This window comes from Mesoplodon mirus, assembly GCF_964341445.2.
Source record: "Mesoplodon mirus genome assembly, chromosome: 13".
Lineage (NCBI taxonomy): Eukaryota > Metazoa > Chordata > Mammalia > Artiodactyla > Ziphiidae > Mesoplodon > Mesoplodon mirus.
Window position 1 is genome coordinate 24,891,584 of NC_138989.1, and position 72,089 is coordinate 24,963,672.

The 72,089-nt window shown below is 45.4% G+C and overlaps 1 protein-coding gene across 1 annotated transcript; it reads left to right on the forward strand.

The window, feature by feature from the left end:
• Positions 1-4,005: 4,005 nt before the first annotated feature.
• On the forward strand, positions 4,006-58,994 carry SLC5A1 (solute carrier family 5 member 1; the record flags this gene model as incomplete). The annotated part of the gene is made up of 15 exons (XM_082640919.1): positions 4,006-4,140; positions 7,376-7,447; positions 27,537-27,641; positions 28,243-28,302; positions 29,473-29,577; positions 37,780-37,885; positions 38,813-38,893; positions 40,565-40,785; positions 41,031-41,166; positions 42,528-42,635; positions 46,391-46,541; positions 48,569-48,737; positions 53,237-53,452; positions 54,973-55,078; positions 58,249-58,994. The coding sequence occupies 15 exons, from the start codon at positions 4,006-4,008 to the stop codon at positions 58,464-58,466; spliced, it is 1,989 nt and encodes a 662-aa protein (XP_082497045.1). The 3' UTR covers positions 58,467-58,994.
• Between the last annotated feature and the right edge of the window lie 13,095 nt (positions 58,995-72,089).

Here is a 72,089-nt window from a genome sequence, read left to right on the forward strand (position 1 = left end):
CTGTTAAAATTGGTACCAATTTATACTTTCAACTGTAATGTGTGAGAGTAAATGTTTCCTCTATGGCTCAATGTATTATCAATTTATTTGTGATTTTTTCCCAGTCTGATAGGTAAAAAATAGTATCTTACTGTAGTTTTAATTTCCATGTACTTTATTAAAGAGAGACTGGGTATCTTTTAGTATGTTTATGTGCCATTTGTATTTTCTTTTTTTTTTAATTTTTATTTTTGGTTGCATTGGGTCTTCATTGTTGTATGCAGGCTTTCTCTAGTTGCAGTGAGCAGGGGCTACTCTTCATTGTGGTGTGTGGGCTTCTCATTGTGGTGGCTTCTCTTGTTGCAGAGCATGGACTCTAAGCTTTCAGGCTTCAGTAGTTGTGGTACTCGGGCTCAGTAGTTGTGGCTCATGGGCTTTGCTGCTGCGTGGCATGTGGGATCTTTCCACACCAGGGCTCGAACCCGTGTCCCCTGCATTGGCAGGCAGATTTTTAACCCCTGCGCCACCAGGGAAATCCTGTATTTTCTTTTATATGAACTGTTTCTATTTTTTGTTCATTTTTCTGTTAGGATTGGTTCTTACATTGCTGTGGATGGTGAAACTATGGATAAACAAATCCTGTGGGCCAGTTTAGAGCGGAGCTCAGTATTCTCAAAAATCTCCTCTCTATACTCTTCATTTTTGCCCAGTTCTTTGCATCTTGGATCCATTCACTGCCCAGCATCATCTGTGGCTCAAGGTCCTGAATTTTCAGTGACTCTGTTTCTGCTGTTTTTTTTTTTTTTTTTTTTTTTTTTGCAGTACGCGGGCCTCTCACTGCTGTGGCCTCTCCTGTTGCGGAGCACAGGCTCTGGACGCTCAGGCTCAGCGGCCATGGCTCACGGGCCCAGCCGCTCTGCGGCATGTGGGATCTTCCCGGACCGGGACACGAACCCGTATCCCCTGCATCGGCAGGCGGACTGTCAACCACTGCGCCACCAGGGAGGCCCTTTATAAGTATTTTGAAATTCCCTTTAACTCAATCCTACTGCCATTGTTACAATGAGGTCACTGTTATGTCACAGTATCTCTGATGTCCGGTGTGTCATGCAGGTAGAAAGTGTGACATCCAGAACAGGAAACAGACCTAATTCAGGTTGGAGCTCTTTCACTTATCTATCAATCCATCTATCACCCATCAATCCACTCATCCATCCACTATTCATCCATCCATCCATCCGTCCATCCATCCATCCACCCACCCATCTTGTGATTGCTCTTATTTCAAAGAGGATCAAAAAATAACTCCACACCCATGTCCATAGCAGCATTTGTAACAATGGCTGAAAGGTGAAAGCAACTCGAATGTCCATTAGTGAATGAATGGATAAAAAAATGTGGTCTATTTACATAATGGAATGATTCAGCCTTTAAAAGGAAGGATATTCTTTTTTAAACATCTTTATTGGAGTATAATTGCTTTACAGTGGTGTGTTAGTTTTTGCTTCTGCTTTATAACAAAGTGAATCAGCTATACATATACATATATCCCCATATCTCCTCCCTCTTGCGTCTCCCTCGCATTCTCACTATCCCAGCCCTCTAAGTGGTCACAAAGCACCGAGCTGATCTCCCTGTGCTATGCAGCTGCTTCCCACTGGCTATCTATTTTACATCTGGTTGTGTATATAAGTCCATGCCACTCTCTCACTTTGTCCCAGCTTGCCCTTCCCCCTCCCTGTGTCCTCAAGTCCATTCTCTATGTCTGTGTCTTTATTCCTGTCCTGCCCCTAGGTTCTTCCTAACCTTTTTTTTTTTTTTTTTTAGATTCCATATATATGTGTTAGCATATGGTATTTGTTTTTCTCTTTCTCACTTACTTCACTCTCTATGACACTCTATGTCCATCCACCTCACTACAAATAACTCAATTTCATTTTTTTTATGGCTGAGTAATATTCCACTGTATATATGTGCCACATCTTCTTTATTCATTCATCTGTCAATGGACACTTAGGTTGTTTCCATGTCCTGGCTATTGTAAATAGAGCTGCAATGAACATTGTGGTACATGATTTGTCTCATCTTTGATGATGGTCTGTTTCCCCTACTGGACTGGAAGCCCTGTGAGGAAGGTAAGAGCCCTGTGAGTCTTGTTCACAGCTGTATCCCTAGAATCATCGCACATGACCTGGCACATAGAAGCTGCTCTTTTGTTGTAAGAGTGAATGAATGAATGAATGCCTTTTATGGTCTCTCCCTGGCTGCCACCCATCCCTTTCCTTCTCTGGCCACCTATGTTCTGCTGTCCTAGAAAGATCAAAGAACAGCTTGGTCCCTCCTTTGAGGTCCTTTAGCCCTTCCAAGCCTTCCTCCCACTCACACTTTGGATTTGCTCATTTCCACAGACTTCACTTTTAGAACAAGGCATGGGCTGGCAGCCTGCAGCTGGTGGTTAAAGGCTGGACTTTTCCTGTGGGTGGGCTCACTTCCAGACCATATTGGAAGCTCCCTGAGGGCAGGGACTCTGCTTGGCACAGAGTCAGGTGAAAAAGCTTTGCTGAATGCGGGAACCAATGGACACAGATGGAAGGCAAGCTGCTCCAAGCTGTGGCTGACTGCTGAGCTCTAAGTCATGGGAGGCATCCACAGTGAAGAGCCCCTGCTTCCAAGATCCCCAAATGGGGAATTTCTTCTTCCTGTGGGCAGGTGTTATGATGGGCCCTTATACAGTTTACAGTCCTGGGGATGGATGGGGGAAGTGGGGACAAACAAGCACTGAAGAGGCAGGTGGGCAGTGGCCCTCAGAGGCAGCAAGGTGCAAAGGAATGGGCTGCTTGACTTTAAGCAGTGGATGGATGTCTGATGGTGGGCAGGGAGGGCCTGAGGCAGAATAGCGTCCTGGCGGGTTTGGATGGTCCTTCCCCTTCCCTCATCTCATCATCTAGCAAGGGTCCCCTCTCCAAAGTGGCTGCTCTGGGGCCTCCAGCACCAGCCCCTGAGAGCATCCAAACCCTCCTCTGAACTAGGCCTGCCTTGGTCTGGGCTGCATGGTCACCTCTGTCACTGGCTCACTGTGTGACCTTTGGTGAGTTGTGCCTCTTCTCACGGTCATCTCTGTTCTGAGCCTTGACTTCCAAATTAGACATGTGTTTCCAGATGGGTAGGCTGAGCCCCCAGAAAGGGCTAGGGTTTGATGAGTTCCTTGGAAGGGATTCTGTAGTATCTTTCCTCCCTCCCACCTGCCTTGGAAGGGCCCCAAATAACATTACTGGGTGAGGCACAGGGCAAGGAAATAGCTCCCAGTGGGATCCTTTTTCCCAGTCTCAGTTCCTTCTTCCTTACAGCTGGGGTAACAGTGCCCCTGGGCGCTGCAGGCTGTAGAGGGAGAGGCAGAAAGGTGGATGGGTGAGTGGTCCACTCACCCATGAGTGGCCAAGATACTGCCATCATGCTGAATTTTTTTCCATCAACATCCAGCAACTTCTGGTTCTCCCCAGAATGTTCTCCATGGAGACCAAGAACTTGGCTGATTCCTGGAAAGTCCCGCACTCATTTTACACATGGAGAAGCCAGGTCCACAGAGAACACAAGACTGGTCCAACGGCAGGTGGCAGGTGATCTGAAGCTTCTAGACGCCCAGCACCAGGAAGCCTGGCTCCTCAATGGAGCCGCTGGAGCCCTGGCCTGGGTGTGGCCACACAGCAGGCCAGGCGAGGCTGCCCAGTGCCCAGTGCCGGTGCGGGAGCACAGTGGGCCTTTGTGCTAGGAGGGCACCACCCCCTGGCCGGCCCCACCCCGCTCGAGGGAGAGTGCTTATCTACCCGCCCACCTCCCCACCAAAGCTCTGCCAGCTCCTCCTTGTTCTGCACTCAGAGCTGCTCCCCGACGGCGCAGCGCTGGGGCTCCTGCAAGACAGCACTGCTGCCAGACTTCACGGGTCCCCTCCCCGGGGCTGATCATTAACCCGGAGACCATATAAGGAGCGAGTGGCCTGGGCTGGAGGGACGCATTGCGGCCGCCGTCATGGACAGTAGCACCTGGAGCCCCGCGACCACTGCCACCGCCGAGCCCCTCAAGTCCTACGAGCGCATCCGCAATGCGGCCGACATCTCTGTCATCGTCGTCTACTTCGTGGTGGTGATGGCTGTCGGGCTGTGGGTATGTAGGGGTCCTGAAACGCGGGCTGAGGGGGCAAGGGCCAAGGGGAGGGAGGAGGGGGCACACGGAGGAGCCACCGCCTTGGTGAACTGCAAGGAGGAGAAGGTGGGCTGAAGGGTGTGTGGAGCCGAGTGGAAATGACTTGGAAATGTTTGAGAGGAGTTCAGGGGGCTCCGTGTGAGGTGAGGGGCCAAGCAAGGGTGAGCAGAAGTGGGGGTGCTGGCCAGTGCCCGAGGAGGCTCCCCCACGCCGGCTCTGTGAGCAGAGAAGGAGAGTGAGAGATTGGAGAGGCTGGGGGCTGGGGGTGTGAAGGGCAGGAGAGGACCAGCTGGTAGCTGCAGGAAGGATCCCAGGGCTTGGGAAATGAGCCCCATGGAGGTGACTACTGTCCTGCCTCTTAGTCATCCAGTTTCAGAGGGGAAGGAAGCAGGGTAGATCCGGAAGGACACCAGCCTTTGCCAGCTGCAGGTGCTGTGGGGCAGCCCAAGGCAGAGGGGCTGCCCTGCGTCCCCCACCTGGGAGAGGTCTTGTGCCCTGGGATCTAGGGGCTGGAGTGAGTGAGAGCTGAAAAGCTGGGCCAAGGAAGAGGAGGAGGAGGAGGAAGACTGGAGGGTGGCCTGGTGCTGGGGAGAGGGAAATGCGTGTGGCTCCCTTTTGGGACTATGGGGACGCACCAAAACAGAGAAACTTGTTCTTAGCAGTCTTGAACTTGGAAATTTCACTTGTGACAGATGCTGGCACACCTAGCAACTGGAAGAGAGGTATTTTAAGTGTGAACATATTCCAGTCACTCTCAAAGGCTTTCATGGGGGACCACAGGTCAGGAGGCTTGGGTGCTAGCAGGTGGTTGAAGTCCTTTGACTTAGAGGAGAGGAGGGTGAGCATTAACCCCTTCATGGCCAAGAGGTTTTTTTTAGAGATAAAAGGAAGTGTTGATTTTTAAACAGAAAAAGATAATTGTAGAAACCAGATGTGACTGAAAGCCTAAAGTTTCACAGGGAATCTGTGTGGCTGATTCTTGCTCAGTACTCTCAGCTTCCCAGACATGGTGGAAAGTCCAGCCAGGAGCCAGGGTTCTCAGGTTTAGCACTGGCTTTGACACGTTCCAGCCTAGCGATGTTGGTAACCCCACTCAGTCTCAGTTTATTGAAATGTGCAATGGATACAATCTTACCTGTTCTATGACACCCCACGTGGTTGTGATTATCTGCAGAGATGTATCTGAAAGCTCCTTATGGACTCTAGGAGTCTTTTTTAGTACTATTATCGTTTGCCCTCCAGGATATGAGCCAGGCCCTGAATGATTTTTGTCCTTTTAAGTAAAATGGACAAAAGTTGTCAGTTGGGTAGGACATCTTCAGAAAAAGCCACGAGGAGGGCAGGAATGCCAATCCCCACTTTACAGAATGAAACACTGAAGCCCCAGGTGGTTGTGACTTGCCTGAGGTTGCAATACATGGAACTCGGGTCTCTTGACTCTCGTTTTTCCATGGCACCACGTGCTTTGCCACCTCGCCTGCCCTCCTCCCCTGACCCTAGCTTGTAAGTGCTGCAGGCAAGATGGGAATCCATCATCTGCTGGAGGTGCTGTTCTGCCTGTTTCCCAGACAACTGCTGATAATCTCTGTTCCCCTAACCAATCTCATTTTAGCCCTACCAGTCCTCATGATTATGGTGTTTGCACCGAATTAGTATCACTTGTCTTGTTAAATGCTACTTAATGAGCCTGCTAGTGTTTGTCTACATTTAGTCTTCCCTCATTAGTCAGTGCCTCTAAACCCTGATCATATAACGTGCTGGATTTCTTCCAGTTTACATTCCTCTTTTTCTATTGGAGTGTCAAGAGTGGCTTGGTTCAGGGACAGGCATCCTGACTCCTGCATGATCCCTGGGCTGCAGAGACAGAGTGATCCAGGCCCTCTGTCACCATCCCCACCTCCCTAAGACACTGTCCTTTCTGGGAATACCCTCTCCATGGTCCTTATCACAACTTGCACTGCTGTGACAGTGTCCCGGTGGTGCTGAGTTTCTTCTTTCTTCATGTATTTTCATAAAGTGAGGGCCTAAGTTTATCGCATTCAACCCTCTTCATCCTATTCTCAAGTCTCTTGTTTAAACCACCTGACAAAATCATCTTGACAAATTGTTAGCACTTCACTTGAATACTTCCAGCAGAAACTTATCCCAGTGGTGCTATTTCCATCTCTGGACAGTTCTGATGGTGAGGAAATTCTTCCTGGTACTGAGCTCAGATCTGACGTCCTGGAGCTTCTCCCAAACATCACATTGTACACCTTAAATATATACAATTTTTATTTGTCAAATATACAATAATAAAGCTGGAAAAAATTTGTAATTTGATAACACAAAGTAAAAAAGTTGTAAGGGCTGTGAATGAGGTATAGATGGAATTTGCTAGATGTCCACAGGAGAGAGAGATCATTTTTTGGGGGGGTTGGCGGGGAGGCTGTAGGGGAGGAGGTGTGGGGCAGTGTCTGGTAAGGTTTCATGGGGAAGGTAGTGTTTGAGGGGCCTTGAAGGATGGGTATGCAGGAGATGAGGGTATGAACATTCCAGAGAGGAAAAGCCTCTGTATAGATACACCTCTCCTCACCTTTTATCCATCCCCGATATCTTTGCTGAATTGTCCAGCTTCCTACCTAGTCTTTACACTAACATTCTTTCTCTAAGCTCTTCATTTCTGAGACCAACTTGGAAGTGTTATGTCTGGGCCCCATACCCTCTTTTCCTGTCCCTCCAACCATGCCTGGAGGGTATCAACCTGCTTCGACTTCAGAATGACCTTCAGAATGGTCTTTCCCTGACCAACTGCCAGAGCCTGATTTCTTGGAACTTATTTTTGTTTCAGCCCTAGCTACCTCCCCTGCTCCTTGGGGCTGTTGGTCCCCTTGCTATTCCCAGAAAAACCACTACAGAGGCCCTAAGACTATGACCTATGGAAGGCTCCCTGCCAGGAGTCCAGAAAGATCTGAGCCATGCTCTCCCTGGCACTGCCTAGCACACAGGGGGATCAACAAATCTGTGTTAATTGTCTGTCAAATATAGGTTCCTGCCTCCGTCTTCTGAGCTCCAAGGAAGTAAGGAATGTGAAGGTGTTTCAGAAAGTGAAGTGGGTTGAAGAAAGTGCACGTATATGGGGGATGGGTGTGATCCTCTTGGCTGGCAAGGTTACTCGTTCTAGTTTTCTATTAAATTTTTGACACTTCCTCCCCAGGCCATGTTCTCCACTAATCGTGGGACTGTTGGAAGCTTCTTCCTGGCAGGACGAAGTATGGTGTGGTGGCCGGTAAGTTTTCTCTGAAATACTATTTGCTGAACTACAATATTCCCCATAGGAGGCTATTTTCTTGTTGGCTTTGGGTGATGGTTATTCTTTCTTCTTGCCTTAGATCCCTGATAATGGGTCACCTGCTCTCCAGGTCTCTGGGCACCCTTAATCTCTTGCAGTAAGGGAATAGCCTTTAAATAAATAACACTTGGGGCTTCCCTGGTGGCACAGTGGTTGAGAGTCCGCCTGCCGATGCAGGGGACACGGGTTCGTGCCCCGGTCTGGGAAGATCCCACATGCCGCGGAGCGACTAGGCCCGTGAGCCATGGCCGCTGAGCCTGCGCGTCCGGAGCCTGTGCTCCGCAACGGAAGAGGCCACAACAGTGAGAGGCCTGCATACCGAAAAAAAAAAAAAAAAAAAAAGTAAATAAATAACGCTTGGAATTTTTTCAAGGGATAAACAGAGGAAAGACTTCACAAGGAGGACAGTGTGGAGAAGCAAAAAGAGCACACAGTCCGAGTTGATCTTGGGCAAGTCTGAGATTCCACTTCTCTTTCTATAAAATGGGAGTTGGTAATATTTGCCTTCCAGGAGTATGATGAGAAGCAGAGACTGCTTGTGGGGTGGAAACTCAATAAATAGTAGCTCTTTTGCTACCTTTTTGCTACTTTAAGACCCACAGAGGAGAGACTTTATCTCTCCTACCTCAGGAGCCTAACACAGTGCCTGATACACAGGAGGCCCTCAATAAACATTTGTAGAGTGGCTGGAGAAGGAGCCCCCTACTGTCCCCAGTTACAGTTTTCCTCATCTCTTGGTGGATTTTGTATTTTGTATAAATGTGAGGTGTTTTCCCTGACACTTGCACATAGGCAGAAGTATCCCAATCAAAGGACGTGTGCATGGATGGAAGAGAAACTGGAAGGGCCCTTCCATCCTAACAGCACAGGGCTCTGCTGGGTTATCAGTCAGCCCAATGATTATTTCAATCCAGAGTTCTCATCGAAACTACTGGTTGACCAGATTGGCCAAATTGTGAAATTCTTTGGGCATAAGATACAAGCAGAACTGACTGGTGAAAGGGGCAGGGGTAATGAAGTATACATACAATGAGAAGGGAGCGACAGCTATGGAGGAAGAGAAGCAAGAAAGTGGACACTGTCACTGTCGTATACACAGAACAGAGGGAAGGTAGGAGGAAATCATGCCACTTCCTGCACTTGGCCTTTGATCAGCTATTTGGGGATGGATTTTAATATTTGGCATCTTCACAGTTGTTAATGTTATCCCTGAAGCCATTTCTGCTTTACCCTTGGCCAAGAATACTGTGCAGATCCTGACTTCTGTGGTGGGTCCCTCATGGTGGTCTCTCCTGACACATTTTATCTTCTCATGCTTTGGACTTTGGTGCTTTCCTAAAAGCTGGTGTTGGATAGGCAGCTCTGATCACAAAGTTCAAGGCAAGGTTGGAGTAGTTCCTCTAGAACCGCACTGTCAGATATGGTAGCCATTAATCACATTGGCTTTTTAAATTGAAATTAAAATAAGATAAAAAACTTATTTCCTCAGTCACACTAGCCATATTTCAAGTGCTTAATAGCTACATGTAGATGGTAGCCACCATATTGGACACTGCAGATCTAGAACATTTCCATCATTTTAGAAAGTTCTATTGGACAGTGCTGCTGTACAGATTTCACAGCCAAGACTGGCATGAAATCTCAGTGGACTTGAGATTTTCTGAATTAGAAAACTGAATAGGACCTTGAAGTTTACTTTAGTTGTTTGGAAACCAGTGTACCCCCACTCCATCTAATGATTCAGTGCCCCCAAGAGTAAGCCTGCCATCCAGGCTGTTCATCCAGCCTTGGTTTGCATCCTGACCTCTTTTCTCTTCCTTCGTCCCTCTTTAACAGGAAACTCGTATCTCTTCATGTAAACTTTCTAGGGCTGATTTATTGGGGATAAGGCCTTAGCTTCCAATCTCTGGGTCTTGGAGAAGCCAACAAGAAGGCAGAGGCATGGGGCAGAACCACCCGTAGGAGATATACATTTTGGGCTAGGCCTGGGAACACATCACATCTTAACCAGTGATGATGTCTTTCTTCCTGATGGCACCTGGGTTTGGATCTGGGCTGAGAGTTGGGTGATTAGAGGATTAGCTCCACCCAAAACAGGTAAGATTCAATGGTTCATGTGGGGTTTCCAGTGGGTGTTGTTTTCCTTACTCATGTCTCGGATTATTCTAACCAACAGAGAAACATGGCATCATTCCACTTTTGTGCAGAAGTCCCTGCTTCCTTGATGAGGCTGAAATTTGACTTTTCTTCCTCCAACAACAGTTTCCATATAAGGCTTCACGAGATTACGTTAATGGTTCATAAACCTGCCCATGTATCTGAGTCACCTGGATGTGCTTTCTAAAAATACAGATTCCTGGGCCTCACTCCAGACCTACTAGATTAAAAAACCTTGGAAGAGGGCCCCAAGAATCTGCATTAAAAAAAAGCATTCCCAGGTGCTTTTGATGATCAGGAAGGCTTGATAATCACTGGTTTGGGTAGACTCTTACCTATCTGGTCAGATTTACCAAGAATATCCACATCTATTAGGGATCCTGGCAAGGGGGATTCTTGAATGGGGATACAATGACCTCTAAGTCCCTCCCAACTCTGAAAATGCTCTAATTCTAGAAAATTCTAGAGTAGAATGAGTATGGGCTTTGAAGTCAGCTCATCTGACCTGCCTCATTTACTAGTTGTATGACCTTGGGGAAGTCACTGAACTTCCCTGAGCTTCAGTTTCTCCTCTATAAAATAGGAGAATAATATGTACTTTGGAGGGTTCTTGTCAGGATTAAATGAGATTATGCATGTGCAGCACTCAGCACTGTGCTTGGCAGGTGCTCAGTAAATGGGAACATTAACAAATGGAAGGAAGTTTCAGAGTGTCAGGGCATCTTACCCCTAAGATGCCCTGACACTCTGAAACTTCCTTCCATTTGTTAATGTTCACAGACCTACAAGAGAATAGACTTGAGGATATGGGGAGGGGGAAGGGTAAGCTGTGACAAAGTGCGAGAGTGGCATGGATATATATACACTACCAAACGTAAAATAGATAGCTAGTGGGAAGCAGCCGCATAGCACAGGGAGATCAGCTCGGTGGTTTGTGACCACCTAGAGGGGTGGGATAGGGAGGGTGGGAGGGAGGGAGACGCAAGAGGGAAGAGATATGGGAACATATGTATATGTATAACTGATTCACTTGGTTATAAAGCAGAAACTAACACACCATTGCAAAGCAATTATACTCCAATAAAGATGTAAAAAAAAAAAAAAAAAAAAAAAGAGTGTCAGGGCAACACCCCAGCTGGCACTTGTCTGGTGCCCAGTAAATGGAAGCTAGCATTTATGTGAAGATATTGCTACCACATCACTTAAATTTAACTTTCACATTGACTGTGTGAGTATATGAACACGATTTATATGTAATTTATTTATACTACTGTAAGTCATCAATTCCAGCTACACATTGACCACATTTTTACAGTTCTGAGATTGACTGTGTCTGACAGTCAGTGGCATGCCATACTTTAAGTGGCAATGTTTTTTCTTTCTTCGTGCTCCGTGGTATGTCTTACAATAGTTGGTGTTTTTGATTCAGTAAAGTATGGTTATATTCTAAGGTAGTAGTTTTTATCTTTTATTTATTTATTTTACATCTTTATTGGAGTATAATTGCTTTGCAATGTTGCGTTAGTTTCTGCTGTATAACAAAGTGAATCAGCTATATGTATACATACATCCCCATCTCCCCTCCCTCTTGCGTCTCCCTCCCACCCTCCCTATCCCACCCCTCTAGGTGGTCACAGAGCACTGAGCTGATCTCCCTGTGCTATGCAGCTGCTTCCCACTAGCTATCTATTTTACATTTGGTCATGTATATATGTCAGTGCTGCTTTCTCACTTCGTCCCAGCTTACCCTTCCCCCTCCCCAGTAGCAGTCTTTAAAAATATTTTCACTACAACTCTTAGGCACTGTAGAAATGCCTCAGGGGCTGCCCTCACTCTCCTTCCCAGCAACCCATCTTTTATTTATTTTATATGAAGGGAATCTGCTAAGATTTTGTTTGAGGGCAAGGTTCTGCTGACTTACAAAATTTAAAAACTGCTAATTTAGAAGAAAAATAAGCATGATGATTTCCATTCTAAAATTTGAAATGATTTAAAAACTATTGTAGTACACACTTGAAAGAACAAGGCATGCAAGAAAATGCAAATCAAACTACTTTCTCTCCAAAATTGAAAAATAGTTTAAACTGCATCAAAACTATATTTCAGAAAGAATATATTTCTTTCTTTTTTTTAAAAATGGATATGGCTGCCTTCTGCAGTCCCCAAATTGGAACGTGTGGTTTGACCAGTTCAATTGCACTTCTGGGTGCAAAGGAGAAGCACACGCATGGGAAATATGGGGCACCCCCCCAAGGTTTTAGGGACATTTGAGGGACCCACACCCTGGTGGGGAGGAGAGGTTTGGGGACCTCTCTTGGGTGGATGCGTGCCTCTCTCAGCTGTCCTCATCCTCGCTCAGGCCATTGTGCTGATGTTGGCCAGGCTGGAGGGGATCCTTCTGGGTAGGCATTCAGAGAAAAATACCTGAATAGGTAGTGCAGATAATTGGGGCCTGCCAAGACATTCTGTATTTTCTTTCTTTCTTTTTTTTTTTTTGGCCGCGGGGCATGTGGGGTCCTAGTTCCCTGACCAGGGATAGAGCCTGTGCCCCCTGCAGTGGAAGCGCAGAGTCTTAACAACTGGACTGCCAGGGAATTCACAAAACTATGCTTCTAAATTTCCCTTTGGATTAAAATACAAAGTCAGTTTAAGCCTGTCATCGGTCTATAAGTTTATAACCAGAATATCTGTCCTCAAATGTGCTGGCCCAAGGAGGACATCACAGGGGCCACAGGCTCTTGGAACTGACATTTCTCTCAGCCTCCAAGGGGACACTTTGCCTCCTTCATCTGCCTTTAGCCCTGTTGCTTTTTTTTTTTTTTTTTTTTTCTTTTTGCGGTATGCGGGCCTCTCACTGTTGTGGCCTCTCCCGTTGCGGAGCACAGGCTCCGGATGCGCAGGCCCAGCGGCCATGGCTCACGGGCCCAGCCGCTCCGCGGCATATGGGATCCTCCCAGACCGGGGCACGAACCCGTATCCCCTGCATCGGCAGGCGGACTCTCAACCACTGCGCCACCAGGGAGGCCCCAGCCCTGTTGCTTTTTGATGTAGGATGCATGAGCAACCAGAGAAACTTCAGAAAGATAGTCCCAGGGGATTTTTAGGAGGAAAGGACTTGTATTGACCTTGGATTGATACACCTGAGGCCCTGAGGGCTTGGATAGTCACCCATGAGAAAAGCACGTGGAAATCAGAGCTCATAATATCTGAAAGAAGATTGGATAAGGGAGATGCCAGTTGGGGGGCATTCCTGGGGGCTTCAGTGACTTTGAATACGGCAGTTGTGACCTGTTACAGGTGGAGATCCAGGCACTCTGGAAAAAGACCCCATTCCTAAAAAGTTAATGAGACCAAGAGGGAGAAATAGTTTGTGCTTGGCCTACGGATAGAAGTGAGGGACCATTGGGAGGAGGAGCAAGGACTCCAGGGCTGGGTAAAGGAAGGTCAGCTCACAAAGAGGGCCAGGCAGGGAGGGCCCCAGAAACCTGAATCACATTGACGCAAGCCAAGCCAGCTGAGAAACACGAAACCTTGTGAGTAAAATGAAACCTTATGTAATTGTGGGCTGGCACTATGGTTTGGTGCCTTTGATGAACAACTGCCTGGGTGCTGTGCTGTAATGATTCTTTGAGGATGTGGGGGACATGAAAGCAGGAAAGTGAGCTTTGATGGGGAAATTCTCCATGCCTTGGCTAGTGGCAGCAGAAATTACTTAGATAGAGCCCCAGGTACACAGCCCCATGGAGAACTTTTGTTTTGGAGGAGTGTTTGGTCACACCAGCCAGGACCACTGGCAGAGCCAGGTCCATGGGAGCAACAAGTACAACAGGGCTCAGCCAACCCTTCAACAACCCCCAAGGCATTTTCAGACACTTCAGAAGTAAGTATTCTAAAGGGAGTGGGGACCTCACAAGGAGCCAGAGGACTTGCTTTGTCCTAGATTTGTGACGTCAGGCAAATCATCAGCCTCTCTGAGTCTCAGAGAGTCTCCTTAGTGTGGGAAACAGTAAGACTGAGATCTCAAAGCCTCTTCCAGGACTAAAATGCTGAGATTTCACACCACAGAGGAAGGAACAAGCATGGGGGAAATGGGTGTGTACATGCGAGCCAGTCCATCGCCAGTGGAAATGTGATGGCTGTGTGTCTCTCAATAGCCACAGTTTCTTTCCTTCCTTTACTATTAAAGAATCATCAGAGAGGAGTATATCACAGTGGTTTAGGTCATGGGTTGACAAACTTTCTTTGCAGAGGCCCACAAAGTAAATATCTCTGTCACAACTACTAAACTCTGCTGCTGTAGCATGAAAGCAGCCATGGACAATACATAGATGGATGGGCATGGCAGTGTTCCAGTAAAACTCTATTTATAAAAACAGGAGGATGGCCAGATTTGGCCCATAGGCTCTAGTTTGTTGACCTCTTGTTCAGGTCTGGGCCAGGCTGCTTGGGTTCAAATGCAGCCTCTGCCCCTTACTAACTGTATGACCCTGTTTGAGTTACTAAACATCTGTGTGCCTTACATTTGTTTTCTTATAACAGAGATAACAGTACTTACTTGAGGTTGTTTTGAGGATGCACACTCAGTCTCAGAACAGAACCTGGCACACAAACTCTCAGGTTTAGCTCTTGTTCTTTTATCAATCATCTATCTGATTGAATCCTCAGTGATCCAGCAAGAATGACGATTAACCCCATGGGTTGCCCAAGTTCACACAAGATAACAGTAGAGCTAGGGTTCTCCCTGTTCTTCTGGTTACTCAGGTCTCTTTTTCCTTATCCTTTGAGATGGAAATTTATGAGATCTATAGGTACAGTCTACAGGTTTCTCTGAAAACCAAGACATTATTTCATTTAGGTTTGACCAGAGACCCTGATGGAAATTTTCTCTGAGGAAAGAGGACAGCTTCTCATACTTCTTAGACTCTTTTGAGTAAAATGTATCTGATTAAGTCTCTAAAACCTAATGATCAGATCAAAGTTCAGCCACTTAGGATGCTACTGGAGTGGCCACCGGGAGGCCTGGAAGAGCCTGGCAGGCCTAAGACCTAGGTGAGAACTCATGAATGAAAGAGGAAGAGCAGGAACAAGGCGAATGGACATAGGAGAGGCAGAGAGCTCACCAAGGGAGCAAGGTTCGGGAAGATGTGAGATGGGAGACAGACAAGTAAGTACTTGACCTTCATAAGCCTGGGTAGAAGTGACTGCCAATTCCAGGTGGCCCTGTCTTCCTGCTCTGATTGCACGTAGCTGTGTGTGCTTTCATTTGTCCCAGGGTTGAGCCTGTGTTTTTCTTAATCTTTTTTTTTTTTTTTAATCTCTTCCACCACCTAGGCCAGGGCCTTGCATCTAGTATGTGCTGAATTAAAGGAATGAGAGGGAGAAGAGGGATATGTCCCCAGACCCTCATACTGGATCCCTTTGTTGATGTCACCTGAGCCCTCAGCCTGCATTCTGCTCTCTGGTGCAGTGACTACACTGTGTAGGTGGTAGAAAGAATTCAGGAGGTTAGGAGGGTGCTGAGTCCAAGTGAAAGGCTGCTTCCAGCAGTGCTCCACGTTTCTGTTCCTATGTACACAGAACATTTTTTCCTTTAGTTTTTTTTTTTTTTTTTTTTTTTTTTTTTTCTTGGCTCATGGTAGTAAAACTGGAAAACCAAGCCTGGCCCTAATCAGGGTCCCTGATGTCAGCCCAGATTGGACTCCTTGGTAAAGTCTGGTGTGGCCATGCTTCATCACTATCTCAAACATTTGGTTTCTCTCAGTTTAAGTCAAGATTTTGTAAAACTTGTCAGTTCCCATATATCTGTGTCTCCTTTGTGGTGAGAGTTTTTTGCTTAGCATGCCAGTGACTGCCTTACTCTCGAAGGACCAGTTCTTTCTCTTCCTCCTCCTCTTTCTTCTCTTCCTTCTCCTCCTCTTCCTCCCCTCTGCTTTCCTCCTCCTCTTGCTCTCTCCCCCGCATCCTTCCCTCTCTCTCTCTCTTTGGTGGACCCATTTCCCTCCAATTCTTCAAGGCTTGGTCTCCTCTGAGGAGTTTCTCTGATTCATGCACAGGCACTCACCATCCCATGTATCCTTTGTGTTCCGAGGCCTCAGTTGACTGGTGTGTAGCCAAGTTCCTGTCATCTAGTTTGTACCTAAGCTCCTGGCTTCTCCTTTCCCTCTGGCTGTCTTCCCAGCATTCTCTAACACATTAGCACTTCTGCCAACAGAGAAAGGGAAAAGTAAGTTATAATCAATATCTCTAGTTGGTTGAGGTCAGAAACTATCAGCCATGATGAAGTCTTTGGATTGTTCATGTTAGAAATGTGTCTGGGCTTTCCCTGTCTACCAGTGGCATGGAACGTTTTGAGTTGGCTGCAGCTATATGTTTGTTTTGGATAAACTGTATGCAAGGGAGGTGATTTGGAGTTGGGGTTAAGAGCATAGGCTCTGGAGCCAGGCTGCCTTGGTCTTAACCCCAGTTCCATCCATTCCTATCTCTGTGATCTTGGCTGAGTTACTTACCCTCTCCTGACTCAGTTTCCTCAACTTCAAAATAGAGGTCATAGCACCTACCTCACAGGGTTGTTTTGAGGATTAAAGTAGTTAATACATGTAAATCTCTTAGAATAGTATACAGTTAGTACTACCCAAGTTGGACATTCTTATCATCATCATCATCATTGTCCTTATTATTGTATCTCACCTCCAGATCCTCCTTCTTTTTATTTATTTATTTATTTAGCTGCACCAGGTCTTAGTTGTGGCACACGGGATCTTCACTGCTGCAGGCGGGATCTTCATTGAGGCATGCGGGATCTTTAGTTGCAGCACGCGAACTCTTAGTTGCGGCATGTGGGATCTAGTTCCCTGACGAGGGATCTAACCCAGGCCTCCTGCATTGGAGGCGTGGAGCCTTAGCCACTGGACCACCAGGGAAGTCCCCAGATGCTCCTTCTTAAAGTGTGAATTCAATCATTTATCCATATATGCATTGCTATTATTTCATTCTACATTTACATATTGATTACCTTCCATGTGCCACATTCTGTGTTAGGTGCTGGCATATATTTGTGTGTGTGTGTGTGTATGTGTGTGTGACACACATTCTTACAAAATGTATCTGAAATTACAAATAGTGGTGAGGGTTAAGAAGGAAATGTGTTTGAGTCTTTATGTACATAAGAGGATCAGGGAAGGCCTTTCTGAGGATTGGGCATTTAGGTTGAGCTCTGAAAGATGAGAAGGAGGCAGCCATGTGAAGACTGGGGGAAGAGCGATCCAAGTAGAAGGAACAGAACTGTCAAAGGCCTGAGGTGAGCAGGAGCTTGGGATACTTGGGAACTGAAAGAGGGCCAGCATAGGGGAGAGACCATGCATATTGATCAGGCCCTTCAGGTGAGCGACCCTGAGTTGTTGATGATCCCAAGGATGAGCCCGTCTGAGCTGGTGAGAGGGTTGGTCTCCAGCCTCCTTGACCTATAAATGCCAACAGAAGACCTCACCCCCCTTTTGTGCCAACAGCCTATGGGAAGATGCCAGCTTTGGCAGTGGTTTCCTGATTTCACGCCCCTTTGGTTGTTGGGGCAAAGAGAGAGTTCATGAAGGTAATAAGTGAAAGGCCACCATTGTCCCTTTTGAGCTGACATAGGGTAAACAAAGATTATGATGACTCTGGAGAACGCCTTTGTCTAAATATTTACGAGTCTCCGAAATTAAATAGCCTGAATATGTGAGCCCCACCTTCTCTTCTGTCCCAATCCAGGAAATGTCATCCCTACGAGATGGCAAGGGTCAAAGATTAAACCTTTTCAAACTTCCCCTGTGAAAAGATTCCTTACTAAGGGAACCAAGATGTTAATTAATTAACTAATCAATTTATTTATTTTTAGTTTGGAAAATAGAGTCACTTTTTATTAATACATGTTATTTTTTGTTAACATATAATAAGTCTATTATTGTTACTTTAAATGATTTCATAAATACATATTCTTTCAATTTCTCATTTTATATCTCCAGTATAAATATAGATAGATATAATCCTCATAAACTCTTTGGAGTCTTTAAAATTTTTTAACTTAATTTTATTTTTTAAAATTTTATTCTATTTTATTTTTTTATACAGCATGTTCTTATTAGTTATCCATTTTATACATACTGGTGTATATATGTCAATCCCAATCTCCCAATTCATCCCACCACCACCACCTGCCCCAAGATGTTAATTTAGATTAAAGACCAGTTCCCCAGAGGATGAGGGAAGTATCGAAATACAAGTGTGATGCACACACACACATGCTGTTCCTGAATTTACAATGAGTCAATGAGGTGGGCTGGGGGGTCTGACCGCATTGTGCCCCTTCAGGGAAGTTCAGAAGGGAATGTCCGGGGAGGAAGGGGGAAAGACAGTGTGGTGCTCTGGCCTTTTCTTCTGTCCTTTGGACAGAAGTCACATTGGGCTGTGGGACCTTGGGCAAATCATGTCACTGCTCTGGTCCTCAGACTTCTTACCTGTAAAATGAAGATGAGAACAATATGCACTTCACAGACTGTTGTGAGCATGATCAGATAAGGTGAATGAAGTGCCTGGCCCAACACTTGGCCTCCAAGGAGGCACTGTAAGTTAGTCATCCTCTCTCCCTTTCTTATTCTCCTAGGACGGAGCTCTCAAAGTGTGGTATCCACAGCAGCAGCAGCAAAAAAAAAACAAAAACAAAACAAAACTTGGGTTCTTGTTAACAATGCAACATTTCCAACCCCAACCTCGACCAGTGTATCAGAAACTTGAGGGGATGGGGCTCAGCTATCTGTGGTTTAGCAAATCTTCCAGGTGGTTCTGACTAGGGTTGCCAGATTTAGCAAATAAAAATACCGGCTGGCCAGTTAACTCTGAATTTCAGACAGTGAATGCTTTTTTAGTATAAATATGTATCACGCAATATTGGCACATACTTTTACTAAAAAATGTATTCTTTTATCTGAAATTCAGATTTAAGTGAACATCCTGTATTTTGAGTCTAGATTGTGGTACATGCCAAAGTTTGAGAACCACTGTCTCAGGATATCTCGAGGGAGGCATCCAGCACAGCCCAGAGTAGTGGAGAGGAGGCCCTGAGATATCCTGGTAGCATTCCTTAAAGGAAAGACAGAAGCTGAGAACAGGAAGCCATCTCCAGAGCTCTGGACATTCTGGGTGTTATATGATCCATTAACAAAGAAAGTGGTTCCCTGAAATTAGCTGAGTGCATTTTCCATTTGAGCTATGAAGATCTTGCTCCCTCCAAGAGAAAATGACCACTCTGTCTAAGGAAATTCAGGGAACTCCATCAAAACATGGGCTATGTAAAAGCATCATTAATATTTCTTCTGAATAGTATGGCTTTGTAGGGTAAAACTTTCCTAAAGATTTCTCACGTGTCACTTCATTTAAGCCAGAGAACACCCTTGTGAAATAGGCAAAGAAGGATTCTTATCCTCAGTTTATAGTGGAGAAAACTGAGGCTCAGGGTAGTAACGTGACTTGCTCAAGGTCACATAAGTCTTCCTGGCAGAGCCAAGAATTTTTTTCTTTGGCTGCACCGCATGGCTTGTAGGATCTTAGTTCCCCTACCAGGGATTGAACCTGGGCCCTCGGCAGTGAGAGCGCAGAGTCCTAACCACTGGACCAAGATTAGAACCAGGTGGGAATCCTCTCAGTGTGCTTAATAGGAGGGGAAGAAGGTGGAGTGGGGGGCAGGCACACCATTTAACTATGCTTTCAAGGCATATACAGGGCACTCTTTTTTCAATCCAGTGGCTACCTCTGATGGTAAAGCTAGGAACACACACAGAGCCATTGTCTGTTGCTTTAGGCAATTCTTGACTCTTCATCTAGTGGTCCTGAGCATTCACATACTATCTTACTTTGCTAAGGGTGCGGAAGTAAAGAAAAAATGAATGTGTGAACTTGAATTACTTTCTTCCTCTGGGCTTTAGTTTTGTTTTCACTTGAAAGAATAGGGTTGACCTTAATTATTTCCAAGGTAATCCCTGCTCTAACATCAGATGACTGAGTGTTGGCAAGTAATAGGCTTTCCCATATATTTCCTATTTTCTATTTTATGTCATATAAAACATAATTTTCAATTAGCATTCAATGATATTTTCATGTCTTTTTCTACAACCCCAGAAACAAATACATAACTTCCCTGCATGCTTTGTTCTAAGACTTCAGGCTCTACAAGTTAATCTGAGACCACCCTGGAATTGTTGCCCTTTATTGTTAAAGGTTTTAAAGAATTGTGTTCTGATTATAAAATTAGACAAACTCATTGTGGGAAATTTAGAAAAATACAAAAACACACTTAGTGTTTTCTTTTCCAGAGATAATCACTGTTTAATTTGGATATCTCTGTCTCTATATCTACCTATCAATCTTTAAAAATTTGGGGATCATATGGTATATAACTTTGTATGTTCTTTTTTTATTTGACTTTTTTTTCACAATCATCTCCTCATAACAAATTCTTCAAAGCTATAATTTTAAAGGCAGTGTAATATTTCATCCTAAGTATGTACCTTAATTTATCCAGTGGTTTTCCTATTGTTGGTCATTGATGTTGTTTCCAACTTTCCTGTATTGTAAATAAGGTGGCATTGAACATACTAAGAAAATCCCTAGGTATAAATCTTTCTCTGCATCTCTGATAATTTCTTAAGATAGAATACTAAAAGTAGGATCATATGGTGGAAGGAGATGATCTTTGGATTTGTGTCAACAAACTGCTTTCCAGAATTACATTTCTATCAAAACTATATGGGAGAGACTATTTACTTGCCAATACCAAATATTATCATTAAAAATTTTTTGCCTATTTGATGGACTAACCCTCAAGGTTGGATCCCCCTTGAGGTCTTGGTCTCACTAACACTGAGCTTACAGGTCACCCTTTTGACATCTCAGAGCAGTTTAGAGTCTCTAGTCAGCCCCACTGTCTTTAACGGGCCCCGTGTGGGCCTGGCAGGACAGGTTTATTGCCTCTTCCTCAGGAGAGAGCCGTCCTTGGCATGTCCCCATTAAGAGTCCCAACTCTATGCAGCCAGTGGAAATAAATGCAACTCAAAGGCATTTGGTCACCATGGTTCCTATTGTTTCCCTAAGAGGAGACTCCAAGGATTTGCTGTCACTCACCCACCCACTCACTCACTCAGCAGACATTTACTGAATGCTTGCCATGTGCAAGAAAGGTCCTATGCTAAATGGAAGCAGAAATGCTCTTCAAGAGCTAGAGGATATTTGGGGGACAACACTTGTACGGAAGCAGTTACCAAAATAGGGCCTGACAGGCACCAGGAGAGTGCAAGAGATGACAAGTGGGGTAAGAGGTCAGAGGAGGAAGAGATTGGCTCTGGAAAGTGTCAGCAGAGAGATGGGACTGGGCTTCCCTTTGGTCACTGGGACAGTGTTTTTGCAGGTAGAGCTTGATGGAGAGGGAGTTCCAAGCAGAAGGAAATGGTGTAAACAAAAGCAGGAGGCAGGAAAGCCCAGGGCACATCCAGGAGGCTGGGTCTGTGTGATTTAGCTAGAGCGTACAGGACTTGGAAGAGTGTGAAGGGGCTGCTGGGTTTGGAGAAGGAGGATGAGGCTAGATTGCAGAGACCCTTGAGAGCCTGTAATTCCTCTTCCCATTTTCATGCCATGGCAGGGCAGAGGAGCCCTCCAGTCGGCAATATTTATTGACTATGGTGGTTGAGGTCACCCTCTGGGAACTCTTATAACCCCCTCTCTCTCTCTTTTTTTTTGTGGTACGCGGGCCTCTCACTGTTGTGGCCTCTCCCGTTGTGGCCTCTCCCGTTGCGGAGCACAGGCTCCGGACGTGCAGGCTCAGCGGCCATGGCTCACGGGCCCAGCCGCTCCGCGGCATGTGGGATCTTCCCAGACCGGGGACACGAACCTGTGTCCCAAACATCGGCAGGCAGACTCTCAACCACTGCGCCACCAGGGAAGCGCCCCCCTCCCCCGCCTTGAGAAGACAAATTGTGGAAGGATTTCCCACAAAGCCTTTGAGTGGCTACTGTAGACTTCCATATGAAATGTCTCAGTAACTTTGCTATGGCATGAGGATACTCTGGAAGTCTTTATTCAACTGAGCCTGCCGGGTCTGGGGTTCACCAGTGAGACTGGTCAAAGCTTGTTTCAGTCCATGTGTTATATGTTGGCATATAGAGAAGTGACAGTGTCTCCCACTGGGTGGCCCAAATGCCATGGTAAACTCCGGAAGTTCAGTAGGGGATTTTGGAGAGAGAGCCTCTTTCACCCCAAACTTTTTGTTCTCCTCATCTTAGCATCCCAAGTTTGTAGTTAGTTACTGGCTTCTGCTCCCAAAGAGAGGTCAAAACAAGTTTAAGGAGGAACAGTGACTTTCAGTGCAGTCTAGGGCAGATTTCTCAAACTTCACTGTGTGTAAGAACTACCCTTACTTCTCTGATTCAGTAGGTGTGGGGTGGGGACTGAGCACTCATAGCTCTCCTAAGCTCCCGGGTGAAGCCAATGCTTCTGGCCCACAGAGCACTCTGTGAGTAGTATGGTTTAGGGAGCCCATTTCTAGGGCTGAGTTAAGCACTGAAGGAGCGATCACTAGATGGACTGATGTCTGCCTTTGGTTTGAGAGGTAGATGCAGTCCCTGCTAGCTTCCAACTCCAGACATCAATAGTTGGTATGGAGAAATGGTCAGATGTTTTCCTTGTGGTTTAAGTGGTTGTCCCCTTAGAGAAGGCTCATGGGAAAACATCAGATTTGTGCCAAACCCTGGAGGGATTGAAGTGAAAAAAAATTAAGTGATAGAGCCACTGTATTGTCAAGGCAAACCACATTTTCAGCAATTTAAATTGCAATGAGAGGAAATCTATTCTTGTTAAATGGGCCAGATAATTTAGAGGCAGATTCTCTGACAGTGATGGGAATTAGAGGGACTGGCTTCGTCCTCAGCACTGCCAAGGACCCATGGCTGAGAGGCAGGTTTAAAAGTATTTGAAGCCACATGATGTTAAAAACAGATGGTAAGTCAAGAAGGGCAGCCTGCTTAGCTCTGGACAACCCATGTCTGGACTGGTCTAGAGGCCCAGGGTCTGAGACCTGTTTGGGGGCACAGGTGGGGCTGAGGGCAACAGAGAGAGCAACAAGGGCTGCCAGTGGGGAGCAGACACATGAGAAGAGGAAGCTTAGCCTGGAGAAGATTTGAGGGTGGGTACAACCCCTGTCCTCAGATATTGGAAAGACTAGCTTGTGGAAGAGAGATTTGACTTGTTCTGTTGCACTGTAGAGGGCACAAGTAGGACTAAATGGGGAGATTTAAGCTCAAGGTAAAGAAGGACTTTGCAACCATTAGAGTTGTTCCACTATGGATTCAGCTGCCTCGTGAGGTGGGGCATTCTTTGTCACTAGAGGCACGCATCCAAAAGCTGACCTTCACTTGGTGCGGGGGGAGTGGGGGGAGGGAGTGTTTCCGAGGGGATTCAAGCTGTGACATCCATGGGCCCATCCAGTTCTGGAAGATTCTGTGATTCTCTAATTTCTCCCTAGGTTTTTCCCTCTTGCCAACCTTCTAGGATAGGAAATTTAGGCAGTAAATTATGATTGTGAATTCCATAAAGTCAAAGGAAAACATAGTCTTTTTCTCTTTGTAATGTGACATTACATTATTTCCCCAATTACCATGCTGCGAAACCTGTTGGGTTTGGTCAGAACCAGCACATTTTGCACTGTGACAGCAAACCATCTAAGTACTTGGAATGGCTTCTTGAGCCCCATCAGAGCATGAGGAAGGCCTGTAAAGAAGTTAGTCAGAAGCAAGGTCAAGCTGGGAAAATTTCAGAGGCAGTCTGAAATCCTGAACTGAGAAGGAATGTGGGAGGAAATTACAGAGAAGGACAAGATGCTGCATAGGCCACTCCCTAGATGGGGCATGATTCCCAAGTGGGCATGAACATGGGTGAGGTGTGGACAGAGAGGGCTTTTGGGAAGTCAGAGTGATGAAAGCATTGTTAACAAGCTCCAGTGAGAGGAAGGGTGGTGTGAAAACCTGTCAGAGGAGTGTAGGTGATAAAGCAATGATGTATGTATTAGCCTGCTTGGGCTGCCTTGGCAAAACACAACAGACTGAGTGGCTTGCACAACAGAAATTTGTTTGATCACAGTTCCAGAGGTTAGAAATCCAAGACCAAGGTGCTGTCAGGGTTGATTCTGGTGAGACCTCTCTTCCTGGTTTGTGGATGGCTGCCTTCTCTCTGTGCACATTCAGTGAGAGAGAGAGAGACAGAGACAGAGAGAGAACTGGTGTCCCTTCCTCTTCTTATAAGGACCAGTCGTATTAGATTAGGCCTTACCCTTATGACCTAATTTAATCTTAATTTCCTCCCTAAAGACCCAATCTCCAAATATAGTCACATTGAGGGTTAGGACTTCAACATATGAATTTTGGAGGAACACAGTTCAGTCCATAACAGTGTCCATTGTAGCTCTTGTGAACTGTCTTTGAGGGTGAAGTGACTGTCCTCTTGGAGGAAAGAAAGGACACTGAGGGCCCGCTGAGTGTGTCATTACTGATTCATAATCTCCTTTGACTCCACAACCCTGTCATGGAGAAGATTGAGGCTTGCAGATGTTATGATCACCCAGATTGGAAGAGGGCAAGAGAGCATTCAAACTTTAATTTTTAAGCTCATGCTGCCTTCTCACTGGAGGGAACTTTAGCGTGAAATCTTGCTGAATTCCTGGGACTGCATCTTTAAACCTGGAACTGCCAGGAAAGACTGCTTGGCAGGCTCATTTGGGGGTCCGGAAGGGTCTCTGAATAGGGAAGTGACTTGATCAGAGTTGTGCTTTGGAGAGGCCATGTGGGTGGGGGGAGACTGGAGAGCACCTCGAAGCCTGTTAAGAAGCAATGACAGCCTGCACAAAGGCGATGTAAAAAGTGCTAGCTGCCTGTGCCATTGTGAAGGCAGAGTCAGGGTTTTGTAAATGACTGAGTGCAGATCATGGGGCGAAGTGGGGGAGGTCAGATGAGGCCAAGGTGAGCGACTGGAGAACAGTAGTGACCATGATAGAAATGAACTGAACCTGGACTAATACCCCCAAATCTCTCCTGGCCCCCATTCCATCCGATGGTGAAGGGCTGCCTCAGGAAAGCCTACAACTGCTTAAAGCCCACTCTCCCCCTTGGGGCGATCTTGGAGAGAAATTCTTGAACTTAAGGTTAATCTAATGCAGTTAATCATTACTGGTAATTATGCTCTTAATAGTATAACATTAGACTTAATAATTTATCAAGTGAGAGATGATAAATGAAAAAAAAGGATAATGTGTAATGACAGGCAGGCTACATGCAGAAGGGAATCCTGATTAAAAGTGAACTGTTATCCCCACCAAGCTCTGAGGAGAAGGAGGAAGTGGATGTGTTTAAACAGCCTGCTTTCCTCTCAGTTTCTCCTTCTCCTCATCCTCCTCCTCCTTCTTCTTCTGCATCACAAAGCATTTTACTGTTTGTGCTATAATGAGGACGAAATGCAGTCTAGGGCAATAGAATTTTTACACAACGAGGATTCCATTTATGGTCAGAGCCAATGGTTATTTACTTCTTTATGCAAAGCTTACTGGGTCCTATTCTTTTAACAAAGGCAAGCATGCATATGTTGTACAATGCACTTTAAAGTACAGATAACAAAAGATTAAACTCTTAAGCAGCAATAATCAAAGTACACAGTTTCCCTTCTTAATGAATGACGTCCACCCAGTTACTAAAGTCCCGAATCTAGGGGTTACCCTTGATTACCCTTTCCCACATTTCCCATGTCTGATACATCAACAGGGCGCATCAACTTTGTTTCTAAAATGTACCCCAATCTCTGTGCTTGTCTTTGTCTCAACTGCCACCACCTGAGACCGAGCCGCTATCCCCTGTTACCTACAGGCAGCAACTGCCTCCCACATGGTTTTTTGTTTTCTCTCTTGCCCCCAACAATACACTCTCCACATGCTTGAGAGCAATACTTAAAAACAAGTTAGATCCTTTCCCTCCCCTGCTTGAAACCCTCCAGTGGCTTCCCATCAGACAGAGTAAAATCCACTCTCCTATCCTGGCTTGGTAGGACCTATGTGATGTATCCCCTCCCAACTTTCCAGCCTCATCTCACACCACCCACCACACTCCAGCCACTCTGGCCTTCTTTCTGCTTCCCAACTGTGATGACCTTCTCACTTGGGAGGGTGGTGGTGGGGGGTGGTCTTTGCTTTGCTGGAACGCTTTCCCTCTGGTCTCAGCATGGTTGACTTCTTTTATCATCTTGATCCCAGCTTAGAGGTCACCCCACAGAGGGACCTTTCCCAGACTAAAGCAGTCACTCTATCTATCACACCTTCTCTATTCTCTTCACAGCACTTAACCACTCTCTGATCTTTTTTGTTGGTGGTGGCGGTGCTTTTCATACAGGAATCCCCAGTGTCTAGAATGGCACTTAACACATTGAGTAGGTGCTAAGTTAACATTTGTTGAGTGAATGAATGAAGGCACTTACACCACGGTCATCATTCTGGAGACCTCTTGGCCCGGCCTTCAGAGATCTCCCTCTCCTCTGACTTAACATATGGCACTAAGCACCCACTGTTTTATATCGAGGAACAGTTAGGACAGTTTCTTGGAGTAATCTGCCTTTTGGGAAATATGTGTTTTGTTCCAAATTTGAACCATATTGGGGATATTAGACAAATAACTACCAGCCTCCCCCAATTGCTCAGCAAGACTGGAGATAATTATACTAGTTTGGTGATCACCAAATGTTGTTATGCCTTTTCCTCCTGGGTACAGAAAAGCTCTAGAACTTTTTGGAGTTCTCTTGGACCTCAGAGGCGGTTGAGTTGATGGTACAGTACCATGATTGGTCAGTTCAAAATCCCTCTCTTGTTTCACCTGATACTTTCTCCTTCATCTCCTATTCAAAAATCCCATTCTCCTTTCCTCTCCCAGGCATCAACTCTTGGGTATTTAGTATATGTCCTTCCAATTTGTCTTCTAACCTATGTTTTTAGACATATGTATATCTTGGAAAAATGTAGTGTTTTGTGCATGTATCCATAGGACCTTTGTAAAAAAATAAAAATACTATATCGAGGGAATTCCATGGCGTTCCAGTGGTTAGGACTCCATGCTTCCACTGCCCGGTGCCTGCGTTCGATCCCTGGTTGGGGAACTAAGATCCCACAAGCCACGTGGTGCGGCCAAAAAAACTACTATATCGACTTAGAGAGTTATTATTATTAGCATCTCTTGTTACTTGGGAGCTCATGGGTTTACAGAATTTAACAGCTAAGAGTCACTTGGAAATTATTAGCTCTACCCCCTGCCTTCTTTGACAAGTGACAAGTAACTGACGTCCAGAAGCTTCCTTTTAAATGATTTCTTTCAACAAAACTGTCCACATTTCCTGAGATCCTGTATTGGTCAAGGTCCCAAGTCAGGAGTGCTGGGGGACACAGAGATGAATGGCACAGGTCCTGCTCCTGAGCCCTCCGCCACTGGGGAGACTTCCAGAGGCCGGTCGGGCTGTGGAGCTTCCCATGCCTTCTTGACTGTGGCGCATTGGGCTCACAAAGGACTCACAGAGATCTGATTTGGGGATACATCCCACGACTCCTTCCGCAGTCCTCTCCTTTTTATCTTTGCTATTACCCAAGTCCTCACATCTGCCTTCTGAACCAGTGGTCCTGGCAGACTCCAGCATAGTCAAGTTTCTGGCTGGCCTCTGCTCTTTCTTGTCCTTCTCTTGGATGACATATCTCTTCTATCTTTGGTCCACCCCTGAGTGTCCTGGTGAAGCATGGAGTTCTCACCCGACCTTCTCTTTGTGTTTCCAGATTGGAGCCTCTCTGTTCGCCAGTAACATCGGAAGCGGCCACTTTGTGGGACTGGCGGGAACGGGAGCAGCTGCAGGCATCGCTATTGGGGGATTTGAATGGAACGTGAGTAACATCAGAGACACTGTGTCCTGGAGCTGGAAGGATCTTTAGCTGTCAGCCAGCTCAGTCTACACTCAGAGATGTTCTAGATGTTAGAGAACCTCCCAGGGCCACCTTGGAGTACAGATGGATGAGGGGCACAGTTTCAGGAACCCCAGGATCCTGCTCCCCTTCCACCATGAGAAATCACTGATTTGATGGTGATAGTGTTTCTTTCTTCTTTTAAAAAGCCAACCCCTCCTGTACCCTTTCAGCCATATCAGAGGTTTGGAAATATCACCAGATTTCCATTATTATTATTATTATTGTTTTTAAAAGCTCTCTAAATGGTATTTTACTCCTGTAAACCAGGGAAGAGGCAAAAGGAGCTGTGATGTCAGTGGGCAGCCCCCCGGGCTCCTCTCCACTGTTGCCCAACTGTTGTTCCTGTGGACCAATCAGGCATCAAAGGCCTTCTCCAAGCACTGATGGCCACTTAGGGAGTTGTGCCCAGAGCCCAAAGAGAAAATGCTGGGTGGATGGTCTGTAGCAGCTGCAAGACCTGCAGGCAGCAGGATGGGCTAGGGTTCCTCCTGGTTTGACTCCACCTCTTTTTTGGTTTCAGGCCCTTTTTTTGGTGGTTGTGCTGGGCTGGGTGTTTGTCCCCATTTACATTAAGGCAGGGGTAAGTATTTGCTCTGTTATTATGTAATATATATTTCCTAGTGGCAAATATCTGTGTGAACTTGGTCCTCCTGGAGGGCAGAGGAGACTTTCTGGGATAAGAGCCTATGACTTGGCTCTCTTTCCTGGGTTATAAAGTTCCTGACTGCTCTCAGGGGCATTCAACAGATCTACTTGGCCACGACTTGTCCCTCTAGGAAGCCCTCCTAAGCAACCTCACTCTATTCAGCATTGAAAGCATCACATCCCCTCCATCTGGGTGAATACTTGCAAGGCACTGTCGTGCATTTGCACATGATACATAACTGTCTGCCTCGGCTCCTGGAACAGAAGCAACATGAGAAAAAGAACCATATTTTCCCTTTATTTAAAAACATCAGCAGCCTTTGTTTGCTGAGCATGCATCTGGTACTCAACTACCAAATGCATGCTTGGTCTCTTGACTAAACCTCTGACATTTTACATAAGAGAGCTTTAGCAACATCTGTCCATTGAGATATAATGAGCACCTACCATGTGTACGTCTATACATTAGGAGCTGAAATCAATAAGAAAGAGGCACAGGCAGACTCTGCATCTTCTGGAGGCTCATGGACTGCTGGTGATACATGTCTGATTCCAGGAGACAGCAGGCTCAGGGTTGAGAACACGAGACAGAGTGTGGTTGGAATTTGCAGAAAGGAACTGGGAGAGCAGTTGAGCTGGCCTGCAGCCACAGTCCTTGGCAAGGCTTATGTGCAGAGCAGGGTGAAGCACACACCCAGCCTGGACACCTTTTTTGGTGCACTGAAAAGGTACCACCGTGGTTATGATGTCTTGTTCACAGAAGGTGCTTTGTATAGGACTATCTATTTATCTATCCCCTCCTCCTTCAGGGCAAGGATCTGCCTTCTTGGTTATGTGCAGGCATGTGTTCATTAAAAAAATTGTTTATTGGGTCCTTCTATGTCCTGGGATGATACCCAGCTGCCTCTGCAGTGGTAGGGCATGTGGGATTGAGATGAGCAAATGGATGGAGGATGGGGACATCTGGCCACCTCGCAGACTTCTCTGACCAACGAAGGTTAACCCTTGATCATACCTCTGACACCGGGGTGGATGCTTCTGCTCTGCTTGCTCTGGGCCTTCTGATCGCTCAGACTGGCAGTGACCGCCCTTCCATCCCATGCAGGTGGTGACGATGCCAGAGTACCTGCGGAAGCGATTTGGAGGCAATCGGATCCAGGTCTACCTCTCTGTTCTGTCCCTGTTGCTGTACATTTTCACCAAGATCTCGGTGAGTCCTCTGCCCTAGGAGCTGAGCACTGGCTGTCTCAGAACCTGCCTACCCTCGCTCCTCAGCCCATGCTGGCCCACCAAAGGGCAGTGCTATATGTTTCTATTAACTCGGTCCCTTAGCCTTTTTTGCTTCTGAGGGTAAAGTCCTATTTCACACATCAAGGAGTGAACACATGGAACTCCTTATCCTCTACTGTGGGGAAGGTTGAAGACATAAACGGTTCAAGAAGTTTCAGTGAAAGCTGTTCTTAACAGAAGATTAAAAGGGAGTTAGGGATGCCTGAGGGCTGGCCCCGACCTTAGAGGTAGCTGTAAGCCTTTATTCCCTGCCAGGGTCAGAATCTGGCTCCAAATGACATTTCTGATGCGCTTAAACATGGGCAGTCAGTGGCAACTCCGGAAGGGACCTCAGAGATTCCCCCTCTTTCTTCGTGAACAGGGAAACAGAAACTCTGGGGATGGAGATTCTTGCTCAGGAGTAGAACCCAGACTGCTGGCTCCAGCTCACTGTCCTCTTCACTGCACAAGCCTTCTTATATTCATTCAGAATCAGCTCCCTGGGCCTTTAGTTGCTAACCCTCCAGGGGATTTTTGCTCTCTCTGAACCCAACCACTGGGGTGGACTCCCTTCCATTTAGCCTGCCTCCCTGCCAACCTGTAGCTGCAGGCCCCAATATGCAGAGCTGAGATTTCTCAGGGATTGGCTGGCCATTGGGGTGTGTTTGAAAGCTGTGCAGAGCTCTTGGCTGACCCACTGGAGCAAGACTTGAATTCCTTGTTTACTTCTCTTTTTCTTTCTTGAAAATGTTCAAGTCAACTCCTTTTGATGGTAAAACAAAACAAAGCGAAAGACCCAGGAAATCACTGAAGTTCTGAGATATATTTCCCCTGACAGTCGAAAAGATGGCAGGAAGAAAAAAGTCTGCTTATAGGTCTTGCCTGGAATTTTTTTTTTTTTTTGGTACGCGGGCCTCTCACTGTTGTGGCCTCTCCCTTTGCGGAGCACAGGCTCCGGACACGCAGGCTCAGCGGCCATGGCTCACGGGCCTAGCTGCTCCGCGGCATGTGGGATCTTCCTGGACCGGGGCACGAACCCGTGTCCTCTGTATCGGCAGGCGGACTCTCAACCACTGCACCACCAGGGAAGCCCTGGAATTTTTTTTTTTTAATCCCTAAGGAGATTGTCAGCCTGATAAAGGTTAAAGCGACAGTGGAAAAAAAAATTTAAAGAAGGAAAATGTGAATAAAGAATAACAGAAAGAAAATAGGACCTTGGTAAGAAAACCATCTAGGAGAATAATTGGAGGAAGCATGGGGTTGTGGAGGAGCTGGGCTTCTGCTCTACTGCTCACCAGCAGTGACCTGGGGCCAGTAGCATGTTGCTTTACTTCTCTGGAGCTTAGCTTCTTTGTGAGTAGGATGGGGATAAAAATTCTGCCTTGCTTACCTCCCTGGGTGGTAGTGAGGATCAAATGGATTTTCTTGAAAACATGTAGTGTTTTTGGGATGTAAGATATGATGATGATGAACATGAAAACCATCGACGCTCCCCGTAAGAAGCTCCTTGGATTGCTTCAGCACCCTAACCTAGCTAGAGAAGAAGGCTATATATTCTGGATACTAGGCCCTTATCAGATATATGATTTGCAAATATTTTCTCTCATTCTTTAGGTTGTCTTTTCACTTTCTTGGTAGTGTCCTTTGATGAATAAAAGTTTTAAATCTTTTTTTTTTTTTTTTTTTTTTTTTTTGCGGTACGCGGGCTTCTCACTGCTGTGGCCTCTCTCGTCGCGGAGCACAGGCTCCGGATGCACAGGCTCAGCGGCCATGGCGCACGGACTCAGCCGCTCCGTGGCATGTGGGATCCTCCCAGACCGGGGAACGAACCCGTGTCCCCTGCATCGGCAGGCGGACTCTCAACCACTGCGCCACCAGGGAAGCCCAAAAGTTTTAAATCTTGATAGAGTCTAGTTTATCTGTTTTTTCCTTTTGTTGTTCATGCTTTTGGTGCCATTTCTAAGAATCCATTGCCAAATCCAAGGGCAGAGAGAGAAATGGCATTTTCTGTGCTCACATAGGAAGTGGTTCCAGCTTTCCCCCTTAGCCAGCAGTTACAAAGTACTCACTGCTCTATCAGAGGGGTTATCTCATTGACTATTGTCAATTTTCCTCTTTTTTCTTGTCCTTCCTCATCTAGCACCAAAGGTGAGATTGGACCAATCTCAGCACTTGTAAAATATCTGCCCTGGCTGAAATCTGAGTCAGTTGGATCTGAACTGAGCCTTCTCCTCTAGTTAGGTAGGGTAATGAAAAAATAGCAGCTCGTGCTTTTATTGCCCTGATTACTTAAAAGTGAGAAAACAACAATATTAGATAACATTTTCAATTTTTTTAATTTTGGAAAATTTCAAACATACACAAGCAGAGATAGAATAGTATAATGAGTACTAATGGACCTAATTCTCATCACTTGGCTTTCTCAATGAACAATATTTTGCCATCCTTGGTTCATCTCTCCCCTTCCACCTTTTTTCTCCAACAGTATTTTAAGTCAAATCCCAGACATCATGTCATTTCACTGTAAATTCTTCAGAATGCACCTTTAACTTTTAAAGAACTTAACCATTGTGCTATTATCATGCTTAACAAAATTTATAGTAATTTCTTAATTTTTGTAGTTTAATACCTGGTCCATATCCAGATTTTCCTGATTATCTGAAAAATGTCTTCTTACAGTTGATTTGTTTAAATCAGGATTCAAATGAAATCTACACATTGCATTTGACTATTGCTTCTTTAGAGGAAATGTATATATATCTTCAGCCTACCACAATAATTTTTCCCTTTTATGTTATTACTTTCTACATGCATACACTTTTTTTTTTTGACTGGGTTGTCTTTTTTGATGTTGAGTTGAAAGTGTTCTTTATGTGTTCTGAATACTAGACCCTTATCTGATACATGATTTGCAAATACTCTCCCATTCTGTAGGTTGTCTTTTCACTTTCTTTCGTGTCCTTTGATGCACAGAAGTTTTAAATCTTGATGAAGTCTGATTTATCTGTTTTTTCTTTTGTTGCTCATGCTTGTGGTGTCATTCCTAAGAATCCATTGCCAAATGCAAGATCATGAAGATTGAATGCTAGGTTTGTTCCTAAGAGTTTTATAGCTCTTACATTCAGATATTTGATCCATTTTGAATGATTTTTGTATATGATGTGAAGTAAAGTCCAGTTCTCCCAGAACCATTTGTTGAAGAGACTTTCATGTCCCCACTGAATGGTCTCAGTGGGAACATGTGCTCCGGGATTGGGCTTTGTCTTGGAGTTGGGACTGATACCCAGCCTTACTGCTCCCTCCCTGCCCAGCTTCCTGACCTAAAGTGCTACTGCCCTTGACTGGTGCCTGTGTGCTTTCCCTGCCTATGTGATGATTCCACCTCCTTCACTTTCTCCTCCTTTCCTTCAGGGTAGTTTTTAATTACAAGATGAAAACCCTGGGCATTTCAGTCTAAGGAAATAAGACTGGGAGTTGCTGGGAGGGGTAGAGAAATCAGGCTTCCTGAGGGAGGGAAGGTCAGGTGCAAGAGGAGAAAAGAAATGTAAGTGGGAGGGTGGGGAGGTGACTCTGGCACTAGTGGAGGTTAGTGAGGGAACTGCTCCTTGCTCCTTGGTTCAGCTTGTGAGGTAGCACCTGTCTACTAAGAATGTAGAGGAGGGCACTGGGATTCCCTTTCTTGGAAGCAAGCCGTCTCCAAGTCCACAGTTCAGGTGGGTGAAAGTCTGTTGGCTGAGCTTTGCCCTTGGAGCTGATGTAGCAGTAGTCATAAAAATAAGCTTACTGCTCAACCTCTTTGCCTGCCTTCCCAATCACCTCACCTGTTGTTCAGGTTACTGATTAAACCTCCCTGGACTTGGGAGCCCCCAGGTACCTGAGGGGCAGCTTCCCTCAGCTCAGACCCTGATGGAGTCCATCCCCCAGCAGTTGGCTTTTTCTGAATTTTACTTTTAAACAGTACTTAGTATGGTCTGCCCCCTTTCTGTGTGATTTCTGCGGTTCCTTACTGGAGGCCTTGCCCAATGTCCTTCCAGCTCCACCTGCTGCCCAGAGCCAGCAATCCCTTGAATAGTGCACACGAAGGATGATAGCTGCCTTTTATTTGGTGCCAATAGCTTTACTTAGTCTCCAGTAGGGGCTTAACTTATTCCATCTCCAGTCCTCATAAGAGTTCTGTGCAGGTGGGGATTTTTATTTAATTTTCCACTTGATGGAGGAGAAAACTGAGTCTCAGAGAAGTTAAGTAATTTATCCCAAATCACATAGCTAGTGTATTGCAAAGCCAGGACTGGAGTCTGGATCTCTCTAGTCCCAGTGTCTGTGTTCTCACAATTCTGCTCTGTGCTTGGATGGGATGAAGGCATAGGATAACAGGATAGATCATCTAGTTCTATGATCTATGCTCCCATTTTACAGAGAAGAGAAGGGGCTTTGTGGGGTTAAACAGTAGCAGAACTAGATTGAGAAGCAGAGTCCCTGATACTGAATCGAAACCTTTTGACATTATGTCCCCCTGCCTTCTAAGTCCAGTACAAACAAGTCAAAATTCAAGACCTTGGGGAAAATTTAAATAGCCAGTTAAGTGACCTTCCAATTTAAATGAGTTTCTGAGAGTAGGATTTGAGAGGACTGTGAAGGGAGAACATCAGCTGCACACTGGGTGTATAAGGGATCTGAAGGTGGGACATCTAGGCAGTGGGGAAGGGCAGGGAAGGGTCAGACAGGCAAGACTTTGGAAATTTGGCTGACTTCAGGTTCACCATGGATCACAGAGCACGAAATCTTTAAAAGAATTACACTGATATTGACTGTACTTGCTAGGAGCTCACATTAAGGAGCTCACATTAAGATAAGAGTTCAGCGCTTATGAACAAAAGGAAAGAATTGTTAGTTAACAAAGTAAGGTAATCATGTATTTACATTGCACACAAACAGAGATTAATCACTATTGTTGTGTGTGTGGGGAGGCATGGGTAAGAAGAGAGGAGTGGCCTTATGATATCCATGTCCAGACAGGGAACAATCAGGGACCTACCAGGAAGGCTTTGGGAGGATGCAGGGATCCAGTGGGCATGTACTTGATAGGAGAGAAAAAGTGAAATGCATTTCAGGTGGAGAGTCCCAGATGTGGCCCAGGCCATTGAACAGGGGTGGTGTGGAGTCTTGACTATGGCTGCCATCTTGTGGCTATGTCTTTTTGGTTTCTGAGACCCAGACTTGATTATTCCACCCAGACTTAATTATTCCTCCACGTAATCCTGAATTTTATAGGCTCCTTCCACCCACTCCACCCCAGCACCCTGCCTTACCAAGTTCGGAGAAGCATTCTGTTCTGTAAAATTTCCTTGCATTATTTATCTTATTCAAATGTGCACAATCACTTGAGATAAAGCCTCAGATTTTATGAATTACATGTGATGACCAAATATCCCTATTTATATTTCCTGGGGCTATTATCACAGATCACAACCGTAATAAACTTTTATAGCAACTATGTTGTTTTGGATCCTTGGGTGAAAGTAAGAGCTTCGGAGTTTGCTTAAGTTTTGAATGCTTATCACCTTGTTCATTCACTCACAAATGGAAAGAGAAATTTGAGTAATGGGGCTCTCCATCTCAAACCTCATTGCCAGGCAAGATCTACTGGGTGCTCAGATGCAACTAGGACTAGAATGGGCAGCAAATGCACACATGTAAAATCCCAGGATTTCAAACATCAGAGCTGAGACTAAACAAACTACCCAAGGCTCATGGTCAGAGACTGTTACTCTAAGAGGTTTTCCAAATGGATCTGTATTTATTGTCCCCTGTGAGTTCCATGGAGCTTGTTCAGCCAAACTTTCAAAGTGGTGGGCTAAATCCAACTTCCTGTTTCTGTAAATAAAGTTTTATTGGAACACAGCCATGCCCATTAATTGATGTATCATCTACGGCTGCTTTCATGCTTCAACGGCAGGCAGTCTTGAGCAGGTTGGAAAGAAACTGTATGGCCTGCAAAGCCTAAAACATGTATGAAGTGAGCCTTTACAGAAAAAGTTTGCTGACCCCTGGTCTAGAGGACCATAATTGTTTAGTTCACTTCAAGTTAGTTTTGCTTAGCAGCACTGGGGAAATTTGCTTGTTCCCTTCTTCCCTCCCTCCCTCCCTTTTCCCCTACCTCCCTTATTTCCTTCCTTCTTTCCTTTTTTTCTTCTTTATTAAGAGCTAAGAGTAGTTTAGAGAAGGAGCAATCTGAGATGAGCTGTGAAATAAATAATCTCATAGGAGTAGAGGAGAGTTCTTTCATATCAAAGCTGGTGGTATAGTCCCTATCCAGTCCCTGATTTTTATAAATGAAAAAGTAATGAAATGATTTAAACATACAGTAAAGTCCTATACTAATACCACCACCAGGATTCTGTAGATCTAAACAGCTTATCATTTTTTTAAAAAAGAAATAAAACATAACAGATAAGGCTTATCTATACCCTTTTGACCCTATTTCCTTCCTTCTTAAAAGGTAAACACTATCTTGAACTTGGTATGTATTCTTCTAGTCTATTTTTTAATATTTTTACTACATAATGTGTGTATAGCCATATATCCATCCAGCCAAGTAGAAAGTTCTTTATGGAGCTAAATGAGGCAGGGAGAAAAAGAACTGCATCAAGAACTGGTGAATTCGGGGGTGAAGAGGGAGCAATTCTCCCTAAATTTACATGAGATAATCTAGATAAAACCACCTATCAACAAGCCTGCCTCACAAGAGCTTCGTGGTGATGCTCTGGTTGTGTCTGAGTCAAGATGGATCCCATCTGGGCAGAGGAGATAAAATTATGATGTTGCTAACATCTCTCTCCACTCCAGGGTGTGGCAGGGTTTCCCTCTCATGGACTCCAGCACTCAAACTTGCTTTTGGGAATAGATCAGATAAACCTTTTACACTGAGGTGTAAATGAAGGATAATAGCTTAGAGCAGCAGTCTACAAAGTGGGTTGGGAGAAACCTCAAGGTGTTAATAGTTGTTCCTTGGCAAACAGAGTTCCATAGTTAAATAAGTTTGCGATGGGTCATTTACTATGTTTTCCTCCTGGGAATTCACAGTATATTAGAGGCTCAGAGAAGCTGTGTGGTAAAGAAACTGCCTTAACTTTATTTAATCCAGTATTTCACAGACCTCTTTGACTATGGAATTCTTTTTTTTTTTATCATGTAATATCTATTATCATCTTGAATAAATCTTGTTGGGAAATTTAGGAATAGAGCATGACTCTCAGGTGTTCATATCATTTTTTAAAAAATAAATAAATTTATTTATTTATTTATTTATTTATTCTTGGCTGTGTTGGGTCTTTGTTGCTGCGCACGGGCTTTCTCTAGTTGCGGTTTGCGGGGGCCACTCTTCGTTGTGGTGCACAGTCTTCTCATAGCAGTGGCTTCTCTTGTTGCGGAGCGCCGGCTCTAGGTGCGCGGGCTTCGGTATTTGTGGCACACGGGCTCTAGAGCGCAGGCTCAGTAGTTGTGGCGCACGGGTTTAGTTGCTCTGCAGCATGTGGGATCTTCCTGGACCAGGGCTCGAACTCATGTCCCATGCATTGGCAGGCAGATTCTTAACCACTGTGCCACCAGGAAAGTCCTCCTTTTGTTTTTTATTTTTATTTTATTGAGGTAAGAACTCTTAACTTGCCCTCTAGCCTCTTGCCAGGTTTTGAGTGTATAATACATATTGTTGACTAGGTACGATGTTTTATGGCAGATCTTTAGAGCTTATTCATCTTACTTAAACTGAAACATTATACCTGTTGATTAATAACTCCCCCTTCCTCCAGCCCCTGGTAACAGCCATTCCAGTCTCAGATTTTATGAGTTTGACTACTTTAGAAATCTCGTATACATGGAATTGTACACTACTTGTCTTTCATATTCTCAACTGGGGATAAAAATATGAACCTCTAATTGTGGGAGTTCAGCCAAAGGGCAAAGGGGTGTGGGCCAACGTGGGGCCTCAGAAATCACAGGCATCGGCACTACTTGGGAGTCGGCTTCTGCTAACTCCTCCAAGTTCTCCTCCCTGTCCCTGCTGCTGACGTGCCCCAGCCAGGCCCCGTGCACCCTGTAGCCAGTGGCCTCTCTCCCCGCAACCCCACCTCTTCTCTCCTTCCAGGCAGACATCTTCTCCGGGGCCATATTCATCAACCTGGCCTTGGGCCTGAATCTGTACCTGGCCATCTTTATCTTACTGGTAATCACTGCCCTTTACACAATCACAGGTGAGTCCCCTCGAATGACTCAGCCCAAGCCCAGCTTGGAGTTAGGCACTTGTGAAGACGTGGCTTCTCCTCTCAAGGAAGAGATCCACCCAGGAAACAGTTTGAGGAAATAGTTGTAGGTGGCCCCAGAAAAATCCAGTGTTGGTGGGAACAATCAGGACAGCTTCTTACAGGAGGTGGGACAGGCTTTGAGTTCGGCTGGAGGAGGGGCATCAATGGGAGGTAGCTGAGGGTGGGGGGTGTAGACGATGCTAAGACCTGATAGTTCAAGTGGGGTCACAGTGTGGGGGCCTTGGATTTGATGTGACAGGGACTGGAGGGCACTGTAGGGAGGAAGGGAGGGAGTGACACACAGAGACCTTAGAGGAAGGCTCCAGAGGTGACCGGAGAAGCTGGCGGCACTAGTGACCATGGGGCACCTTTGCAGAGGTTGCTCTGCCCAGTTAGGGGGGCCAGGGCCAGCGATGGAGCTTGCTGCCCAGCTGGAGCCCCATGGCGCTAGGGATAAGAAGTTACTCAGATGGCCTGAGAGAAGAGAGAGTGGACTGATTTGGTTATGTCCCCAGACATCTTGTAGAGATGTCAGCTCTTTGCTCTTCCCTGCCTTTGTTTGCACAGATGCTTCTCACCATAGCCATTTCCTGGCTTAAAGCGGTCACATCAAGCTCTCTGTCCTCAAATAGGGAGAAACATTCTTTCCCCAAGGCCTTCCCAGCATTTCTGTGAGAAGTGGAGATACTGGAACATGCTGGGTGGCAGACCTCTGTAACAGGACAAGGGAGGGAAGGAAAGAAAGGCAGACTGAGGGGTGCAGAAGGTGTGCAGAGGGAGAGGAGTGGGGGTGGGGGTGAGGGTGGGGAAAAGAGGTGGGCTGACAGGTTGCCCTCCTACCTGAGGTTAGATGCCTTGTCTCCTTTGCTTGCTCAGGGGGCCTGGCGGCTGTGATTTACACGGACACCTTGCAGACGGTGATCATGCTGGTGGGGTCTTGTATCCTGACTGGGTTTGGTAAGTGGGGCTGGGGCAGGCTGAGGAGGTGGGGAGGCAGAGGTAGAGGCCCAGGGAGAAAAAACGAGTCCAGCCTCCCTGCCTGCTGCTGTCCTAGATAGTGAGCTGCGAATGCTCTGCTCTCCCCAGGGGAGTAGACTGGCCTAGATTGGCAGTCACTGTGGATATGCAAGGGGCACCTTCCGTAGCCCTGGAGGTTTCAGGCTGGGCCCAGCCCAGACAATACCTGGATTCCTTGCTGCCCTCTCTAGATAGTCTGGGCCAGTGGGCCCCAGTGTGGGCCTCTGATGTCACAGAGAGGTCTTCTCTCCACAGAGAAACTGGACAAAAAAAGGTTAAGGCTAAATATCTATTAGGCTAAATATATTTAAATGTTGCATCTTAAATCTCAGATTATGTCATCTACATTTTGATGTTAAATGTCCTTTCTTTTATGAATTGACCATTTTCTTATTTATTTCCTGATTTGGTAAAATTTAAAAAATCAGCCACGAAGTAAGTCAGAAAGAGAAAAACAAATACTGTATGCTAACACATATATATGGAATAAAAAAAAATGGCTCTGATGAACCTAGCGGCAGGTCAGGAATAAAGACGCAGATGTAGAGAATGAACTTGAGAAGACTGTGGGGGTGGGGGTAGGGGAAGCTGGTACGAAGTGAGAGAGTGGCATGGACATATATACACTACCAAATGTAAAATAGATAGCTAGTGGGAAGCAGCCACATAGCACAGGGAGATCAGCTGGGTGCTTTGTGACCACCTAGAGGGGTGGGATGGGGAGGGTGGGAGGGAGGCTCAAGAGGGAGGGGATATGGGGATATATGTATACATATAGCTGTTTCACTTTGTTATATGCAGAAGCTAACACAACATTGTAAAGCAACTATACTCCAATAAAGATGTAAAAAAAAAAAATCAGCCACTCTGTAGTCCCTGTCCTCCCAGTTTTGAAATTTTATTTGTCTATGAAATCCTAAGGACAAGACTGGAAACCCTACAAATAGAGGTACTTGTTATGGGAGGACATAAAATGCCATTTTATTTTTAAGGGGGCCCATGCTCTCTGTGTGTCCTGTGAAGCCTCTTATCCTCTCTCTATGCTATGTTTTCCAAGAGCTTCCATTTAATTTTCGCTGGTGGTCCTCAGGGGTCTGGAGCAGGGGAAAGGAATGCCTTTTTCTGCAGGGCAGGGGCTGGAATGCGTTATTCCCAAGCCAAGAGGTGGCAGGGCTCCAGACTCCTCACCCATTCTCTCCCATCCCACCACAGTGCTGGGACTGGGGGCCTAGTCTGTGTCTGTGTCCAGAATCCCAAAGGCCACTGCTGATAGCAGAAGGTGAGGGGAAAAACAGAGTCTTTGAATCTGGTTCAAAAGCAAGGTCTTTCTTTTAATAGTTCAAATACTTTCCCTTTGTAAAGAAGTTTATGGTTGGAGTACTTTCACAGGTTGTTGCTTTGGACCCTCACAGTAGCCCCCTGAGGGGGCTGGGCAGGGTTAATAATCCCATTCTATGGATGAGAAAGCTGAAGCCCAGAATGGGACAATGACTTGCCCAAGACCCCACAGTGAGGGCTCTGGCTGTGGGTTTCTCAGGCATCCACAGGAAGAAACTGCTATGAAGAGTTGAGAGTTTCAGGATGTTGACTTATGTTACCACTGTTTTCCAGCTTTTCATGAAGTGGGAGGGTATGATGCCTTCATGACGAAATACATGAATGCCATTCCAACTGTGATTTCTGATGGAAACACCACCATCAGGAAAGAATGCTACACCCCAAGGCCTGACTCCTTCCACCTCTTCCGAGATCCCCTCAAGGGAGACCTACCATGGCCTGGGCTCATCTTTGGGTTGTCCATCCTCGCCCTGTGGTACTGGTGCACAGATCAGGTACCCATGCTGGATGTGTGGGGAGGAGAGGGTCTTCCCCAGGGTGCTACAGAGACTCCTGTCTGCCTGTGGCTTGTGGGGTTGGGAAAGGTAGGGCAGGGCTCACGTGGTCTGAGGGCTGCTGAGCCTTCATGACATCGGAGTGCCAGGCCAAAGACCCGGGATGGTGGGGGAAGCTGGGGTGGTTAGAGCCTGTTGCGGGGTCTCTTGCCTACACCCCTCCCTCACTGGGCTTTCCCTGGCAGGTCATTGTGCAGCGGTGCCTCTCGGCCAAAAACATGTCACATGTGAAGGCCGGCTGCATCATGTGTGGGTACCTGAAGCTGCTGCCCATGTTCCTCATGGTGATGCCAGGGATGATCAGCCGCATCCTATACACAGGTGATGCCTTCTGCTGGACTTGCTGGCCTCTCTCTTCCATTTTCTTGGCTCCAAGTCACTTCTAAAGCCCTGTAGATCCCTGTTTCTTTTTTTCTGCCCTCTTCTTTTCTTGCCATGATTACCAAGCATTATTGTACACCCCCGCCCCAGACAGTGAGCAACTTGAGGCCATAGAATGTGTGGAGTTGTGTTCCCTGGTTCTTTACATTGGCAATTATTTTTCCCCTTTTGCAAATTCTCTGAAGTCATGACATGCCTCCAACTATAGCTTCTTCTAGCTAATATTTACTTATTTTTTGCTCTGTCTTCTCCCCAACCCCCAGGCTATAGTAGTGTATATGATGCCCTTAATGTCAAAGGACCACAGCCAGTCTCTAACTTCCTGCTGCCCTGTTTCCTGGACCATTTCTGTGAAGGGGCCCCAAGCCTTGCACTTTGCTATCCAGGGTGTTAGATTCTTCCTTGGCCTGTTTGTGGCCTCTCCTACACTTCCGTTTGCGTGTGTTTTTTGGTCAGCCATTATAGGTCCAAACTGTTTCCTGGAATATAAAATAATGGCAAAAAGAGAGCACCACAGAGTTTTGGTGAGCACCTTCCAAAATGAAGACAAGACAGTCTGGGGGCACTTGTTGCTGTTGGCTACGTGCTCCTAATAGTGCTTTCGCCCTCCTATACTGGCTCACCTGTCATGAGAAAAATATACCTAACTGAAGATTTTAAAGTATAATGGATATAACACACAGACGAATATTTGAGATGGTGCTGTGATGATTCGGTACTACATGGGCAGCACTAAATGACCTACCTGTAGTAGGTACCTAACAAATGCGTGTAGATCTGAAGTTTATAGTTTTTAGAACTTCCTCCAAGTTTCTAGATCATGTCCCCTTCCCCTCCCAGGTCACTGCCTTTCTATTTCTAGCCCAGATTTTCCACTGGGGAATTCCCTTAGTTGTCTAGATGTTCAACCCTACTTGCAAGAGCTGTTGAAAACAAACCTCAAAATTAGGAACCGCAAGTCACTGTGATCTTCAGGAGAAACAAGAACACAGTCACTGCTGAGCAGGGTAGCTAGCTAAAGTCTGAGGACCATGCCCTCTCCTTTCCTACGTAAGCATGTCTTTGCTTCTCCCTCATCTGCTTAGGAACTGTCTTTCCTCCCCAGGTAGAGCTTGGGAATGGTCAGGACCACCAGGGCAGGAGGATGGCATGGAAGGGCTTAGTGGGAGCTGTGCTCTTTGTGGAACCATTTCAGGGCCATGGGCAGGAACGTCCTATTTGAAGCCCTGTCTTAAGAAGGTGAATCTCGGAAATAGTTCCCGGATGTCTGCTTGCTGACATGACTGTTCATCTCTCCTCAGAAAAAGTTGCCTGCACTGTCCCCTCGGAGTGTGAGAAATATTGCGGCACCAAGGTTGGCTGTACCAACATCGCCTACCCGACCTTGGTGGTGGAGCTCATGCCCAATGGTGAGAGTTGTCCCTGCTGGCAGGGTCTTTCTTGGGTGGCTGATTGGGCTTGGGATCTGTCTACATAGTGGTCTGTGGGCCTTCTGGGGCAAAGCCGTTTCTGAGCCTGGGGTGCTAGTAGGGAAAGCCTCATTCCGGGCGTCCTCAGTTTTTGAGCAGGTCTTGCCTTAGTAGGGAGGAGACATCTGGCTTGGTTGGGCTCCATGAGTCCTGGCACTTGTCCATCAGTCAGGCATGGAAAGGAGATGACCTGAAAACACGTTAGGGAAAAACACGACTTTTTCATGCTCATCTAGAAAGTCTTCCGATGCTCTCCAACAGACATTAACATGAGGCTTGAACTAAATGAAATTTTACCTGGAGAATGAATTGACTTCTAGGCTGTTCCAAAGAAAAACATGGAGAGAAAGGCAAAGAGCGATTTTAGCTCTAGAATGAGGAAGTTCAAGGCAGTAGGTAGATTGGATACAAGGGAGTTTCTCATTATAGAGAATGTGGTGTCCTAAGGAAGTGAATACTTAAGAGTCCAGAATAGTTAGTTTTGGGGTAGACCTGTATGGTTACTGTTCATCTTCATGTTGAAGAAAAATCTAATTCTGACTTAAGGGATGGAAATCTCGTTAGTTTAGGGGTTCCAGGAGACAAAAAATTCAAAGGTATTGATCAGGAAAATTTAGAATAAACATAAAATTTTATTACTGAAAGGAAACATGGAGATCATCTGGTCAGACCTGTTCATTTTACAGTTGGGGAAATTGAGGCTTACAGAGAGAAAGTGACTTTTCCAAGGCCACACAGTAACTCAGCGTCTGGCATGGCTAACTCAGCTGAAGGCTAGAATTTAGGAATTTGGATTGTTTTTTAAACCACAGACTGGATAGATGACCTTGGGCAAACCCTTTGCATTCAACTTCTATAAAAATGGAAGTAATAGTTAACTATTCCACTGAGCTGGGTTGCTTATTAATTAAGGTTGCAATTAACAAGAATCATGGCTCTTTTAGAGTTCTGGCTGGGATTCTGGCCTCTGTGGCGTGTTTATGCTATTTCCTTAGCCTGGCAGATCCTGGGTGAGGACTGTAGCTCTGAATACTGTGCTAGAGTGGATTGTGCATGACAGAAAGCTGTGTGGCACATAAGACACCAAAATGCTGCATTTGCATGTACCATTGCCCGTTCCTCACTTTTGGCTGGAATCTGGCTTCTGTAAATACCAGATTCCCCAATGACCTCTCCATGCTAGATCAAATAGATATTTTCCATTGGTCCCTCAGTAGCATTCAGCATTATTGATCACTCATCTTTCTTGAGTTATTCCCTTCTCTTGGATTCCATAACACTATCCTCTTCTGTTTGTCTTCCCCCCCCGCCCCCCACCCCCATCCTTTCCAGCTGTTCCTTTTTGTCTCATTTGCAGATTCAGCCTCCTTCACTCAGCCAGTAAATATTCCCCCACCAATCCATCGCTAAATTCTGTCCATTTTACCTCCTAAGTATCTCTTATATTCATCTACCTCCTTCTCTTGTTATCTCCATCACTCTACTCTGATATACCATTATTTGTTGCCTGGACTGCTCTAAAATTATGTTAAACAAATATTTGTTGTGTGAATAAATGAATGTGAGTCTGAGAAGAGTATCATACAGAGGGGAGAAAACTCTATCCCAGCTGAGCAATTAACTGGTAAAGTAACTCCGAGTGAATGGCAGAACTAAGACTTGAAGCCCTACCTACTAACTCCTTGAAATGGACCTTTATTTTATTAACTGAAAAATGAGACAGTTGGATGAGATGGTCTTTATAACTCCTACTATAGCTCCAATAGTCTGTAGTCTACATGATAGACACTCAAGTGGGACCATTAAAAAAGTCCCAACAAATGACAAAATAATCAGAATAGTCAACCTTTATTTTTCTTCTTGTGAGGCTGTAGATGAAAACACAGCTATAAAATTATTTACAGATACAATACCTAGAAGATGATAGAATCATGTTCCAAAAAGATCTCAAGAAGCAGGAATATTGACTCAAAGCTAACAAGCTGAAGTTTAGTAGAGATATATGTCAAGTTCTATTATACAGGGATAGTACAAGAAACTGAAGATGTTTAGCTTGGAGAAGAGAGAGTTCAAGAGAATATGAGTTGTCTTTGAATATGTGAAATATGGAAAAGTGGATGAAGAGTAATACCGCTTCTGGTGGGTGGCGTAAGGACTCTGTCTGAGGCTGTCAACAGGCAGATATCTGCCTAGTTAGGACTGTCCAAGAGGGAGCAGACTCCTGTTGCTGGAGAGTTTAGGCAGAAGAAAAGTTGTGGAAAGGATTTGTGTATCAGATGGGTGGTAGGCCTAGGTGACCCCTAAGGTTACCTTTACTTCTGGGATTGTACTCTCAATAGTGGGCCCTCAGCATGGCCTGGCCTCCTAGCCTCAGTAGGGACAACCTCGTGCTCTCCTTGGTTAGTATTTCACAGAGATGTGAAACTATCACCACAGTCAATTTTAGACAATTTTCATCACACCCTAAAGAAATCCTGTACCCGTTAGCAATCACTCTATGTTTCATCCTAGCCACCCCCCAGCCCTAGGCAACCATGAATCCACTTTTTGTCTCTATGGATTTGCTTAGTCTGGACATTTCATATAAATGGAATCATACAATATTTGTCCTTTGGTGTCTGGCTTCTTTCACTTAGCATAATGTTTTCAAGGTTCATCCATGTTGTAGGCATGTCCTAGTATTTCATTCCTTTTTTAAAAACGATATTCCACTGGATGGATATACCACATTTTGTTTATCCATTTATCAGTTGATGGACCCTGTGTTGTTTCTACTTTTTGGATATTATAAATAATACTGTTATGAACACCCATGTACAGGTTTTTGTACAAACCTATGTTTTTATTTCTCTTGGGTAGATGCCTAAGAGTGGAATTGATGGGTCATATGTTAACTCTATGTTTAACTATTTGAGTAAATATTTACCACAGTGGTGGTACCATTTTACATTACTGCCAGCAATGTATGAGGGTTCCTATTCCTCCACATCATTACCCATGCTTGTTATTATCTGTCTTTTTAAAAATTATAGCCCCTCCAGGGGGTGCAAAGAAGTATTTTATTGTGATTTTGATTTGAATTTCCCTGATGCTTAACAACTTTTCATGTGATTATTAGCCACTTTATCTTCTTTGGAAAAGTGTCTATGTAGGTCCTTTGCCCATTTTAAATTAGGTTATTTGTCTTTTTATTATACAGTTGTAGGAATTTTTAATATATTCTGTATAATAGACCCTTATTAGATATATGCAAATATTTTCTCCCATTCTATGGGCTGTCTTTTCACTTTCTTGAAACCTTGTTTTTTGAATCCTAGTTTAACTATTTCTTCATTATCATTAATCTTTTGGGTGAGAGACCTTGTAAAAGTCCGCTCAGATGGAAACACACACACACACACACACACACCCCACCATCACCACCACCACCATCACCACCACCACCATCAATCACCCAACTGCAAAGCATTTACCTCATGTGTATTTTGTCCCTAGCTCTTTGTTGACTGCTGTGGGCTTACAATGTACTTTTTAAGCTACTGTCCATTCCTTAAAAGTTCTAATCTTTCTGGAGAGATAAATCAGAGAATATGGTGTGGTGTAAGAAGGCAAAAAACTTTCCAAGTCTTCACACTTTCCAAGCACAAAAGAGCTGAGGTTCTCCATGTACCACTCAGAACCTCCTTTTCTTTCAGGACTTCGAGGCCTGATGCTGTCAGTCATGTTGGCCTCTCTCATGAGCTCTCTGACCTCCATCTTCAACAGCGCCAGCACCCTCTTCACTATGGACATCTACACCAAGATCCGGAAGACAGCATCTGAGAAAGAGCTCATGATTGCAGGAAGGTAAGTTCAGCTCCCCCTGTCATGCACCATAGAAAGCTTGAATGATCAGAGAGTTTCCCTCAGGCTGGGGAAGATTGGTGCATGCTGGGTAGAATGGGAGTAACCTCAGTGGCATTTAACTTTAAATTGGAGATCATCAAACAATGTCCCTCTGAAGCAGGAAATGACATCAGAGATCATTTAATCTAACCTCAGTTTATCAATAAACAAAATGAGGCTTGTCCTGCCCAAATCAGGAAGCAGAGGCAGGACTGGAACCCATGGCCAACTGAGTCCTTGTCTAAGGCCCTTTATACTGTCCCACACTTTCTTTCTCAGCCCTCCACACTGCAGCTCTCCTCACTGTATAATAGACCCTTATTAGATATATGCAAATATTTTCTCCCATTCTATGGGCTGTCTTTTCACTTTCTTGAAACCTTGTCTTTTGAATCCTAGTTTAACTAGGATTGCAGCTCTCCTCACTGGACTTCTTTTAGGCCCAGGTGCCTCCAATACCTTGACCCTTTGCTGTAACATTTTTCAGGACCATTGTGAGGGTTTGGTGATATTACACTTGTGAACATGCTTTGTAAAGTCTAAAATACCAGGCTATGTGCACACTTGTAATGGACGCAACAGGATACTGAATGCAGTAAGCATTGATCCGTGGGTCAGGTGTGCCCATTATCACGATTATCATGGAGCAGATGCTCTGGATAGAGGATTAGCGGAAGCTCTGCTGTGTCTCTCCATGGGGCTAAGGCAGGCCAACCTCCTCAGGGGAGGTGGAAAAAGTCCCTGGGATGTCTGTCAAGGGAAAGGTTCCCAGGGAATGCTGCCACCTCATAAATCTCATGAGCAAGATTAGGGCAAAGGAAGGAAAGGAAAATGGCAGGCCACTTTCAGGAGATGAGACACCTGGCACCCAGGGAAGGTCTGACCAATGGGCCAGAGTCCACCACTCTGGTTCACCGGAAGCAGCATGGTTACCCTGGCTGGGTTTTCCTTAGAAAGAAGTTTACTGGTGTTTTTCTGCTATTTATAAGGCTCAAGATGCAACATGGGAAGAAAACCATTTTGTTGCTTTGCTAAGGGCTAGACCTCTTGGCCCTGAGATTATGTTGGGGCTCACATTTTTTTTGTGCATCCAATGACTGCTGCTCAGGGGTTTGTTCCTGTCCTAGGTGAACTTACAGTTACATGAAACAATTCCAAACTTTGCTGTGGCACCTGTAAGAGCAATCAAGGGCTCAGAGAAGGGAAGAGATGAGTGCACCATGCAGTAGCTGATGAAGGCTCCTGGGGGAGCTGCATCCAAAATGGTGGATAGGAGTTGGGTAAATGGGTGGCAGTGGGAAGGGCATTTTAGAGGGAGGAATATGTGGTGAAAACACTGCTCTGCAAAGGTTAGCTTAAGACTCTTGCCTTAAATTCAGGTAAGAGAGATACGAGAATCACGGCCCTCCTTCTATTTAAATCCAGAGGTTATAAGGAACCCTTCAATCTGTTCAGGACTTGAAGTGAAACTCAAAAGGAGGAAAGCTAGGGAATTTCCTGGTGGTCCAGTGGTTAGGACTCTGTGCTCTCGCTGCCAAGGGCGCAGGTTCAATCCATGGTTGGGGAACTAAGATCCGCAAGCCACGTGGCGTGGCCAAAGAAAAACAAAAGGAGAGCTGGCTCCAAGGTCCATACCTCTGTTCCTAGACTCCACTGCCTCTCAAAGTGGGATTCTTTCCTGGTGGTTACTGGGTCTACTTTACTATTGAAAATCAAGTGCATTTTACTTACAGGCGAAGAAGATTTTCCTGAAGAAGCAGAATACAGAAGAAAAGAGTCTCAGTGAATTTGCTAATTATTTTTCCTTGTTGTGGTCATATAAAACTTTATATCTATCTATCTATCTTTATGTGTACATCTATATTTGCTAGTTATACACACACACACACACACACACACACACACACATATATATATATACACAGTGGTATATATTTATTCATGTGGAGGCATTTATTGACACCCTATTGTGGGGGCTTTGGTTTCAGGTTGTTCATGCTGGTGCTGATTGGCATCAGCATTGCCTGGGTCCCCATTGTGCAGTCAGCACAAAGTGGGCAGCTCTTTGATTACATCCAGTCCATCACCAGTTACTTGGGACCACCCATTGCAGCTGTCTTCCTGCTTGCTATTTTCTGCAAGAGAGTCAATGAGCAGGTAGGTATCATACATGTCTAGAAAAATCATTCTGGAACAGAAATTCCCATCTGGATTTGTATATTCTCTGGGAGGGATTCTACTTCCCAGAGATCTTAAGCAGGAATGAATGTGCTGTTGAGGGTTTATGTGGAAAAGCCTCCAGGGACCATGGGACTCTCCTGGGTTCACATTCTCTCAGACTCCCCTCTTCTCTTTGCTACAGGTTCCAAATTAATGCCCAACGAATGCTGTATGTTTTCCATCCACTCTTGGTGATTTTGACCCAAATGCATGGCACTCCCTGGGAAGTTTGTCGCCCCTGGGTGAGCAGCTCCAGAGGAAGTTGTAGCACGGGCTACCTCCTTGGTCCGGCAGTGAGCTAGATTTTCCAGCCAGCACTTTTCAGGGCCCAGTGAAGGACCCAGTAGTGATACTCAAGCAGGATAGGGATGAGGGGCTGTCAGGAATCTCACCTGTTGAGAGAGTTTGTGTGTGTGGATAATGGAAGACTCAGCTGGAAAGGCAGGTTAAGGTTAGACTAGGCATGGTCCCTTTGAAAGCCAGGCTGAAGAATTTGGGCCATCAGTGGGGCAGCATTGCAGATTTTGAAGCACCATGAAAAGGATGCCTTTGGATAAGGCTTCTGACTGGGATGTTGCTCAGTGTCTCTGTATCCAACCATCTCTATGCCTGGGAAGGATTGGGAAGGGGTAGGGGTGTTGACTATGTAGCTGACTGTCTGAAACAATATAAACAATGATATATTTTTGGTTAGACAACCCCTTTCTCTCAGTAGGACAGAGACAGATATACATCAGGGAAACACTTCACTGCAGTGACCCAGAGTTGAGGTGTGTGAATTACAACACGTGTCTCTCTTCCCTTGCCATTTGCCATTAGGAACATAGTCCAGATTTGCTGGGGACACAAAACTGGGTGCATGGATAAGTGGCCTTGAGAGATCAGAATTAAACCTGCAAGTGATCTTGGCAAGTTAGGGAAATTGGCACACATCTTGGAATACGTTTCAATAGGGATTGACAGAAACTGGTTCACTGGGAGATTTCTAAAATTCAGGTAAGGAAAATGTGGCTAGAAGCCCAGCCGGGTATTGCAGTGGGCCACGAGCAGACTCAGTTCAGCAATGGACCAGAGCTTTCAAAAAGTAAGGCTAGGGGGGCTTCCCTGGTGGTGCAGGGTTGAGAGTTGAGAGTCCACCTGCCAATGCAGGGGACACGGGTTTGTACCCCGGTCTGGGAAGATCCCACATGCCTCGGAGCGGCTGGGCCCGTGAGCCATGGACGCTGAGCCTGCGCGTCCGGAGCCTGTGCTCCGCAACAGGAGAGGCCACAACAGTGAGAGGCCTGCGTACCACAAAAAAAAAAAAAAAAAAAAAAAAAAAGGCTAGGGACTTCCCTTGTGGTCCAGCGGTTAAGACTCCAAGCTCCCAATGCAGGGGGCCCAGGTTCGATTCCTGGTCAGTGAACTAGATCCCACGTGCCACAACTAAGACCCAGCGCAGCCAAATAGATAAATATATTAAAAAAAAGTAAGGCTAAGAATTGGAATAGATTGTCATGGTTCTCAACTGGGGGTAATTTTTCTCTTTCCCAGGGGATATTTGGTGATGTCTTGGAACATTTTTCTTTCGTATCTGTGAAAATTTTAAAATTATATTTCATATTTTAAAATTTTGGTCAAACAGAAATTGCTTTGATACCCCAAATCCAGATTATTACCTACATTTCAAAATTCCTTAAGGAAAGGTTCAGTTTATTCTACTATTTTGGTTTCCTTGGTAGGAGATATAGCTATATATCTTTATGTCCATGTCTATGACACTCCAAAAGGAATAAACACATTTTGTTAGCATTATTCTCCTTCATTTGGCAGTTATTTACAACCACTCTTCAACTAACTTCAGAAGTATTCCAAGTTATAAAAGGGAGTGCTTTTTGGGTATGTAAACACCCAATAACTACTGTATTGGGAACATTTTTTTTAATGGTGCACTAAATTCATCTCTTTAATTAGGAAATGAGATGACTAATTTTCACATCATAAATGCACCATTCTCTTATTTCATTATTTTTTTTAAAATTAATTAATTTAATTTATTTATTTTTGGCTGTGTTGGGTCTTCATTGCTGCACATGGGTTTTCTCTAGTTGCGGCAAGTGGGGGCTACTCTTTGTTGTGGTGCACAGGCTTCTCATTGCGGTGGCTTCTCTTGTTGCAGAGCATGGGCTCTAGGTGCGCGGGCTTCAGTAGTTGTGGCTTGCAGGCTCTAGAGCGCAGGCTCAGTAGTTGTGGCACACAGGTTTAGTTGCTCCGCGGCATGTGGGATCTTCCTGGACCAGGGCTTGAACCCGTGTCCCCTGCATTGACAGGCAGATTCTTAACCACTGGGCTACCAGGGAAGCCCTTATTTCATTATTTTGGAACATTTTTTTCTTGGCCACGCCGTGCAGCTTGTGGGATATTTAAAGTTCCCCGACCAGGGATCAAACTAGGGCACTCTGCAGTGAGAGCACGGAATCCTAACCACTGCACAGCCAGGGAATTCCCATTTGGGAACACTTTTGATTGTTATGATTTGGGGAATGTTACTGGTATCTAGTCGGTAGAGACCAACATTCTACAATGCACAAGACACCCTCCTACCCCCTTTCCCCCAACAAAAAATTATCCAGCCCAAATGTCACAGTGCTGAGGGTGAGAAGCCCTGGCCCAGAGTAGCACACAGAGACCGCAAAGTGATTCTCAGGACTCGTCTCGCACTCTGTTTGCTGAGGGGTGACCAAGTCTTGAGGAAAATTTCAAAGGATCCCAGATTTTTCTTTTTTTTAAAAAATAAGTTTTAAGCTACACTAACTTTTTTTTTTTTTACCTTTAATTAATTAATTTATTTAGGCTGTTGCTGCGTCTTAGTTGCAGCACACGGGATCTTCGTTGTGGCATGCAAACTTGTAATTGCGGCATGCATGTGGGATCTAGTTCCCCCACTAGGGATCAAACCCGGGCCCCCTGCATTGGGAGCGTGGATTCCTACCCACTGGACTGCCAGGGAAGTCTCCCAGATTTTTCAAGAGCCTCTTGAGAATAGAAACTAAAGGAATAAGAGCAGACTAATTGCCAAAAGAAAAGGAAAACCTAAGCGAGTTTTATCAATACTAGTCACACAAACTAAAGTTAGGAAATAATTTTTTTACTGAAAAAGTGTATGAGGGACAAATGGAACATCTTTTTTCTTCTTCCTTATTCACTTATTCATCCAGCAGACACTTCCAGATGCCAGCATAGGGCTAGGCATTAGCAACACACAGGGAATGAATCCTGGTTCCTTCTGTGGGCAAGCTCCCAGTTCAGATGGGGAGATAGGAGCGAATGCATGATTACATGGCAGTGTGGTCGGTGCTGGTGTGGAGGTGTGTCCACAGTGCTGCAGCCACAGCAAGGAGGATGCACCCACCCAGTTCTGTCTAGGCAGAAGGAGAGGAGACCTTCCAGCTAGGACAAGATTCCCAGGAAGGGATGAAACTGTGCCCTCCTAGGTAGAGAGAATGACCTGTGCAAAGAGATAGGACATGAACATACATGACACGTTTAAAGAATAGCTGGTAATTTAGCACACCTGTAATATACAGTGTGGGGGTACAGATGGCTAGCAAAGGAGCTGTTCAGACCAACACTTGACAAAATCATGAAGGCTCCTTTTGGCCACCCTTCTATGTGCTCACTCTGCTTTGTCATTGGTCCTCTTAAAATATGACCTGTAGACTCAGACCTTGTCCTCTAGGTGAGAACTGACTGGAAGGAAGGAAAGAAGGAAGGAAGAAAGGAAGGAAAGGAGGGAGGAAGGAAGAGAGGGAGGGAGGGAGGAAAGAAAGGGTTTTTTAAAAAACCTGAAAAATTGTCCCCCAATGTTACTTGTCTCTTAAGGGCTTTCCATAATTCTAATATGTAAACCCAAAATTTAATGTAAAAACACACAGTATAATTTTATGTTCTCAAATTAAAAACAGTGACTTTGGATCTATAAAAGGGGGTGATGGAAAATTCCTTTCTCCTCTGTCCCCAAAAGACCCAATTTCTTTTTCCATGTCTTCAAGGAATACAAATTACTTCACAAGTAATTGCTGTACATCTGAATGTGCCTAAATCTGGAGGCTGATGGTAAAAGTAGCTGCAGGTAGAGAAATACAAATTATTTTTAAAGTTAAAGGGAATTAAGGCCTTGGGTTGCTATTCTAACCAGTTATTAGACACTTTACTCCATTATCTTGTGAATCCTTGTTTTATGACTTACATAAAATCACATTACTGAAACGTGGTAAACGCAGCCGCTGAAGGCCTGATGTAACATTCCTAGCCATAGTCTGAACTCCACTGTCTCTGTTTTAGATAGCCTGGAGCTCTCATCTCTCTCACTGTTATTCTTTTGCCTCTGCTCCTCCAGTGAATGCACAGCTGTTTTCCGTATACAGTGTTTCTTAACCCAGGTTTTTCTTTCACAGGGAGCCTTTTGGGGACTGATCATTGGATTTGTGATTGGCGTGTCCCGTATGATTGCTGAGTTTGCCTATGGAACCGGGAGCTGCATGGAGCCCAGCAACTGTCCCACAATTATCTGTGGTGTGCACTACTTGTACTTTGCCATCATCCTCTTTGTCATTTCTCTCATCATCATCCTGGCTGTCTCCCTCTTCACCAAGCCCATTCCAGATGTGCATGTGAGTATGCATCTGGGAGACCTGTCCTGCCCTGGTTTCATGTTCATGCTGCAACATCCATCTTGGTTGCCTTTGGCTCAATCAGACGTCACATACTCACATGACTAAAATAGGCCATCCTTGCTTTTGGTGTCAGGTAGAAGGATACAGGACAGAAAACACGGTTTCCCAGTAGAGCAGTGTTAAGAGAGTGTCTTCAGCAGGAGTCCTCACAGCAGGCCTCATTTCACTCCAGGGGCTATTCTCTGGATCCTGCTCCCCAAGTGACAGCTCGGTACAAGGGAATGAGATCACATGGGCAGGCACAGGGGTCACCCTGGCTTGGATGCTTATGTCCCAAATAGCAACACATATTTCTTGTAACAGTCTCCTGGTCATAGCTTCCAGGGGTCCCAGCAAGGGACATACCTAGTTATAAAAATCACCACGTTGAGGGAAATCTGAAGTATGATTTACCCTTTATTTTTTCCCAATTAAGCCTCCAAACAGTTGCCCGTAGAATTTAAGAAATTTCAAATACTATCAAAGTCTAATTGATTCAAGGCTTCAAAAATCACAAGTACTCTTCTTTAGCTCTAGATGTCACCCTTGGTTTAGGGTATGTTCACAGCCCTTCCAATGCAGATGAAGATTACTAATTATGGGTCATTTTTACCATAAGCAATATAGTCTGATAACCCAGCACAGCTGACATTCTATCCTTTTCAGTTTTCCAAGAAACAGAGCTAGAGAGTTAACCCAAGATCACATTTGTCTGTAGAGAAAGAGAAAGGGTTTTGTTTATCCCTTTCTGGTGTGTGCACAAATACAGGGGCTTACGGAATCCCTGAGAGACCTTCAGTCTCACTGCCAAATTTTCAAAACTGTGACCAACCTTAATGTCAAACAAAGATTGCTTTTATAGCAGCAGAACTACCATCATGGTTAGTGGCCAAATCTGTCACAGGCTCACTTTACGTTGTATTAATTGCTTCTTGATGTCTCAGTTTTTGAAAGTATTGTAGCCCCAAACACATTTAATTCCATGCTTCCTCTTGAAGTAAAGTAGTTTCTGGTTTTATGTCAATAGAAACTGTACCTCCAGCTGTTCCCTGTTCTAAGTGGCTTATGAGTCTACAATTCTCCCCCCATAATATAGTACAAAAAACCTGATCTTACACTGCTGGTCTGGATAAATGGGTGTCTAGCCTTGTCTAGCAGCACAACTGCTAAATGGAACAAATTCACTTATCATATGTAACAAGAGATCATTCATTCAAAACATTTCTATGTTCAAGGCAGTCTCTTAGCCTCTGAATATGCACATAGCATAGGGGCTGGTGTGCATGTGTGTAAGATTTATATCCACATTCCCAACATATTTAGAGATAGTGCTGTGGATGGGAACTGTTATCTGTGTTCTTGATGGTATTGAGAGCCACATTCCTTTTCCTTTCTTGATGTACATCTCTTTGTTCTCCCAACTTCTTGGCCCAAGACAGTTTGGATCTTTCTGCTAACCTGTTCTGCTTTCTCCACAGCTCTACCGCCTGTGCTGGAGCCTGCGTAACAGCAAAGAGGAGCGTATTGACCTGGATGCAGGAGAGGAGGACATTCAAGAAATCCCAAAGGAGACCATTGAAATAGGTGATTTGTGGCCCGGAGCCTATTCCCAAGCCCTAAAGAGTTACTCCTCCAACAGCAAGACCACCTTACTGAAGCCTCCACTAAGTGCCTCATCAAAGCTCAGATCTTTCTACTAGAGGGGAGTGAGGAGTGGGGTGTGGGGTGAGATGGATAAGTGGGTTTTGAGCAGTTTACTCAAGGTCTGGTCAAGGGGAGGAGGGGGATACCAAATTGTCCCAGCTCTTCAGTCTCTGGTTTTTAATGCTCAGTGAGTAAGCGTGGGTGAGATACGTGCCACCCTGACTTGGTTTGGGGCTTGGCTAGGGACAAGGGAAGGCTCAGGGCTCTTCCAACATAGCCTGTGAACTGAAAGAAGTTGGAACCAAAGCTATGGTCAGTTCTAGTGATATCAGGGGGATGGAATAGAGGCTTGTAGGGTCTTGTGTCTTACCGGCTTACCACATCATATTTAAAAAATCAAATTTCCCTGGAAGTCCAGTAAGATAATGCTTAGGCAATGCCAAGAGACTTATCCTGATCATGGGAGTAATGCTTTCCTCAACTTCTGTGTTGCAGCTTTTCCTCCCTAGATGGGAGGGGTGCACACATGGAGGATGGTTGTGGTGATGTGCGGTGTGCAGAGGTATGGTAGCACAAGGTCATATGTGTTTTACCTGGTACTGGGCTGGAGGTCTCATCACTCCATCTGAAGGGGAACATGGATGCTGCAGAACAAGGTCTGAACCTGGCCATCAGGAAACTCATAGAACTAGCTCTGGAAAGGGCCCTAGAGATTGTTTGGTCTTATCACCTCATTTTACAGACATGGAAATTGAGGCCCAGGAAGGGAGAGGCTTTGCCTATGGTCCCAGCTCTGATGTAGTCTGCTCTGAGATATCTAAAGACCTCTCAGTTCTGAAATGTGACCCTGCAAGTGCTGGAAGGAACCTAGAGCCATAGGCAACTGGCCATGGTATTGAAAAAGGCTGCCCCTTCCTGCTTCTTTGGGGCAGGCAGGTGTGAACATGCCCCCTACTTCTCCCACCCCGCAAGATGTCTCCACATTGAGCGAGAATATCACAGATTTGAAAGGAACATGGATGAGGCATATTTTGAATGTTTTAATGTGGAAGAAGAGATTAGCTCTGCACCACAGGGAAGGCTTAAGACAGATGGGTGGAAAGAACTCTTCCAATTTAACTTGAAGTATGGAGGCAGGATAGTGCAGAAACAGTGTGGTATTTGGATTTGGGGAGAACTGAGGTTGAATCCTGAATTCTCTACTTACTACCCTGGGCAAGAGATTCCATTTTTCTAAAGGTCAAGTTCCTCACAAAAGTATTCTAAATGATAGGCTACACTTCATAGCACTGTTGGAAACACTGAATAAGATAATCCTCCACTATAAGAATTGGCTATAGTTATCACCATCATTACTGAGACTTAAGGAAGAGTTTTCTAACTCTGTCTGGAAAGGGGTGGGCAGCAAGTATGCATCTAACAGGGATGCCATAGAGGAGACTCCTACACTGACTAGAGAACTGGCTTAATGACTTCTGAGGTTCCTGGCAGCACTTGAATTCTGTTGTTTCTTGATGAACTCATGGTGAAATCAGACTGAACACCCTGCCCTTCAATAAATGAAGATCTCTTGAGGGCTTTTGCAGGCAATAGGTGTGACCCTCAACATTCTCTGAGAAATGGCAGCACGAGGAAACTTGCAGCTGCATCAGCATCATCCCCATATCATCACCACCAGCACCATTGTCATCATGACTGATATTGATATGATCATAACATATTTTAATTATGCATACTTTAGTGATACATTTTAGCACTGCATCATACTTATAAGGCATATAATGCAAGTATAAGTCTTCCAATTTTACACATGAGGAAAATGAGACATAAAGACTTTCTCAAGGCCACCCAACTTTTTATTGACCCAGATAACCAGGCATTTCTCACTTGGGCTGGTTAGTGAGCCCAACTCCTTGCTACTCCATCCCCATTCTCCTATTTTGGTAGAGTTTACTGAAATGGAGGGGTACAAGGAGGTTTGTCTATCTTTTTTATGTGTGTGAGAGAAAAGAGAGGGAATGGAAGGGGACTAACACTCCTTAACCCCTACTACACACTGGGCACTCTCTCAGGAAATCTTATTAATGAAGAAGGTGTTTACATATACTTTACATATACTTGAATATGAGAGGTGAATTAAGAAGGCCATAAAGTGGATTGACATATATACACTAATATGTATAAAACGGATAACTAATAAGAACCTGCTGTATAAAAAAATAAAATTCAAAAAAGCAAAAAAAAAAAAAAAAGGCCATAAAGCTGGGTTTTGGTTCCAGTTCTGACACATGTATGTGCTTGACCACTGAGGTTCTTTCCAATTCATAAGTCTGTGATTCTTAGAACTGGGAGAGTGGAGAGCAGTGGTCCCTGACCATGGTGCTGAAAACACAGTGGGCTTGATTTTGTATCTAGTGAGTCACAAACCTGAGATTCTAACCCAGGTCTGCCTACCTCTAATGCCACACCTGGGCTCAGAGGACAGAATTAGTTCCCTTGGTGGGCATCCACTTTGAATGGCAAGGTCAGTTGAATGGTTCGACTCAGCAGTGTCAGATCTTAAGCCCTGGAAGTGTTGATTACTGCTGCCTTGTATCAGGGACTATTCAGACCAATCCTTACCACATGGCTGGATCTGTTGTGAAGCCTTGGAGTTTCCAGGTGTAGCCAGTGCACTCCTGAGTCATGCCAATCTCATTGCTTTTCAGTGATGTAGCAAACAGACATGAGTTTCTGTGTTTGGGAGGTGGGTTTTCTATGTTCTTCATACGTCAAAGTCCCCAGCCAATTGTTAACATTTCTCTCTCATAAACTAGTATTTCCTGTTTGATTCTGACTGTTCTAAATCAAAATGTATTTACATTGGGCCCAACAGAGATAAAACCTAGGCAAGCTGATCATAAGGATGTAGAATCCATCTATTAACATCATCTTATAATTATGTTTATACAAACATAAATTTGTACCATTTTCATTCCTGCAAACAAGAAAACTGGGAAATGTCTGCAAAATGGCAGATGTTTCATGGAATGCCATCTCCCCTGGAAACCTTTTCTGGTGCCTCCTGCTTCTGTATCCAACAATCCTTTTATGCTTTTCCCCTGACACAGAAGTTCCTGAGGAGAAAAAAGGATGCTTCAGGCGGGCCTATGACCTGTTTTGTGGTCTGGACCAGCAGAAGGGCCCCAAAATGACAAAGGAAGAGGAGGCAGCCATGAAGCTGAAGATGACAGACACCTCGGAGAAGCCTTTGTGGCGGACGATAGTGAACATCAATGGCATTATCCTGCTGACCGTGGCCGTCTTCTGTCATGCGTATTTTGCCTGAGTCCTGCCTTCTGCTGCAGGCTGTGCTTGTGAAGGCTGGGATCTTTATTCTGTCTCCTTTTAATCCCCTTCTGCAGTGTTGAAGGGACACCAGCTAGTTGTAAATTTTGCCCAGTTGATAAATGTGTACATTTGTAATTACAGGCTAGCTAGAGAAAAATTGCTGTTTTGGTGTTAACTTATGTATTTGAGGCCAGTGTGATACAGTCATCTGTACATATCGGAGCTGCAGAAGGAAATTCCACTCAGTTTGACGTCTAAGAAAAGGCAGACTAAGAAACAGAAGCCCTGTAATGTCTGATGCAAGTTTGTCTCAGGTAGATTCAGCACGTCAACATTGTTTGTGATCCTTGAATATTATTTTAAGAGTTGTGGTCTCCCTGGTTCCTACCACTTTCCCTATCTAACTTCCCCCTTCATTTTTTTTTAAAAGAAATAACTCCCCCCCTCCTCATGATATCCCTGTCAAGGTTTTCCTGGCACAGGAAAGATCAATCTGATAAACTGATGAACACGATGAAGCTGAGGATGCGAGCTTGATGGGGTCCCTGTCCTGGTTGTTTGCTCTTTGAAGGAGGGGCCTGGACATGGCAGTACTAACGCCAAAGGGAGGGACCTAGGCTCCAGCCTCAGGCCAGCGGGGAAAGCAGATAATTCCGAGTCAAGGGGATTTTCTGGTTTTCTTAAAGGTGTCCATTGTCAATTCTTTGTATTGAGATTTCATTCATTTTAGCATTTCCTATGCCTGGACTGTCTTAGCCACTCAGTAATGTTTATGGACTGAATGAATGATGTGGGTATTTGTTAATAAACGCTTGCTTTATTTTTGGTTAACCCTATGGCTGCACAGAGTACACACTCTGTTGACTATAATGAATTGGGGTGCATTTTCCAGAGACTCCTCTTCCTCATGGTGCTGATATTGACATACAGGCTTAGCAACTGACTCAGTGTCACAAAATAGAGCACATATGCCTCTTGGGGGGCATCTGTCATCTCAAAGCAGCCTTACTCTCCTGAAACACTGAAACTTCTAGCCAGAGATCCTTCTCCCTGTGAGTTCATGTGACCACAGCTCTTCTTTTCTTAGGTGTCTTGATTGGTGGTCATCCATTGACCAAGTTTGGGGTGGGTGGTCTCTGTTCCAGGTGGTAGCACTCAACACTTTTATTTCTTGTTTTACCTGTTTCCTAGGGAGAAATGTTTTAAATTAAAATTAAATTTAATTAATTTCTTTCTTTTAGTTCCACCTGTGGAATCTTAATCATATTGTAATATAATCCTGTGGAAGTCATGATGTTAGTATTGACTGTTTTCAGGCTAGCTTAGAAAAGAGCTGAGAGTGGTTCCTTGGGTATAAAAATGGTTCAACAGGTAAAGAATGGCTTCTTGTGAAACGAAAAGAAAATATTTGATGTGCCCTCATATTCCCCTTAAGCTAGGCAGAGAACAGGGAAAAGTGGAGAATTTCACATGGCTAGTATTACTCAGAGTACTCAGTTTTGTGGGGAGTTTGTGATATTTTTGAGCTTTGAGAGGATAAAGGGAGAGGACTGAAAGCTAGTGGATGGAGCAGCATAAAGTATCTAGATCGTCCTAGATTCTGTTTCTGACCTTGTCAATGATTCACTATGTATATTGTGGTAAATTATTTTGTCTCAACTCTGTATTTTTCTCTTTGAAAAATGGGGACCTTAGTGCTCATAGCATCTACCTACCTCCTCTGGGTGTGACGAGGTCACTTTGAAAAGAGGATGAGCGATACATAGATGAAAGATGCCAAGCAGATGTAATACTAAGCTGCATTTAGTCCCGTACATTAACATGTATTACTTTGGTAAAAAATAAAAACATTAAAAAACCATAACATCCTGATTTCCTGTTTCCTAGAGATTCTAGACAAATACTGACCTTGTCTGTGGTGAGCATTTGTTGGTACAAGATATGGATTAGGAAGCAGGAGCCAGGACAGTTGAGAATAGAATCTAACAACTTGAACAATTTAACAACAAGTAGCAAAGTTTGGAGATGATTTCCAGTTGAAAACCACTAGTAAACATGAGGTGAGTAACTACCTTCAATGCACAATGTCCCATTAGAACAGACTGAACCACTTGGGTAACCAGGGCCCAGTAAGTGATAAACTGTACTAGAATAATTTCAGGGATGCAGGAAAGAGCTATTCTTTTCCTCAGATGGAAGGTGTGTGTTATGGTGCAGAGTGATTGCTCATTAATGCTAGTTTTTAGAACTGAAAAACCATGCCCTGCCAGGAAGAAAGCTTCTTTAAGTATGGATGACCATTTTAAAAGGAATCTCTCAAAATGAGAAGATAAAGCTCCTTCTCTGCAGAATGATGTTGGTCCTGGGGCCTTTGACATACCTGGGAGCATTTCTTACTTCCATATAACTGAGTCAGACATTGGTGTATACGTGAAAAAATTTCTACCTCTGAAATTCACTAGAACCCACTTTTTCCTAGTACTGAAATCACCATTTCCTAAAAGATATGCTACAGTTTGTTCTGTTTCACGAAGGCAAACCTTGGGAGAAAAACATGTGTGTGCTTAGTTGCAGGAGAGAGATTTTTTTAACATTACCCCAAACTCAGCCCGAAGAGTACTTCTTCTAACTTCCAAGTTGGATTTCGGTGAACCAAGTTGTTTGAATGAGGTGCCATTGCATTGATGGGTTGGTGGGGATGGAATTAGGGAGATGTGGGTGAGGTTAATGGGGCAGCATTATTTGACTGGCTCTGGATTCAGGTGAGTGTTGTTCAGTCCCCGAGTTCCACATTGCATCCCTGACCCAGCCAGTTTTTTCTGTCAGAGGAGCTTCTGCTCTTCTATGAGGGCTCTTCCAAGACTCCCAGGACATGGATAATGATGTTTTCTGGTTCTAGGGCACCCCAAGCTTGAGAGAAGTTGGTCCTTGAGTGGACCTGCATTCCTAGATCACACTCAAAGGCCAAATTGTCAAACTAAACACTTATTTCAGATTGGAGAAAATTCAAATTAGAATGCTGGTGCTTCGCTTTATTTTCTGATAGTCCAGGAGTCAAGATGCCTGAGTCCTGGGAGCAGCAGATGCTTTCTCCTTAACTCTTTGTTGAAAACCTCTGTGATCCAGCCACCCAAAGGCGCTGCCCCACCTGCCTTCCCTCACCCTCAGGCCCTATATATTCAGTTTGTAATTCTATTTCCTTTTGCTGCATGACATCCACTTTAGATTATTTTTTCCATAGGAACCCATGACTTGGAAATCCATAAGATGCAGAACTAACTTTACCTGTGCTATAAGCTTAATTGTGTTCTCTTCTCCCATGCATTCATTTGTTAAAGTCTAACCCCCCCAGTACCTCAGAATGTGACTGTATTTGGACATAGGCTCCCTTAAAGTGTAATTAAGTTAAAATGAGATTACTAGGGTGGGACCTAATCCAATATGACTGATGTTTTTATAAGAGGAGATCAGGATGTAGGTACACACAGAAGGAAGACCATGGGAAGCCACAGGGAGAAGACTGCCCATCTATAAGCCAAGGAGAGGCCTCAGAAGAAACCAGCCCTGCTGACACCTTGGTCTTGGACTTCCAGCCTGCAGAACTGTGAGAAAATAAGTTTTTGCTGTTTAAGCCACCCAGTCTGTGGTACTTCGTTATGGCAGCCCTAGAAAACTAATATAATCTGTAAGGGAATTAGATCCTGTTCTGCGTTTTCTTAGATTCTGTATTTGTCAGTTTGATAGGCATTTATCACAGGGTCAAGTATATTAACTATATTTTCCTATTTTCTGTACTTTGATGCTCTGGCATTTGGAGGCCTTGCAGACTGGGGAGAGATGGCAAAGTGCTTGTTCTGGATCACATCTGTCATAAACTGACCAACCAATCATGTCTATACACCAGCCACCTCCTTATCTAACTCTCACACACCAAGGCAATATTTCCTCTGTCCTAAATCATCCCAGGGCCAGGTACTTGGCAATTAGAGACGACCTCAATAGCCCAAAGCGCACCAGAATTACTCAAACAGGCCAATCCTAAATTGTTTACCTGCCCTGCCTTGCCTTTCCTGCAGAAACCCCAATAAAGTCTGTGGCCTAGGCCTTCCTCTTGCTCCTTTCTGCCTTCTGACTGACAGTGGTGCTTCCCCCTGTGGCCCTGCATGGCATGCGGTGCCCTCCTCTCTGGGATCTGTGACTATAATAAACTTCTGCCTTTCAAGCCTGGTTCTCTTCTCTTGTGGCTGCACCAACTTCACCATACCATACCCCACACCTACATTATTAGAACAGATCCACTTCTCATAGCTGTCTCAAAGGTCTATAGGGCACCATCAGACAGACCCTTGATCAGGAATTGCATTTCCATTTCCTTAAAAGACTATCTGTCTTCTTCTCAACCTTCCTTCTTCTTCTTTTTTTTTTTTTTACGGTACGTGGGCCTCTCACTGTTGTGGCCTCTTAACAGGTTGCTGAGAGCCTGGCTCTTTTAGCCTGTGACCTTGGGCTTCCTTAATCTCTGCGAGGCTTGGGTTACCCCTCCATAAAACAGGAATAACTGTGCTTATCACATCTGCCTCACCTGGTGTTGTAAGAACAGCATGAGTGATATAAGTGAAGGCTCTTTGCAAACATTAATATTCATGTAAGACTATACTATTATCATTATTATATATGGCAAGACTTGGGGGCAGTCACTGGGAATATTCTTCTATCTCTAAATTTCTTTCTCATTGGTTTGAGAAAGAAATTCCTGACATTCAAGAATAATTCCTTTTGGCAAAGATTGTATGACCTTCTAGTGGTCCAGCTGGGCTCATATCTCTTACTCTTTGTGTACTTTTCACCATACATCTTTTGTCACATCCTAAGCCCCAGGAAATGGTGACCTCTGAATCATGGAAACGGAGGTAAGGGACCCACAGCTGTCTTGCGATCATAATTGGTTGAGTGGGACAGGATCCAAGTAAGCATTTTATTTTCAGACTCAGAGGTCATGAAGTGAAAAAGCCCACAAGCCAAGCCTCTCTAATTCCCACTCTGTTCTTGGTTTCTTGTAGTCCTTGCTGCTGTTGCTGGTCCTAGGGTGGTTCTTTGTCCCCATATACATCAAGGCAGGAGTGAGCATCCACAGGTGTTCTCTGGTGCATTTTTCTAGCATTCATTTATTCACTCATTCTTTCTGCGAAGTCATGAAACCTGGTCAATATCATTAGTCCCAGGATTTCTGGGCTTACATTTGCATAAGACCGCTAAGTGCTGCCGGATCGCTCTTGAAAACGGCTGCGATCCACTGTCCTCTTGCTGATCACTGTTGTGGGGGTTCCCATTTTCCCACATTCTCACCAACACATGGTATTTTCCTTTATTCTGATTTTTGCCATTCTGATGTTTGTAAGGTTGTTTGTTGTTTTGTTTAATGAGGGGTTGGAAATACCACGCTCTGGGGGCTCCCCTTCAACTTCAGTGTGTTGCCAACCAACTAGGGCACTGCTCTGCCTCTCGGAGCCTAGCTCGCGTGCTTATTGCTTCTGCAGCTGGTGCGCAGGCTGAGGGGTGCTATATCCTGGGATAATTCCTGGGATGACGGTGTCCAGGGGGCAAGCCTTCTGTCTAGTACCTCTGCAGGTCACCATATAGTCCCTCTTTGCTCATCCTGAGTCCCTTCTAGTGCCAGGCTTGAACAAGCTCTGCTCTCCTTGGTGTAAGAATACACACCACAGAACTCATGCATGAGTTCTGTGCGTCTGAGCCTGTGCGTCCGGAGCCTGTGCTCCGCAACGGGAGAGGCCACAACAGTAAGAGGCCCGCGTACCACAAAAAAAAAAAAAAAAAAAAAAAAAAAAAGTATTCTTGTGAAAACTCTTCTGTGTGCTGTGAGGCATGGTTCTTTTGGATACAACTCTAGGGTATCATTTTTTATGTACATGAATTTTAACCAGGGAGTGATGATAATAAAAAGAGTAAAAGAGAGATCTGGATATGCAGACTGAAAAGGCTCCTGACCATCCTGGCAAGTATCCTATGGGGGGCAGGTGGGATTTCTAATGCTCCTGCTGGCCTTTAGGGTTTGCTCTACTCTGTGTCAATGTGGGGCCTTTAAGATCCCAGAATTGTGTCTCGTGTGGACTGATCTGGTGTTGGTAGCCGATCTCCAAGATGCTCTTAATGGTCACTCCCTGGTATCCTTGGACTCCTGGTATCCTTGCCCTCGTACATACTGATTAGAGATGACCTGTGAAACAAATGGAATATTGAGGAAATGACTGTGTATGACTTCCGATGCTACATCATAAAGGACTTCCATTGTGCTGTCTTAGATCACTCGCTCCCGGGAAGGCAGTTGCCATGATGTGAAGCATCTCAAGGAGCCCTATGGGGAGGTTCACGTGTCAAGGGACTGAGACCTTGTGTAACCAGCCTTGTGACTCAGCCAAACTGGAAGCTGGTCCACCAGCCCCAGTCAAGCCTTTCTATGACCATCACCTGGTCAAAATCTTGACTGTAACCTAACGAACAAACTTGAGCCAGAAACACCCTTCCAGGCTGCTGCCAACTCCTTGATTCACGGAAACTGTGGAATCATACATGTTGTTGTTCTTAGCTTCTAATTTTGGAGAAATTTGATGTGAGGAAATAGATAATGAATACATTAAGAGATGGACATGGCGATGTGGAGAGGGTGTAGGCACTGGTGGGGTTAAGCCTTGATGTCTACTGTTAGTGAAATGTGATGAGACCACACTGGACTCCCTCGCTGCATATGATGTCAATGGATTGCCTAATGGCTTTTCCTTATAACCCATGGCTTCATTATAAATGTCCCATATGAATTATGCACAACCATTATGCCTTGTCAAGCTTCTTTGGGTAAATCTTTGACTATAAAATAATCGAAGGACACGGGCCTCTTCCACACTTTGATATTTCAGTATTGAATTCCTTAAAACAAGGTACCTGACCCTCTTTATTATCTTTATTTTTCACTCCCCCACCTTTATCAGATGTAAAGATTTATGTAGACAGTCACCTCATGTATTCCTTTGAATAATAAGAAGCATCTGTGTACATTTCTGCCCCTTAACTAAAAGATAGAGATGTTGCTTTAACAAGAGGGGTCACCCAATGGAAAAGATGAAAAAAAAATATATAGCAGGTCCTAATTCAGTAGAGCTAGGGAGTGAAGTGAACTTCCCAAACTAGATTTTAGAAGAGACTCTCATCTTTTTGTCTAACTAATCAGGAGAGAGTCAAGTCCTGGATTTTGATGGAATATGTCCATAATAGGAGGAAAAAACAACACTTTAGAGCTCATCAGCCAACGTGGCATTGAAGACCCTCTTCAAGCCGGGAGAGCAAAGGAAGAGGAAGGAAGAAAGAGCCTCTGGTGTTGGCAATCTTACCACAAAGACAATGGTGAGTTTCACCTCGTGAATATCCGGGGGCCTCACGAAGTGAACTGACGAAGAACATTCGTATCTTCTGTTGACAAAGGCTGGTGTCGCCCCTGGGAACATCTTCACCTCTCTGTTCTCTCTGTTTCTTGTCTCAGCCACAGCGGTCTTCTGTTTTCATCTTTCATCTCCCTCACATCTGGCACACTACTGTCTTGTTCCATTCTTTTCATAAATATTTCTGGAATGGATGGAAGCATTTTTCTAAGTGAGAAGTAGCCATTATGCTGATCTTTTAGGGTCCTTTGTCCAGACTGTGCTGACTCACCCATCCATGGTGTAGGAATGTTAGGAACAACATCTTCTGTAGCAGAGAAAGAGCAACAAAGAAACATGCTGTGGCCTGACAACAAAAGCATCCAAAAAATGTCAGACCCAGAAATATGAGACGTTTTGCCATTTCCCAATACCCTACACTATTTGGTGTCTCTGAATATTTGAACACTCTGCTACACCTTCTGAGAACCCTGCACCTTCTCTAGAAGTGTTGCTTGCTTTGTTGCTCCACAAACAAGACCACTACTCGCCACTCCATTCCAACCCAGATGACCAGTCACCTCCTTCCTGTTGCCCTCTTGAATGAGCTGCTCAAGTCTTTGTTCCCAAAGCCATCTGCTTTCCCACCTCACTGCAGCCTTCATCATGTGGTATGGTGGTCATATTTCTTTCACCTTAAAATCTAGAAAGAACTCAGTTGAAAAGGACGTTTCTTAATATCAATTATCAATGGACATTACAGGGTGTGGTCCACAGATATTTCTGGAATGACAGTGACCAGGCTTTCAGACCAACGCTGTTAACATAATTTCCACAGAGAAACTGAAGTTTGAATTCATTGCGCAGTAGGGGGCGCTGTGGGATTTCCCCAGGTCTGCGCAGTGGGTGCCGTCTGCTGTGTAATCCCTCACACTCTCCAGGGCTGGGGCTGTGTTTGCTGGTGGAGACTCAGCTGCTGTGTACTCTCACTCTCTGGGATGGGCAGGGTCTCCTGCTCAATGGTCTGTGTCAGGTCCCAGCAGCTGCTTCCTCCCTAGTCACTCCCATGGGACAGACTCTGAGTCTCACCCATCAGCCCCTCTGTCTAAAGAACCAAGTGCAGCCCTCAGCTGGTCCTCAGGGTGGAACAGAGGTCTCCAGTATGGGAAACAAATTTACATGAATAGCCCCTCCTCCCTGAGGCCACTGAAAGAGATAAGAGATGTCTGGGCAGCCCAGCTCCAGTTCAGGGTGTCTCAGGAGGGCTGCATTCACCATGGCCTGGACTCCTCTCCTCCTCATGCTCCTGTCTCACTGCACATGTGGGGACATTCCTCAGAGGCACAGAGCAGTCCCACAGTCTATGTTAGCCTCTCTGGCTCAGAATCTCAGGCAACTCAACTCTGGTCCCTGCCCCAGCACCCACATGTGTCTATGTTTGCAGGTGCCCTCTCCCAGCCTGTGCTGACTCAGCCATCCTCCCTCTCCTCATATCTGGGAGCATCAGCCAGACTCACCTGCACCCTGAACAGTGGCTTCAATGTTGGTGATTTCTGGATACGTTGGTACCAGCAGAAGCCAGGGAACCCTCCCAGGTATCTTCTTACCTTCCACTCAGATTCAGACAAGTACCAGGGCTCCGGAGTCCCCAGCAGATTCTCTGGATCCAATGATGCATCAACTAATGCTGGGATTTTGCTCATCTCTGGATTCCAGCCTGAGGACAAGGCCGGCTATTACTGTGCTACATATCACAGCAACTCAAAGGCTTTCACAGTGCTCCAGACCCATGGGGAAGTGAGACAAAAACCTCCCCACTGCTCTGCTCTGCTCACAAAGGAAGCCTGGAAGTTTCTTCCACCTCCCCCAGCATCGGGTGGGCCCTCAGAACTGCACAGACAGAACCTCTCAGACATCCCTCAGTCCTGGGCCAGAGACCCTCAGGTTGTGGCCACATCAGGGTCAGAAGAGACCTTGGCCCACAGGCCCTATCCCCTTGATACCCCCGGTTCACTTCCTAGCTCCAAAAAGGCCTTAATCTTTGAGTCCTCACCTGTGAAAGGGAGATCAGGACATTGTTTACTTCATAGGGTTGGGAGAGGATTAAATGAAGGCACAGATATGAACTCATTGCAGTGTGCGGCCCAGACCAGCTGCTGTGATCACCGTCACCACTAATTCAGCCTCGTCTAGGACCAGAGGCTCCCAGAATGTTCTCTTCCTATTCCCAGACTCCTGCTCCTCCTCTGCTCCCCATTCTCAAGACTCACCCATCAAGAGAGGGAATTTAAAGAGAACTTGTTGGGCTTCCCTGGTGGCGCAGTGGTTGAGAGTCCGCCTGCCGATGCAGGGGACACGGGTTCGTGCCCCGGTCTGGGAGGATCCCACATGCCGCGGAGCGGCTGGGCCCGTGAGCCATGGCCACTGAGCCTGCGCATCCGGAGCCTGTGCTCCGCAACGGGAGAGGCCACAACAGTGAGAGGCCCGAGTACCGCAAAAAAAAAAAAAAAAAAAAAAAAAAAGAGAGAACTTGTTTTTCACTTGGAAAAATCTAGATTGAAAACCTGGATCTTTCAAATACTAGACATGCATCATGGACCTGCTTCTGAATTTCCCAGTGTGTCAGTGTCATTGTCTGTAGCGTGGACACAAAGTACCCACCTGATCAACCTGGTGGGTAGAGTGCATGGGATGAGGTACACAGAGTAGTGACAAGAATGGTCAGTGCTGTCTTCCCTTCATGACCTCAAATGTCCACTGAACAGTGCTCTTAGCTTGAGCCAGCCCTGGCTCCACTATCCAGAGAGCCTGGAAGAGACACCTCCCAATCATACAGACACTTTGGACTCAAGGAAGGAGTCCCAGACCAGGTGGGAGAGGGCAGTGGAGTGTGGGTACAGCAGGTTGGGGTGGGTGCTGCTGGGCGTTCCCTGTGCTTCACCTGCAGTGTGCACCTGGAGTGACAGGTTTCTCAACCCCAAGAACGACTGTGGGAACTGCAACCTGTTGGTGAGAATTATGACCCAGAGGCTCTAAAGAGAAGAGGGCACCAGTGTGATTTCAGGGTTCCCGGCAGTATTTCCAAGGCTTAGAAATGGAACCTACAATGGTGAATCCTGATTAGAAAATCCAAAGACCACCCCCCCTCCAAATTATAGATTTTCCCAACAGCTGCACTGGCCTGTCCCAGAAAGAGTGTGAAGATGTCCTGCAACAAACGGAGTGCTGATAGCCTGGTCTTGTGGGGTTATGTGGAGTGGGCAATTATGCACAGGGGGAAATCTTGTTCCCTGACCTTCACTTCCTTGTGACTGTGACCTCTCAAGGTCTTTGTGGGAACAGAGTACAGGCTTCCCTTGGGCCACCATTTATCACAGATTGTTCCACAGAATAGAACCCTGCAAAGGGCCAGGAAAAGCAGAGAGTAGGACAGAGATTTGGGTAAAGGGCTGTGTATGATTTACGGTTCTCTTGAGAGACAGAACCAATGGGATGCAACTATATCTATCTATCTATCTATCTATCCATCCATCCTCAAGTGGTTTGGGCTGTGGACAAAGTGAGCAGGGTTTTTTTTTACTTCTATTATTGATTTGATGCAAATCCCAGGTTAAAATCTTTCACAGGAGAGGCCAGCAGCCATCATGTGTGGTCAGATTAAAATGGACTTGGTAAAACCCATAAAACTGTGTGACACCAAGAGCGAACTCCAATGGAGTTTAGTTGATAATAATGTATCAGTATTGGTTTATGCAGTTTTACCAGTTGCCCGAAACCAATGCAAGATGTTAAAATGGTGGAAATGTGGGGGAAGTAGGAGGAATATGTGGGAATGCTCTATAGAACTGGATTTTTATCTGAAGGAATTACACATCTCCTTGTAATTAAAACCCAGACCAAAATTATGTCAACTGTGTATTTATGGCTCTAACCCTGCTTGTGGTTTCCAGCCCCGGAAGAGGTGAAAAACTAAAGCGTGAGGTGGGGGGTGGGGGAGTTGGTCCAAAGAGGCCTAATCAATAGGAGCTGCATCTCATTTGGGATTTTCAAAATCCCGAAGGACTGAGACCGACGAGATGGTAGGAGTAGGAGGGAGGGAGTGTAAGAGGTAGGAATTCAAAGAAGGAGATATTGGCCATTCAAGTAACTGAGAACAGTTGCTTTTAGCCTGTGCTGTGGGTTGTTGGGATAGGCAAGGCTCCTAGGAGGAGCTCCTTGGAAAGTGGCCGGAGAGCAGGAGAGGCAGGTAGAGACCAGACCATTGTAGTGACCTCAGGGGACGTAGGGTCATTGTTGGACTGTAAGGTGGGGGTGACACGCTCCCGTTGGCCTTTCTACACTAATTCTCCAGCTGCAACGGGGATAAAACGCACAAGTCAGGGAGGTGGGTTTGTGGGTCTCATCCTGGGAGGAGAAGGTGGTGGCCAGATCCAGGTTAGTTTGGGTGGAGACCGGGGTGTGTGAGGCGGGGCTAAAGGCGGTCTCACCCGTTGGGCTCAGCTCGAGAATGTCCATCCCAGTCCTAAGGGAGCCTGGGTGTGGACCGCAGGGGATGCTGTGTGCCTGTCCCTGAGGGTCTGTGGGGGGACTCTCAGCTGGGAATCCAGGCCCTGGAGCCCTGCCTTGTGCCCTCTGCTCTGTGCTCACTGGTCCAGCCGCTGTGACCACCCAGGGCCCAGGGGAGGCTCCCCAGCCCCACCCCGTGCTCAGGTCTCACCCAATTTTGGCCCAGGGTCCCCGGGGGAGGGGTCATTTGCATGGAGGGTCCTCTGCTCTCCCATGAGGGACAAGGTAAGAGAGATTCTGTGCAGGTCCCCTGTGGGCTCAGAAGCAGAGCTGGGGTGTCTCCACCATGGCCTGGACCCTTCTCCTCCTTGGCCTCCTCGCTCACTGCACAGGTGAGAGGCGGTGGAAGGTGGGAGAAGGGATTCGGGGACACCTGGGCCACTTTATTCCTTCTTGTGTAGAACATGCTGTGGACGATGGCCCAGACTCACTTCTCTGTGTGTCCCGTCCTCTGTTCCAGGGTCCTGGGCCCAGTCCGGGCTGACGCAGGAAGGCTCCATGTCAGGTTCTGTGGGACAGAAGGTCACCCTCTCCTGCACCAGAAATGGCAACAATGTTGGAGCTAATATCGTGAACTGGTACCAACAGATTTCTCACGGGGCCCCCAAAACGGCGATGCTCGCAGGTCCTCTGCACTCAGGGATCGCAGACCTGTTCTCTGGCTCCACGTCTGTCAGCACGGCCTCTCTGAGCATCTCGGGGCTCCAGCCTGAGGACAAGGCTGATTATTACTGTTCAACGTGGGATGACGGCACCAGTGGTAACACAGCGCATCTGACCCACGGGGAACTGAGACAAACCCACGCCCTCTCCCCGTGACCACCCCCGTGACTGCCTGTGACAAAGAAGGAGGGTGACCGTGGCCCACCTTACAGCGTGAGGGTCTGACTGTCCAGCACCCACCCACTTTAAAGGGTCAGTGACACAGGCTCCGTCTCACACTGTTTTCATCATAGTTTCAGTGAGATATACTGTGCATGCCAACAGGTTCACTGGTTTAATGTGCACAGTACAAGGGTGGTTAGCATATCCACAGAGTTGTGTAACTATCACTATATTCTATAGTCTTTTTTTTTTTGGCCTTGCAGCGCGGCATGCAGGATCTCAGTTCCCAAAGCAGGGACTGAACCTGCGCCCCCTGCAGTGGAAGCTCTGAGTCCTAACCACTGGACCACCAAGGAAGTTCCGGATCACCATATTCTAATTTTAGAACCTGCCCACATTCCTCAGAGAACGTCCCCACCCATTCGTGATCACACCTCATCACACCTCTGCTCAGTCCTAGGGAACCACTGCTCTACTTTCTGTCTTTACAGATTTGCCTATTCTGGACATTTCATATAGATGGAACCAGAAAATAGGTGTCCTTTGTGACTGTCTTGGTTCAGTTAATTCTTTTGCATAACATTTTGAAGTTCCATCCGTGTGGGTCAATATCCATTTTTTATTGCCAAATAATACTCCATTGTATGAGCTGACCACCGTTTGTTTACCCTTCAGGGACATTTGAGTTGTTTCTTTTTCTTCTCTTGGCTATTATGCAAAATGCTGCCAGAAATATTTGTGTACAAGTAGTTAGGTGTTGTTTTGTTTTTGGTGGAAGTATGTTTTCACTTTTCTTGGGT